This window comes from Arvicanthis niloticus, chromosome 7 (genome assembly GCF_011762505.2).
Source record: "Arvicanthis niloticus isolate mArvNil1 chromosome 7, mArvNil1.pat.X, whole genome shotgun sequence".
NCBI classification, from domain to species: domain Eukaryota; kingdom Metazoa; phylum Chordata; class Mammalia; order Rodentia; family Muridae; genus Arvicanthis; species Arvicanthis niloticus.
Window position 1 is genome coordinate 86,832,722 of NC_047664.1, and position 72,089 is coordinate 86,904,810.

Genomic DNA, 72,089 nt, shown 5'->3' on the forward strand with positions numbered 1-72,089 from the left:
ATATAAGTTGTTACCCAGGACTGCTCTCGATCCAAGCGTGGTTTTCCATTCTCTTACACTTTTGGCCCCCTAGCTCCTCCACTTTCTCTCCTCTTCCTCTCCTTATTCCTCCTCTTTCTCTCCTTACTCCTCCTATCTTAGCTCCTCCCAACTTGTAGGAAAAATATGCCACTACAACTATTACCATTTTGTAATTTATAAGGTACAAGACAGACCTAACACCCAGTACATCATTTTTGTCAATAAAAGAGAACACTGTCACCTATTCTAACTTAAAAGACTTATAATTCTACACATGACTTATGTCCTGGCTTTTGAATGTATGCCATCTAAAAAACATCCCTTCAAATCTGTCCTCTCAATGTTAAATAGCCCGGGTTGGCTATGAGACTATAAGTAGTCTTTCAACCTCATCAGAAATCTGAGAATGACCAACATTATCTGAAGATATAGGAAGCCTAACACAGCTTCCAGAACTGAGATAAGTTGTAGAGACAGCAGCCTGCCTAGACCGACCCAGTAAGTCAGGAAGTCAGAGCATCAGTCTTCAGCCTTCTGGCCCAGAATATTCTAACAGACCTTGGAAAACAGGAATTATTAAGGACTAGTTTATTTTGCCTCAGCAGAACTAAGCTGTCCTAACCTGCAATGTGTGTCTTTTCAAGGATGATACAAGTCTGCAGGAGAGATAGGCAATTTCTGCCCAGTGGCCACCTAGCCACAATGGACCACCACCTCACCTGGAGGTCTAGATGCTCCATTGCTTCTTTGAATCTACAAATGAGAAGCTGTTAGGAGCAGATTTTTCTCAACAACAAGTGAAGAAGTAACATTAAATGTCACATTCTGTGGATTTCTTACGTTTTTTGAAAACCAACTATCTATGGAAAGTAATCTGGACAGTTTTCTGTTAATTACCCTCAGCTACTTCTAATTAAAATATCTGAAAACACCCTAACAATAAACTCAGAGCCATGAATTTGCTATTTGGCCCTTAAACCACAGGCTTAAACATTACAGATGAGTTTATAATAACAGTTACAGAAGGACTGGATCTGAGCCCTGTACTTTTAAATTTTTTGTATCAATAGAAGAAATTGATACCAATGAAAACTTCATTTTGCATCAAAATAAATTCTGTATCAAAATAAGAAATTATGACTTTAACTTAGTAACAATTATAAAGATTTCTATCAAATGAGATTATGCCCATATAATCAATTCTAGCTATTTTCTCCCCATTCCAATTATTAATTTCTAAATTTTCCAGAAAGGTAACCTTAGAATAGCCACCTCCAGCCCCAAAGTCCAGGGAATTGGGATGACAACTCTTTATAACGTCTTCAAGCTGAATATGGGCATTGGGATATCTTGAAGGGGGAGGGGAGTAGGGAAAATGGGGGAGTTGGTTGGCCTTAAGAAGCCACACCAAAGTCTCTGATGTTTGTGTCCTGACTGGATCTGGCTGAAAGTCCAAGACATCAGGAGTTCAAGTAGGTCAGTTCAGCATGTCTGATGATAAGACTCACCAAGGCTGTATATTCTGTAATATACAAATCTCAAAATAATATTTTAGTATCACCAAGATAATTTGTTTTGTTTGATTCTCTGCAATCTAGTTCTTCAGGGGGTCTTCATTCATAATATCTGATTCGTATTACTCTGGAAGGTGTATAGACACTAATCACCTTTTCTAAAAACACAAAGAGAAAACCTTTCACTCAAATCAGCATAGCCTTCATAGCCTTGACCAGTAACCATAAAAACCTTTATTGTGAGCTCTCTTCCAAAGGAATAATAAAACAACAAAACTCAAAATCACACCCATTTTGAAAATTAAAACAATCCAAAACAAATGAAGTAAATTAAAATACTGTATGTGCCTATTCTTCAGCCTTTTCTATTTTGCCATGCAGGATAATAACCCAAAATTCCCATTGAGCCCATGTTAGACAGAATTTGAGCATCCTGTAAGACCCATTAGAGCAACATATCTTTTTTTTTTTTTTGAGCAACATAACTTTATATCATATTTAAAGCAATTAACTCAAACTTTCACTAATATCTGCCTATAGGACACAGGTACTTTTACTTATTAAGCTCTGTCTAGAGTAGCCATCGTGTAATACCTACCACCTGTTGAGCTCTCCACCTGGAGCCACAGACACTATTAATTAATACCTGCTCATAGCAGGTAATTACCACTCTCTACTTGGAGGCAGTGACTAATTATCCCTATCTTAGCTCTGAACCACGGGCAAAATTCCCCACATGATTCGGACAAAATCTGTATATAAATCTATCCTAAACAAATAATCCCAATTTTATAAATTCACAGTTCAATCAATCTCTGCCCCAAGAAATTAGCATCTTCCATTCTCCAGTTCTCTGACTCAGAACAACCTGCACACCCCACAGCAGGGGACCTCGGAACCTGTGAACAGTTTCTTTTTTTCAAGGTTCCCACACTTGAGTCCATGTGACTCCTCCCAGCACCACCTTCTCTCACTTAGAAAATGAAATTCTAACTCTCAGGCTAATAATCTTAAATTTTTAGTGTATTCTTGACCAATACATTGTTTTGCCATATGTTGCAGGGAATATTAAAAACTTGGCACCATCCTGTGCTATATCCTGTTACTCTCCCTCCATCTCCCGCTGTCTCACCACATTCAGTTGACAACTGAGATGCAAATTTTTCTTCCTCAGTTCTCACATGACATGCGTATATAGAATGAAGAGGTTTCAAGAGAAAAATGACCCATCAACACTGACTCTGTAATGAACATTTATCTAATACTTTGTAAACAAAATTCAAGCCTTGTGGATATCATTTCTCATTATCTATCTGAACAGCAAGTGAAGGGCTACCCATGTTGTTGAAGACTCAGTGCCCAACTGTGAGCTCATCATTCTCAGAATTTCTGCTGGTTTTTTTTTTTTTTTGTCTCAGTTCTTTGTTTTCAGAAACTTAGTGCTTCTTGCTCTTGTTTGCTTAGATGCCATGAAAGTGAGAGTGATAACAACATTTAGCATCTTAACCAATGAGAATTTTGAAGTACTTTTTTTGCCATATTATTTTTATTCTTATTCAGCATTAAAATTGTTTTGATCAAAAGATGTGAGTGAATTCTTGATCACAGACGCCTGGTCTGAGTTCCGAGCTGTGCATGAGGTGCAAATGGGGAAGAAGATCAGCGTTGTATGACATCAGTGAGTTCCAGAAAGTAGGTTGTAAAGTGGAAAGATGGTAAAATTTGTCTCAGAATATGTAAAATATAACTATTGCTTTAGAATAAGACATATGTGTAATAGTTCATATTTTAAAATATATTAGTAAGATTAAAGGGTATTAATATATTCTTATTTCTGAAAAAACCTATAAATATGAACTTTACAAATTTTTACTGAAAATATGTTTTTTTTTAAAATTTTAGTGAAATGAATGCTTGCTTTGGCAGCACATAAACTAAATTTTAGTGAAATGAACAAAAACAGTATTTTATATTTACTGAACAGAGTTACCATCATTATTACTAAAAATTATTCCAAGTGTACTTTTTGCCCTCAAGAAATGTATTTGGCCTTTTTTCTTCTTTGTTTTATTAATCATCTTATTCCTTTACATTTCAAATGATATCCCCTCCTTGGTTACCTCTCCACAAACCCTCAATCCCATCCCTCTTCTCCCATTTCTCCCCTTCGCTTCTAAGAGGGTGCTCCTCTACCCACTCACCTATCCCCCCTCATGGCTCTAGCATCCTACTATGCTGGGGCATCAAGCCTCTACAGGACGCAAGGCCTCCCCTCCCACTGATGCCTGATAAGTCCATCCTCTGCTACATATGTATCTGGAGCCATGGGTCCCTCCATGTGTACTCTCTGTTGGTGATTTAGTCCCTGGGAACTCTAGGTGGTCCAGTTAGTTGATATTCTTCTTCCTATGGGGTTGCAATCTCCTTCAACTCCCTCAGCCCTTCTCCTAGCTCTTCCATTGTGGTCCCTGGGCTCAGTTGGATAGTTGGCTGTGAGTATCTGTGTCTGTATTAGTCAGGTGATGATAGACCCTCTCAGGGGACAGCCATACCAGGCTCCTCTGCTCAGAGCATGTTCAGTAAATCTCAACTTCCTTCTCCTTCTACTAGTGATTTTCCGTTTGCTAGTAGCTGATCATTCCTCCTTAATTCCCAACTCAGCACTAAATTGTTTAAAGAAACTATATTAAAATTGCTTAATTATTAGTGTTGATGCCAAATGAAAATGTCTATGTACATTAAATATTCTAAAGTTTTATAAAACAGACAGAATTACCTTGCAACAACTAACACAGTGCAAGGATAAAAATCCTCTCCTCACACACGACCTTAAATTACCCAGTAATTCTCCAGAGAATTATTCATATCAATGATTCACTCTGAGTCATCAATAATAGACCTATTGGTATCACATTAAGGAAAGAAAGACAAGCACTTCCCCTTGGAGTCATTTAACCAAGAGTGAATCAGCTTTGAATACTTTTCTTCATGTTCCCCATGTCTTTGGTTCTCTGTTGCATGAGTCTGAATCTTTGCCTACCTGAAGGCTCTTTCTGTCCCTGTGACTCTCTGTATGTCTTTATTGAACAGCATAGGAAACATGACATGGGAAGGAATGGGATACCTTAAAGAAATCTTTCAGAGTTTTACAAGAGATCAAATCACTGGCTCCAACTCATCTTAACTGACTTGGACAAATAAGAGTCCCACAAACATCATTAGTTATCAGCTAATATTCATTTGTGCTTGCTTTCAATTTTATAGTGAGTTTAGGAAATTGCTTTCAACTTTTGTAGTTACTACTTTCAGCAAATGATACACATACATTGACTGGGTCAGGAGCATAGAAGGGTATGAAGTTTAAGATTACAGCTATACTTCAGGTGATAAAAGTTCATTACATTACATAAAATTTAATTTTTGGAAATCCAAAGCAAATACAGTTGATTGGTTTTTTTCTGAAGTCAGGTAAAATAAACAAATTTAGTTTATTGCAGCCTAGTAGTCTTGAGCATTAAGCGACCTCAAGGTATATTATTAACTCTGACCGACTGTGATCTCTAGCAAATGTTCCAGTCTATGAGTGTGAGAGATATTTTTAGAATATTGTATTGCCACAAGCTCTACTCACTCTTTCTTTCTTTCCCTCCTTCACAACACTGGGATAAATAGACAAGCAGAGTTTTTATTTTCCAACAAGAAAAGCAATGCCTGACACACAGACCAGTAGAAATCTAACCACAGATAGAGAGTGGTACTGGTACCAGATGAGATTATTTGCAATTGTACCCAGGTTCTTGGCCCCTGTGTGGGCCTCAAATTAGAATATGACTGTCTAGATGTGTCCCCTCCACCCAGCCTTGAATAGGCCAGAAAGACCTTGTTTACCACAATAGACCTAATATTAGGACCTAGATGGACTTACCCACCTTGGCTTCACATACACCCTCCTACATGAACTTAGAAGAATAGCCTGACTACTGAGCTTGCCTTGAGACATCTCTGGCTGTAACAAAGTTTGGGTTTTCCCACCAATCTCCAGCTGAAACAAGAACGGGTTCAGTGGGGGCTTTCCCTTTAAATAGAAGAGATGAATATTAAAAATTTGAGCCTTGATCAGAAAACTTTGTCTTGGCTTCATGCTTCTCTCACGTTTCTGTCTCCCTTTTTTATTTCCAGCCCTCCTTTCAGGTGGACCAAGTTTATCCATGGCCGCAGGTGGCTACATCATGCTTTATAGGCTGGATAAAGTGAATGGCTGACAACCATATTTTATTCTCCTTATAGCTAAAGGAAAATTAAATTTTATTCAGGTAAGAACTAAGCAATAACAATTATATAGCAAATAGATAAACAAATAAATAAATAAAATGACCTAAGGACAGAGCTCAGTGATACAGTATTTGCCAATAATGAAAAAAAGAAAAAGGAAAAGAAAATGAAAAAAAAAAAAAAAGAAAAAATCTGGATTCAAACATTGGGCAGATAAATAAGTATATAAATATTAAAACAATTATACTTACAAAGTATTGTTAATGAATAACTTTAATGCACTGAGAAAATCTATACTGGACAGTGCTTTGATATCCAATCCTACAGTTACTTCTTTGGCTACAATGTAAACAACATTATCACATTGTTTCATGAAGAATGCCAGCCATAGGAATGCCATGGTGAATGGATTCATATATGCAATTGTCTGAACCATTTGTTACAAAATTTTTAGTTTTTGGGTAGCCTACGATCAGAATGAGGGTCTAGGAGTTAGACAGACCCCTCACCATTTCTCGTTGTTTTTCCTTTTTTAACTTTTTGAGAGAGAAAGAAAATACATTGTGTGGGCAGTGGGATTGAGAGGATCTAGGATGAATTAGGAAAGGGAAAAAAAATGACCAAAATATGATGCATAAAAGTTCTTTTCAATAAAAATATTTTTGAAAATAAAAAAAGAATTCATACTTTAATATCTGCAACACTAGAGAAACAGAAAAGTTCATTTTTATTAGAAAAATATCATCTCATATGTTAAATCCCTTGGTGGTACTTAGACAATATGATAGATAGGCTTTTACATTGACTCTGAGAAATCTTGATATACATCAATACCATTTGTATTATGTGCCTTCCCAGAGGTCTAGCATATTGTTATTTATCCCTTAATTTCTATAGAATATATTTAGTAGTCACAGTTCCCATATCTGAGGAGAGTGAGAGGAGAATGTCTACAAGATAGAAGAATGGAACGCATCAGTAGTTCATTGTCATGTTTTATGTTTACATTTATTTCCAATCTGAAACAGAATGGCCTATTTGAAAATAGGTATAAAGAGGGTAGTTGCAGGCTTCTTGTGGTTAGAATTAATATAACTGTCACTCAAAACTTTCCCAAACTTAAAAATAGCTAGTTCTTTTTCTTTCTGTTCACCTTTTTCTTCCTTTCTTTCATACACAATTTTTGACACATAAACAAACAACATTTAATAATGATGAATGTCAGAGTCACAGCACAGGCCAGCAGGAACCCAATCACATCCAGAGAGTGGTACTGAAACCAGCTGAGGTCATGCGCTGCCACACGAAGATGCTTGGCTCCTTTGTGACGCATGACAAACTCAATCCAGAAGACTGCTCTGTCCAAGGGCTTCACTGGCTGATCGTGGTGAATTCTTGATAACCGCATGGCATTCTCTTTATAACTAAAAGATAAATGCACAGAAACTACTTTGCTGCTTATTTATGGAATATCTGATATGTTATACAAGCCACAATTCATATGTGAGTTTAGAAAATACTTTCGTGGAGTTTGTTAGTTTCGGGATCTTCAGGAGTTTAAAGAAAAGATTGTGGAAGCAATCTGTTCCTAAGACAATGCGATCAAATGCAGATGTAAAGTGTAACATCTAGTATTAAATCAGTACTCTCATCTTTTCGAATGAATTGTGATATCAAGAAATTATAGTGCTCAAGACTGTTTGAGATAAAGATGGGGATACATGTATATATGACCACTAGCATTTAGGTCATTTACGTTACTGACACAGAGAACAGGCAGTCAGCTTAAGTCAGTCATTTTAGAGTTCAGAGATTTTTCAATCCATAATATGTTGGGGGCCCAGTGGTTCTTGTACTCACACAAAGCACTAAAAGAACTAGAAATGTTAGTTACTCAGGGGAGTGTCCTCCAGAGGAGATAAAAATCAAATACCTGAATTCCATCCAGAAAACTAAGAGTGGAGGTTGCTAACAACATGGTGACTGTTGTGGTATCTGTAGTGGGAGATCTCTCCTTAGTACCTTGGAATGATTAGTTCAGACACTGCCCTCCTTAGATCATTACTCCTCCTTAGGGTAGACTTCACATATACGTTGTGGACTACTGACTTCCGTGTTTTGTCAGAGACCACACTGGATTCCAGAACTTTTACCTATAGAACACAGCCTCATTGTAATTCCCTCTTGTGGGCATGCCTTGTTCTTGTTTCAGTGTAAAAACAAAACATAAAGTAACACTGAAAATATTAAAAATTTACGTGTTTTACTGAACTTCAGATAGAGTCAAAATATAGTTTCACAGGGTCATCCAGCTGAAATTTAGACAAACTATATTGGTGATAAAATACTAACATTGCAAAGTTGTTTTTCCAACAATATATTTTTTGCTCACCTTTAGAGATTAAATTTCAAATTTACATATATTTGTTAGCAAATGTTGTGACTCTAAACTTTAAAAGTTTCTTGTCTTATAAGCATGTACAATTTATTTCACATTTTAATAATTAAATGTTTAGGCATAGAAGTATTAAAACATTCTGGATAATTAACACAATTACCATTCTTATGTACAGTTAGAATGTACCTTCTTTTGCTTCTTTTCCTTATCCTTCCATGTAAAGTGTACATGATGGGCGGGTGGTACACACATATGGAGAAGTCAGAGGCCACTCACTAGGTTTTAGTCTTTAAATTCTATCTTATTTAAGAAGGATCTGTAGCTCATTACTGTGTACACCAGCCTAGAGGGTCTGCTTTTATGGATTCTCCTGTCTCTACTTCTCATTTCCCTCTAGAAGTGCAGGGATTACAGACAAAGCGAGAACACTGAGGATCTGAACTCAGGTCTATATACACGCACAGCAAGAACTTACACTGTGCCCCCTTCCCAACTCCCTATTGAATTTTGTAATTGTTTTATAGAATCAGATAGTGTTATAAAAACACTATGCCCTATATTCTCAAATAATTTTGGAAGTACTACATGACTTATTGTTAACATCAAATTATTTTAAGTTAAATACTATTTTAATCCAACATACTCCTGTGCTGGCGAGTGCGCACACACACACACACACACACACACACACACGCACACGCACACGCACACACACAAGCTTTCTAATATTATTTATGTCATTATTTCTTTTATACATCAGTGGATTTAAAATAATGAACTTAATGACGATTATATGTATTAATGTTTAAAATAATCATTAAATTTAGCCACTTGATACTTAATCAAAATGAATCAAATTGTCATCAGCTAAAAACTTGGTAAGAGTCTAATGTAAAATCTATGTCAACATTTCTGCAACAAAGTAGCTTATTCTAAGAAATATCAATATTACTAACCCTAATGTTATCTCCTAAAATGTATCTTTCTAATAGCTAAAATATTATGACACACTTACTCAGAAATAACTATTACATAATAGTAATTGTTGTTAAACACAACACTATATATTAGTTTTGAAAAATAATATTGAGTATATTATCAGTTTCATATTGTATTTAAACAATGCATCTCTGTGCTTACATATTTATTTCTTAAACTGAAACTGCAAGTGAATTTGTATAATCATACTATATTTTACAAACTTAAATTCGTACAATCTTCAAGCAAATATTTTTCCCAGTTTCAGGAACTGACTCCAGTAAATAGGAAACAAGAAAAAATGTACTTTTTCTCTCTCTCTTTTTTTTTTTTTTTTTTTTGCATTTGTTTTCTGTTATCCTGTTTGAATATAAGATATAAAACATTGGAAAATGTCCAGAATGACCGCAAGGCTAACCAATGGCTGGCAGAGTTTTCCACGCTGTAATACTTACGAAGGCTCATTAATGACTGCTCTCAAGGCACTGAGTAAATCTGTGCTTGTCATCTTGTTGATGTTGACTTTTACGGCTGCTCCCTTGGCCTCCATGTGAGCGATGTTGTGAGGCTGATCAGCGAACATTGGAACCCCAACCAAAGGGACACCGTGGTAAATGGCTTCGTAAATTCCATTTGTTCCACCATGTGTGATGAAAGCTTTGGTTTTAGGATGTCCTGTTTGAGGGGCAGAGTGACAAGTCAGTGTGAATTTTAAGCTTTCATATTTGCAGACAAATGCGTAGTGTGAGTCACTGAAGAAGGTAATGTTTCCTCCAATGGTTGGGAACATGGGACTTTGGTTCACTAGAATTAACCCCTTCTTCTCTGAGTAATTATCACTCGATGATATCTGATGAAGAATGTTTCTCAGCAGTCTTAACTGAGCATGCTCTTTTGTGAAGCAAAGCAAAAACAAAACAAAACTAACTTAATGAAAAATTATTTCATTTTATTTGTCTCCACAGTAGCCGTGACATGTGAAAATTTAAATTATTCAATATTATCCACTGATTTCATGTCAGTTGCCTGACTCTACAGCTTTTCTAACCCAAGTTCTTACCAAGCAGATCGTTCTGGGGAATCCAATTAAAAAGCCGAGTATTGGATCCTAATGTGGCTGGCTTCTTTCCTGAGTATCTCCACAAAACCTGTTGAAGATAATGCAGTAATTTTTTAGGTTAAAAACATACAATGAGCCTATATAACAGCTACAGGGTTATTTACAGTGAACATAGCCTATACTTATTAGGTAAGACTTGAGAAGATAGTATATTTGTGGCAGCTTAGAAAAGTTAAAAGATACAGTAAACTTATTCATACCCACCTCTTCAAAACAGCTTCTAGTAATAGTTTAATAAACATAACATTACCATCTTGATCTTTATTATGGGAAAGCTGGCAGAATAAGAATTTACATGAAGAAGTACTTTAATTTATCAGAATATTGGGTTCTGAACATGAATGTCTCACACATTTATTTCACATGATCTATTATTCATCCTAATCTTCATGTTCAAAATGTATCCTTTCTCCAAAAATATAGCTATGCTTAATGCTTATGGTAAATTTATTTCTTATTTATGTGATGATTTTCTTCTTCCCCCTCACATGTTTTTCTTATTTGACTCCGTGTCTTCCCTTCCCTTTTTATTTCTGCTTCTGTTCTTTCCTCTTCACCCTCTTTGGTCTCTCTCTGTCTCTCTGTCTCTCTGTCTCTGTCTCTTTCTCTCACTTTCTCTCTCTCTCTCTCCCTTCCTCCCTCTCTCTCTTTCTCTGATTCTCTCCATGTGTTTTTTTTCTGTTTCTATATTAGTTAATTGAGTAATAATTAACATTTTGCTGCATAACATTTTCTGTGGAGTGAAAAAATTTCATATAACTAAAAGGTAAAATATTGTAGAAGAACACTGTAGAAATAAACCCTAGTTTTAAGAAGTGTTAGCATACATCATATAATTTTATGTACTTAGTCTAGCACATAAAGAATCTTGTCACATTGTATAAATAAACGTATATATAAAATAGAAATATAGAATCCTATTTATTAAATTTATAAAATTTATTAAATATAAATTAGAAAATTAATACTTTGACAATATTAGAAGTCTGTATTTGAAAGTATAGAATATTCAATTTGGAAAGAATTGGAGACCCTAGGTTTCCAATTGCAATGAAGTACGCTTTAGTAAAATATTAATAAAATTTATAGTTTTTATTTTTAAGTCTGGTTTCTCTCTGTTGTATGTGTAACCTTTCCCTTCCTGTGGGCCACTTTGCTAAACCATGATCAAAATTTGCTAACACTCAGTACCAGCCACAGGATTTCAAGTTGTCTTGGATTGTTCTCTATGAAGGTTTGTGCCTAGTCTTACTGTAATTTATTATACCATCTTTGGCTGATATTCCTGGGAAGTCTGCTCTCCTTTTGAAGGGAAATTGGAAGGATGTAGGAGAGAGGGGAGGTGATGGGGTGGACTCCATGGAGGTGGGGAAACCGCAGTCAGGATGTAATGTATAAAAGAAGAATAAAAGAAATAAAAACCTGAAAGACCATGAAAACACGATTTCCCCAAGACCTAAGAGTTAGCAGGCAAATGGCCAAATGTGGCTAAAAAGAGTGTTATATGTTCTATCAATATTTACTGAAAGCTGAAGTCAGTTCTGCTCACTGAGCAACAGATTTCAGCTTCCATCTGTAAAGAACCCCGACAGCTTTTCTCTGGGCTCCACTCTAAGCTGCTCTGCTCCTCAGGATCTCACAAGAGGATGTACCAACCTTCTGGGGAATCTGGGCAAGGGCTGAAGCAATGAGGTTGGCTTTCTCTTCTGTCAGGTTTTTGACCATTGATCCCAGCGAAAACACTACTATACCATGTTCTCCAGAGCTCTGAACAAATTCTTCCATTTCCTGCAAACATAACAATCTTTTTAATAAAAACGTGCACCATCCTCAAACACAGGTTCCTGCCTTTAATCCAGGTACTCTAGAGGCAGAGAAAGGCAGATCTCTGTGAGTTCAAGGAAGGCCTGGTTTACACAGTAAATTCCAGGCACACACATAAAAACAGACAATGACAAACAGAGAGACACAGATAGACACACCCATTCTACCTAAATGACGTTGGATTTATATTTGAGCAATATAAATTTCATTTTTCCATATTCTATATTTCCAAAACTGGTGAAAATCACAACTGAAATTTATTTGGTCAAAGTCTATTTTGTTAAAAGACATGAATTTGAATGAAGCCTCCCCATATTCTCATAAAAATATAATATCTAGTCAGTTTTGTGGAGCTTTGTATATGCAGAGACTCTAGTAAGTGAAATCTAACAGTGTGGTGTGCATTTCACTTAGAAAGCAATGTATATATATTGTATTTATCTATATATTATTTAGGTATTGATTCATAAAATCTTATACAGCAATATTCAGCTAAGCTTGGTGACAGCTCTAACTTATAAGAAAAGCATATTGAGATTACTAAAATAAAGTTTAGATTTAAATAACCCCCTATATAGCCTGTACAGGAATCCAGAACTCTCCAGGAAATACCACGTAATCTTCAATCTTATGAAAATTCTATTAAATGTGTATTTGTTTCTTCATTCTCAACTGATAAAGTTTTCTTTCGTACTGTTTACTTATTATCTTCTCTTTCTCAGCAATTTTTATTTTAGCATACCCGACATTCACTTTTTTTCTATACAAGGTCTAAGAAAAAATATGTTATTTTCATTTTTACTTCAAAAATACCTGGCTTTATACTCATAAATGCCCTATATATCATCCAAATTTACTGGTCTTATTATTTTTCTTTGATGTTGATGATCTCAACTTACACCAATGCCTTATCTCTTAGACTTCTTAAAAGTTCTCTTCAGTAAAATAATAAATCGCTGGCTCTTTGCCATATCTAGTTGAAAGGCAAACTCATGATTGTCAACTCCAGCTAATTTTCTACCAATTATTACAACACTGAAGGTCAGCATGCCCATTAACACCTGATCCTAAGATCTGAGTTGCCCTGATTCCAAAGGCCTTCCACACATGCTTTCTCTGACTCATTAAATACTAAAGATTTGCCAAGTTCTGTCATGAAAGCATCTTTCTCTATCAAGCTGTTGGACACAAAAATCTGTTCACAGGTTTGTCAGGTGCAAAATAAAGGCTGTAGGTGGGCTGGAGAGATGGCTCAGCTGTTAAAGGCTAGGCTCACAGTGAAGATAAAGGCTGTAGGAAGGCTCTTTGATGTTCTTGAAGGCTCTTTTTTTCCCCACAATACAGGCACAGAGTTATTTTTAATACATCACCCCCACATTTTATTCTCAATCCTAAATTCTTAATAAAATTTGGAATATCCAGCAAGTTTCATCTAAGAGTAAATATGATAATGAAAGGAAATTCTCCTGTAGAAAGAACACTAGATAGCAATATCTTTGCTACTGAAGTTATTAACCTTGAAGGAAAAAATCAGTTTTTGTATCACAAAATAATTAAGATCATCTCTGTCATAAACCTACCTTAGGTAAAGGCTTGGCAGGTTTGCAGTGAAGTCCTCCTACAAACTCAAAATTTGGTAAATATGGACGAGGAAATTCAACATCCCAATATGTTCGGATTAGCCAAACTTCAGCTTTTCCCACAGTTTTACAGAATGTGGTGGGTCTTCCTTGAAAACATACAGACAGTTAAGAGGACAAAATCGGCACTGAGATTTGCCATGGGAATAATAATAATAATAATAATAATAATAATAATAATAATAATAAAGCACCATAGGAAGGCTGGAGTTCAGTGGCTGGTTTCTGTCAATTTGACACAAAAATAGACAGTTGAGAAGAGCAAATTAATACCTGTATCAAATTGGCCTCTAGGAAAATCCTTAAGATTTATTCTTGATTGGTGATTATTGTGGCAGAGCCCAGCTCACTGTGAAGGCATTTTCACTACTGGGATGAAATACCTAGAGGATATACAGAAGTGGGCTGAGCAATCCCCTTAGTAGCAAGACATTAACCACTGTTCCATCCTGGCTTCTACTTCAGTCATTGCCTCTAGGCAATGTTCCCCTCAAAAGACTGTGACGCAGGATATGTAAGCCAAATAAACCCTTCCCTTTCCAAATTTCTTTTGGTCATGATGTTTCATCACACCAACAAAATAGTGTGTGTGTGTGTGTGTGTGTGTGTACATTTGTGTAGTCTAAATGAAGTTAAATCAAATGGGGTTATAATGGCCCCCCAAAGGGCCATAGACTAATAAAAACACCAGCGCCAGGCATGAGAAATCTCCTTTTGGGTTTTTAGAACCAATGTATAAAGCCTATGAATGACAATGTTTCTTACAAGCTATCCCCAATAATGCAATAAGGACACTTTTATTAGTTAATAATCACTGTTTAGTTGGACCTAAGACCTTTCCAGTAATAGAGAATTTAGATCTTGTGTTACAAGCCAAGCTAACTCTTCATGGCTAGTGAGGTCAACCAGAGGAAAATCTCTTACTGCTACTTTCTTGAACCTGTATAATTCCTAATTGCATACTGGGTATTTATTCCTCTATTTACAGATAAATATTATTCCTGCCTCTTATAAAATAAACAATTTTTTTTTCAGCAGAAGACTATAACAGCAATCTACTTCTGGTCAACAGGTAGATATTAATAGACCTTTGGGCCCAACACTAATTGGTACATTACAACTACCACACGCTTTACTGCTCAGGGAATTTTGTAGAAGAAAAGACAAATATTGTGAGAACCAGAGAACCAAGACCCTTGCTCAAAAATACTATCTTTTATATACAACAAGGAAGATGCACCTATTAAATTTCAATAATTTGGTCATCTGAAGAACAACACCAGTTGATAAGCCAATATGGATGGGAAAATATCTCACATGACCCATTCTAAAATGAAATCTGAGAAGGGAGATCTATCAGTAAACTCCCATGTATGTCATCCCCTACCACTTGGTCAGCCCTAAACACATAAATATATGAGCAATACTAAATGTACTAAGTGGATTACTTGTGGTGTATGTGTATATATTTGTACATGTACATATGTATGTATTTATTTATATATGAATCAAAAATAATTTTTAAAAAAGAGGTCAGGAATTTGGAGGGAGTCATCAGAAGAGTTGGAGTAGACACATATGATAGTCTTGCTCTAAATACTGTAGTCTTGTATGAATTTCTCAAAATAAAAACAATTAAATTAAAAAAATTAAGTAATAAGTTTGTTCATTCCAGTGTTGTATATTCAAAAAATTTTTTTTTGCTTAGTGATAATTAAGAATTACAGAATCTGGAATCTTTAACAAGCAAAAACTGATGATACTTATCTAATATTTTTCTGTATTGTGAAATGCATTCTCTCCACTAGGAAAGGAATATATAATCTTGCAAGGGACAAGTCACAGAGCAGAGTTCATCGAAAGGATGAAGCTTGGAGTGAGTCACAACATCTTGTGCCAGTTCCCCAGGTCTTGAATGAAAGCATCTTGCCAGAAATAGAATGTAGATGTGTTTCTGTTCTGTTCTCTTTCGTTCTTTCTTTTCTTCCTTTCTTTCTTTCTTTCTTTCTTTCTTTCTCTTTCTTTCTTTCTTTCTTCTCTTCTTTTCTTTCTTTCTTTCTTTCTTCCTTTCAGTTCCCTCTGCATTCCAACTGCAAAACCCCTGACTCAGAAACATATTATTAGGAAGCCAGCCTGCCATTGTTCCCTCTGTGTAATCTTCAAAGGCCCACCTGCTTGTGAGTTTTTAATCTCTTGATAATGCTATCTTACACATGTTGTTTATAGTTTTTGAGCCTAAAACCCATTTACCCAGAAGAGTCAACTGGCAGTATCAGCTCCCAGGTCTGCACTGAATTTCTGGCTTGTCATTTTGCTGTTCAAATGAATAAATTTTCTCTGGGTAAGAAAACTTGGTGTGTCCTGCATGTTTGAATTTTTAAAAGACTCCACAATATCCATCTGGTAATTCAGATCCTACTATTGGCAGATACCCTGACTTTACATAGATTTTCTACAGTGTCTCTCATGATAGATACTAAAAAGAAGAAAATTTGTACACTAAAAGAACTGTAAACTTCAGATCATCCAATCTCCACAGATTGTTATTTAGTCTGCTGCCAAAAATTAAAGTTTCTTTCCATGCTGTGCCATTAGAGTGAGATTGTTTGATACACAATGCTGATCCACTTACTAATTGAATTTTTCTTAGAACTTTCCAAATTCCTTGGAAAGGTACAAAGTGTGAGAGAAGTAGGTCTATAGTCTACCAACTGCATTACAATATATTCAATTGAGGCACCTACATTACTCCATTGCAGTAAGCAGGTATCATTACAAATAGGCACAGATTTAGACCCCAAGTTGATAAACAGATTCTGATAGAGGCAGAACATTCACACTGTGTTTTTGCCCTCCAACTTTTAGGATAACCTGAACATTCAAATAAGGATACCATCTGCAGATCAAATTACATCATTCCTGTTGAGAACACCTTCAGTCAAAGGCAAATTCAAAGTAAGAGACCAAATAGAAGGCACCAACATGAGTGCATATAACAACAGCCATCTTCCTTTTTGATGAGCATGCCAAAAATACACACATTCAACAAATGGTGGGAGAACTGGGTGTGAGAAGAGTGGAATTAACCTGTATTTATTACCTTTGTACAAAGTCATCTTCAAATGTATCAAAGATCTCAATGTGAAAATTACAAAACATGAAACTATTAGAAAAAAAAAAAAACAGGCCAAATCCTACACAGATAAGCACAGAAAGTTAAGCACTTCAGTTGACAAATGAGACCTATAAAAAAGGGGAGGAAGAATCTGAGTGGAGGGAAAGCCATGAATGTGGATTTGAAATAGTTTACAGCTATACATCCAGATAACAATAATATGTAGAATGTTTTTTTTTTTTTTTAAAGTCTATCAAGGAAACAAGCAAAGCAAATAAAACTGGGTGCTGGACCTGGAATGAGACTTCTCCAAAGAAACACAAAACCATCTGAAGAATACCTTTAAACATGCAACTAAAGAAATGAAAGTTAAAACTATTTTGATTTCATCCTACCCCAGTCGCAATGGCTAAGATCAAGAAACAACTGACAGCAAATGAAGGTAGTGATAGGGAAACATTAATTTATAAGCTTACTCAAAACTACATAAAATGTATTTGCACACAGACATATACCTGTAATTATGCCACAAAGCACACAATGTGATAATGCCTCTTGCCTCTGCAAGAATAGTAGATTATCTAAGCAAAATCCCAGTTCCAGGCATGGGAACACTTCTTTCAAGTTGCTGGTCCAGGAGAGTCCAGGAGATGCCCAACACCACATGAGTTGTTGCTATTGTCCTTACATACTCACAAATCTGAAAGGCCCTATTGATACAGAGACTCTACAATTCTGAAACATAATGTAGAGACATCCAGCTGGAACTGACCTAGAATCATCCTTTCTGAGAGCTAGCTCTCACATTTTTGAAGGAGCTATATAAAAACCACCTCAGGAGAAAATCAACCATTTGTCCTACCAGCTGTAAAGCTTAAATAAAATGAAAGTCCATTTACATTTTTTAATTACAAGGCAAATAGTGGCAAACTTTGCTGTCATACATAAACATTTGTGCTTCTCTCAGTGTGACCCTGCTGAGAAGAGTATGACTAGGTGTCACTCACGACTAGAACAGCAGAGGTCCTCATTGGTTTACTTTGGATCTTTGTGTTCCATTTTGCCAAACCAACCCCAGTGGATTCTGTGTGACAAGTTCCACAGACTGAGGTGAAAATGCCAAAAGAAGGCGGCCTCCTGGAACTGGTTGTGGAACTCTTGGCTGGAACAAAATATCGAGCCATAGTTCTCATGGCACTTTATCTGTTTTATTTATTTTTTATAATTTTTTTTCTTACTTCCAAGATGTTCCTGATAGCCTAGGCTAACATCTTAAGCAAGAAAAATGGGTCACTAACCATGACCTTATCTCTGGGAAAACCAATGCTTTTCTTCATAAATCATTATAAAATTACATAATAGTATTATAGATAAAAACTTTCCCAACAATAAAATTTCATACAGCTACAGGTGTGTCATCAGAAGTGGGCTTTGGTATAGGGTAAAGAAAGCCTTAAATAAAAAGAATTAAAATAGTTTAAATTTATGCTTTGAAGATTTACAAAAAAAATCAGGTAGATATTAAACAATAACTAACCAGAAAAATTTATTAACCTGCTCTTGTAAATATGCCGCTAGCCTTGGATAACTGGACCACTGAATACCCGCTTTCAGAGTTGTAATACTAGGATGATTCTTATTGAGCCAAATAACAATGATGTTAACTGTTCTGTCCGTGATTGCTTTACTGAATGCATCTTTTCAGAGTTGTAATACTTGTGTTTCTTTATGTATTAAAACCCTTGCTTAAGAGCAGCAAAATACACTCACATTCAAACAGCATCTGTGTTTGTTTCTGTTTGTCATCGCTGAATCCTTACTTATCTAGCCTTTGAGGACCTCGTTCCAGGGACCACCATACCCAACTGGGGTGGTCCATGGTACCATTTATCTTTGATTATCATTGTCATTCACACTGTCACATCACAATGTCTCCATTCACACTGTCACATCACAGTGTCTCTATACACGCTGTGATATCACATTGTCTCCATTCACAGTCATGGTGAAAAGTTTGTTAGAGTAATTTATATTCCAAGTAGTGAAATACAGAAGCGTGGAAACTGTATCAATCTCTAAAATACTATTTCTCCAGAAGGTAAAGCACATTAAAAAGTTTTCACTTCACAAGGACAATTACTTTTTTTTTTTTTAAAAAAATTCATTCTGTTTTTTTAGGAATGTCTGGATTTAGCCTTTCAACTGATAGTCTGACTATCAGTTTCCATTCAGTTTTATTTATTTTATCATCAACAGTTGAAAATGGGACATCATAAAATTGCAAAGCTTCTGTAAGGCAAAGGACACTGTAAATAGGACAAAAGATCAACCAACAGATTGGGAAAAGATCTTTACCAATCCTAAATCCAATAGAGGGCTAATATCTAATATATACAAAGAACTCAAAAAGTTAGAGTCCAGAGAATCAAATAACCCTATTAAAAATGGGGTACAGAGCTAAACAAAGAATTCCCAACTGATAAATCTTGAATGGCCAAGAGGCATGTAAAGAATTGTTCAATATCCTTAGTCATCAGGGAAATGCAAATCAAAATGACTGAGATTCTACTTCACACCATTCAGATGGCTAAGATCAAAAACTCAAGTGACAGCAGATGCTGGTGAGGATGTCAAGAAAGAAGAACACTCCTCCATTGTTGGTGGGATTGCAAACTGCTACAACCACTTTGGAAATCAGTCTGGCAGTTCATCAGAAAATTGGACATAGTATTACCTGAGAACCCAGCTATACAACTCCAGGGCATATACCCAAAAGATGCTCCAACATACAACAGGGATACATGCTCCACTATGTTTATGACAGCCTTATTTATAATAGCCAGAAGCTAGAAAGAACCCAGATGTCCTTCAACAGAGAAATGGATACAAAATGTGGTACATTTACACTATGGAATATTACTCAGCTATAAAAAACAATGACTTTATAAAATTCTTAGGCAAATGGATGGTACTAGAAAATATCATCCTGGGTGAGATAACCCAATCACAAAAGAACGCACCTGTTGTGCATTCATTGATAAGTGGATATTAACCCAAAAGCTCAGAATATCCAAGATACAATTCATGGACCACATGAAACTCAAGAAGAAGGAAGACCAAAGTGTGGATACAAAATACTCACAGGAGGAAATATGGAGACAAAGTGTGGAGCAAAGAATGAAGGAAAGACCATCCAGAGACTGCCCCACCTGGGGATTCATCCCATATACAGTCACCAAACCCAGACACTATTGTGGATGCCAAGAAGTGCATGCTGACAGGAGCCTGATATAGCTGTCTCCTGAGACGCTCTGCCAGAGCCTCTAAGACAAACACAGAGGTGGATGCTCACTGCCAACCATTGTACTGAGCATGGGGTCCCCAATAGAGGAGTTAGAGAAAGGACTGAAGGAGCTGAAGGGTTTTGCAACCCCATAGGAAGAACAACAATATCAACCAATCAGACCCCCAGAGCTCCCAGGGACTAAACCACCAACCAAAGAGTACACATGAAGGGACCCATGGCTCCAGCTGCATATGTAACAGAGGATGGCCTTGTCGGGCATCAGTGGGAGGAGAGGCCCTTGGTTCTGTGAAGGCTCGATGCCCAGTGTAGGGGAATGCCAGGGCAGGGAGGCAATAGTGGGTGGGTGAGTGGGGGAACACCCTCATAGAAGCAGTAAGAGGGGGGATAAGATAGGGGGATGGGGGATACCTTAAAAAGGGATAACATTTGGAATATAACTAAAGAAAATATCTAATAAAAAAAGAATCTTAATGATACATTAAATACCAAACAGAAAGACATGGTGATTGCAAGAAAATATTTAATAGTTTAATTCCTGATTTTGCTATATTGCTATATTAATTGATGCTTTAACCACAGTCTTTAATGGCTCATCCTTAATTTGCAACATGCATAAAAACATAGGCACCTCAGTTGGCAGAAGAATGGTATAAACTCAAGATTAATAATCCGTGGTTGCAAATAATTTTAGAATAAAATTCGGAATCAATGTATTTCATACTGAGCATTTTTCATCATAAAATTACCTTATATTTCATATTATTACTGGCACAAAAGGTTTTTTATTTTTGCAGCAGTGTATTGTTTACCAGTAAGAGACCTATAGTTTTTTAAAATGTACATTCCATACTCTAGAATTGTCTTCTTGTATCTAACAAAACAAGTCATGTTGTATTCCACTGATATTTATCTGTGTATCACTTCTCTTTGAACTAATAATAAGCTACTAAATTTCAAAATACTATTAAATAGTTTAATGATTATAACCATGTGGTAATAATAGGAAAATGATGGCATTGTGCCTCTCTGATTCCTTATCAATAAACGATTTATTACTTTAACTTGTAGAGTTTTACATGAAAGTCAAATTTTATAAAATGTATTTCTCTTATTGTTTTTAAACATACTTAAGCATTAAAAATAATATTTAACAACTAGCTTAGTATGAAAACTAGTCTCTTACCTAGAGTTTCACTGTAAAACTGATCCCAGAATGCAAAGTCATATTGCTGGAGCCAAAACTCAAAAAACAATGAAAGCATTGTATTTTTAACCCTCTCTGTAAAGGTCATATTGTCTGTTAATTCACTCATGACAACCGGTACATATGAAAGCGGAACTGGAAGCTGGCCACAGTGTTTCTCCATGAAGTAGCCCATGCTGAACCTCAGTGTGTTTACGAAAGGGACCTGAAGCACTTCCGCCACCAGCTCTCCACAGGGAATGACGGGGTCTATAACCACTACATCATATTTCGCATCCTGTAGCTTGTTCATGAATGTCTGGTTATACAACACACTCCTACAAAGATCTTCAAAAACTCCAGTCAGTTGAAGAAATAAATCTTGCAATGTTCTTGCTGCTTTCCACAGTGACAGGTTTGGAATGACATTCACAGCTATATTAACAACTTCATTTAGACTATTCTCAGCAATCTCATTTTTATATAGCACAGGAATATTCTCGAAGTGCAGTGGGGAAAGTTTACTCTGATCTATGATGATACTGGGGTATTTCAGGACGGTTACCTCATGTCCTCTTGCTGCAAGCTCCTCCAGAATAGTTTTTAGATTCAGCCAGTGGCTCATATCGCAGGGCCACACAAGGACCTTGCTGCAGAAGCCACAGCCAGTCCAGCAAAGCTGCAGCAGAAAAACTGCCACAACCCATTTTTCAGAAACCATGATGTGCATCCCCAAGCTGTTCTACAAAGATTGAGGATTTGTTCAGTTGAGTAACAGTTTAGATATAAAATAAATTAAATATTAACTTTTGAAGTTATAAAATCACCCAGGTTAAGAGAGCTCTGTCCAATAACACACCCATAGGTCATTGTTTTATATATTACAACTATTTACTTATGAATTGGATCTTCTTAATGATTTTAATCTTCTTATTTAATAATTTTACCTTAAACTCATTAAAAACTGTGACGAAATGTGATCTTTTAAAATTAAGAATGGAATGAAGCAGTTGAGTATCAAGAAGAAAGCTAGATAAAAACCACCAAGGAAGATGAATAGAAGAACATACACTAAAGAGAAATGATGCTGGAATTATGACCACTGGCGTTGAGATTCTCAGCTCAGTGTCTGAATCACAAAATGTGCAAAAAGAAACTACGTCCAAATAGGAGGCTCTGTAAAATGTTGAGTTCTGTGCTATGAGTGAGTTTATTTTAAATCACTATGAAAACGTGTCAGAAGAATATAATGTTGGTCTGTGAAGGGAACTACAAGGTTAGAATTCTTGTGACTGATGCAAAGTGAATTAATTGGTATTTTAAAAAACAGTGTCACAGAAATTATGTAAATAACCAACCAATGACTGGCCCAACTTGAGATCCATGCCATGATAGGGACCCCATTCTTGATAGTGCCTGGAGGGCCAGGAACCAGAGACAGGATAGCCTAGAGACCTAGGATAGAATGAAACACCACTGACAAAAAAAAGTCAATGAAATGTTTCCTAATGATATTCTGCCATATTTATAGATTGTTACCTAGCCCAATTGTCATCAGAGAAGCTCCACCCCGCAACTGATGGAAACAAATGCAGAGATCTATGATCAAATCTTAGGGGGAGCTTAAGAAATCCTGTGGAAGAGGAGGAGAAAGAATTGTAGGAGCCAGAGGTCAAGGACACCACAAGAAAACCCACAGAATCAATTAACCAGGGCCTATAGGTGCTCACAGCGACTGAACCACCGACCCGGGATCCTGCATGGGACTGACCTAGGCCCTCTGCACCGATGTTACAGTTTTGTAGCTTCATCTTCTTGTGAAGGTCCTGACAACGAGAGCAGAAGCTGTCTCTAACACAAAGTTTCCTTTTTATGGGTTGCCTCATCTAGCCTTAATAGGAGAGGAGGTGTCTAGTCTTACTGCAACTAGATATGCTAGTTTGTATCCATGGGAGGCCCTCCCTCTTCTAAAGAGAAATGGAGAAAGAGTAAAGGAGGTGGGGAAGGGAGGTTTTGGAAGGGAGAGGGAGGAGAGAAGGGAGGGGAAACTGGTCGGTTGTAAAAAAAAAAAAAAAAAAAAAAAAGTTCAGAATCTGAAGAATCAGAGTGAGATAATGTCTGTAGCAAAGCCATGAAGGGAAAGGAGGAATACAATGGCCAGGAGAAAATAAGGATGCAACAATATTTCAGCTAAATCTTTAAGAAGTGGAAAAGCACTATTTTATCTTAAAGAGAATAGTAATGCATATGCTGCTGCATAGTATGACCTATTAAGATTTAAGTTCAGTCACAACACTTGATGAGAACTGGCTTATTAAAATTCCAAATTTCTGGAGCTGGAGGGAGGGCTCAGAGGTAAACAGAGCTTAACATTTTGTAGAGGATCCAAGTTAATTTCCTAGAACCATTGTTTGGTGTCAGAAGCATATCTGAAATATTAGCTAGAGGAGAGCCGATACCTCAAGTCTCTGCAGACATATTTAATTGTAAATACCCACCCACAGACAGACAGTCAGTCAGTCAGGCAGGCAGGCAGTCAGTCAGTCAGGCAGGCAGGCAGACACACACACAGAGAGAGAGAGAGAGAGAGAGAGAGAGAGAGAGAGAGAGAGAGAGAGAAATCTTTTCTGTTTTTTTCAAACTGCTTTTGAAGTTTTGTTTTGCTAACATGGTGTCCTAGAATATATTTATATTCATTTACAACGCAAAGTCAACGAATGCTATGAAATTATGAAGGTATGATTTGTTTGCACAGTGGTTAGTAGCTTCACATTAAAAGCCCTCTCCAAAAGGTCAGAAACAATTTACAATATATGAAAGGTTTAACAAGTGCTTTAAGAAAATATTAACATTGTTATCTTAGCGAGCAAAGTCTATGAAATAAAATCAATGCCACAGAGGCAATAAAAATCATTTTATAAAATCTACCAAGTTTTGTAATATTATGTAAATTTGAAGCAAAGAAGGCACAGTGGTAGATAATGTTATTTGTAGTTTTTTTGAACTGATACGCAGACATAGGTGTTATTAAAAAATTCAAAGTTGTTCGATTTTGGGAAAAACTGAAGTCTAACTCTGGCTATGTAGTAAGATTTATTTAAATAAATTTAAAAGCCTAAATGATTTTAACTTGAATGTCTTCTGATTGACTTTTATAGTTGAAAGCTTGGTACCAAGGTGGTAGATGTTTTGGGGAAGAATTAGGAAGTGTGTTTTTGATGGAGGTGATATGTCAAGAGAGGTGGGCTTTGAGATTTTAAATTCCTTGCTTTGCAATCATAGTCTTCTCCCTCCCTCCCTCCCTCCCTCCCTCCCTTCCTCCCTTCTTCCCTCCCTCTGTCTCTCTCCCTCTTTCTCTCAATCTCTCTCTCTCTTTCTGCCTTGTGGTTGTTGTCTCTAGATGCAAGATCTCAACTTCTGCACTAGCACCATGCCTGCCTGTCTCCCTGCCACAATGGTAATGGACTCACTCACTGAAACAGCAAACAAGTCCCTAAGGAAGTCTTCTATACGTTTCCTTGTCTCTGTTCGAATTGATTTATATATAAAACATCACTGCAATAAAAATATAGCTAAAATAGGTGTATTTTCTCTTCTAGTAGAGTATAACATTTATAAATATGGATAAAATGTAAAGGTTCATTTGAAATTAATTTTCATTTTGGCAACTAAATAAAAATCACCTTCCCTCTGTCCAATCATCCCCACCCCCCAAATATGAATAAAAAAATCCTGGTATACAAAATTTCAACAAAACTTAGCAGTTAGTGTGCTTAGAATAGTGATTCTTACCCTGTAGGTCATGACTCCTTTGGGGTCAAAGGACCTTTACAGAGAGGTCACCTAAGATCATTGGAACACAATGTGATTCATAACAGTAGAAAAATTACAGTTATGAAGTAGCAACATAAATAATTTTATGGTTGGTGGTAACCACAACATGAGGAACTGTAGTAAAGTCTTACAACATTATAAAAGTTGAAAACCACTGGCTAAGAAGAGTAGAGAAAAATGGAAATCTCTAATATGGGACTCACAAGTTTTTCTCAGTCTCATAAGTCAATTCCAATAGAGGTGCTTATAGCAAGTAGGATATATGACTTGGCATGACACTCTTGAAAAGAAAAAAATATTCCATCTTAAATATTACCAGCTAGCAACACTCACAAACATTTTCATATCTAATTAAAGCTACAGTGGAATTTTGACAAAACTCTAAATTTAAATTCAATTTGTCTCTTAAACATAAATGATCCTTTATATAATAACCGATATCAGAAATTGAATAAAATATTAACTTCTTGAGAATATCAGCAAGGGATTTTGTGGTGGGCTTTGCATGCTTCATGATCCTTAGCTCCCAAAGTGATGTATTCCTGTTGTCTAAGTGAACTGAACAAAAAAACATCATGGCAGTAACAAGGTATACTTTAGATTTTCCCTGAACATAAACTGAGGGAAAGAGACACACTATCAATGTTGCTGGCAGCATCCCATGAATGGGGTTCTTGACTGATTATAAAGAAGAATAGAATAAAGCCAGATCTCTCTCTGGTTTTTATCTGTTAGGGTACAAGCAAATAATATGTGTTTCTGTGGGCACAACTGCAAACTACTGATACTATAGTGTTCAAAAAATGCAATCTAATTAGATGTTTCATTCCTTTAACTGCCTGGTCAGATGCTTGACCACTGGGTCAAAAAAAAGCCCCCAATATAATATGAACCTCACTTTAAGTATATATAACATAAGTTAACAACATCCTAAATGTAAAAAATTGACTACAACTTGAAACATACTTTTCATCCAGTATTTATTGGTACAGGCCTAAAGCAACAAATTTGATTCATTGCACATATTCTGTTTAATTATTATAATTTTCTTACTCAAACTTGTATTTTTTCTCCTTTTCACATCAGCTCCTCTCTCATTTTACCTGACCCCACTATAATTAGAATAGATGCAGGTCAAAGCTGCAAGATCGCCATGACACAAGACAACAAAAGGATATCTGAGAGGAGTCCCCCAGGGAGGATCAAGTTTTGATAGTGTAGCAAAAGCCAAAGGCCTTGAACCAGATCAAGGAATCATTGTAATGAACATTTGCAAGTAAGGCAGTTAGGGTAAAATATTTTACTTAGTGTTACTATTTATGTGATGAATTATCATGACCAAAAGTAATCAGGAAGAAAAGAGTTTAGTTTTCTCGCAGTTTCATATAACACTTCATCATCAAAAGATTGGAGCAGTGTCCTGGGCTTCCCATAGGCCCCCTGAGCCAGCATGGGGAAAACTCAGTCAAAACTCCCATGAGCAGCCTGAGCCCTGTGGCAGAGCAGACAGGAACTCACTTAACCCTACATCAAACACTACAAAGATTGAGATTCTCAGGACACAACCTTATTCATTTGAATATCTTTACTTAATATTTCTTTTTCCAACGGCAAGGGTGTCTCTCTGATGAGTATTTTACATCATGCATGATGTTCATTGTAAGGACAGAACCCATCTATCCCCACCTCTATGTTTACATCTCCCCACTACAAAGGTTGACAAGACACATTCTATAGTCTCTTTTACTCTGTTAAAAGAGTTAGTGAACCTTAGTCTGCCTTTAAATGATTCTTTTTACTCCAAGAATGAAGAGGAAAATTACATGAGTAACATTTCTCTATTTTGGATATCAGTTCAATATTACTGTGCTAGTGAGGTCTTTGATAAAAATCAAACTTCTTGAAATGTCTTTAATATGTACAGTGACCTCAAATTATCCAGGAAAAGACAGAATCTTGAGTTATTCGTACTCTTGTTTGCAGTATCATAATAATGCTAACATTTTACACTGGGTACATAATGACCCAATGTCCTGTCAAAGTCATAGTCAGTAAAAGGTATAGTCTGTACAATTATAGCATCTGTTATATTCAGTTTTCTTTTTAAACTTGCAAAATAAATTAAAAGTTATACAGACACATTATTTTTTTCACAAGAGAGTTTCTCTAATCAGACCTTTACATACTTTAATAGTTTGAGTAGTAGTGGACTCCAATGGGCACACTTTGCATCACTCTTTGTGGAAACTATACAGAGGCTGATGCAATTGTGATGAACTTTTTCTGTTATGTTACTAATCATTGACCCCAGAGAACACTCTACCACATTCTGCTCTCCAGAGCTCTGAATAAAGCCTTCCACTTTCTGTGGAAAGGTTTTATTATATCACAAAAGAACAACAGCAGAGAAAACAGGAGTGAAATTGTTATGAAAAAAATAACTAGGAGGAAAAATATTGAGAATTATCAGGTACATGTACGGTATTTATCTTCACACTTGTACTGTTTTCATACCTATAAAATAACTCTATTAGAGCTGACAGCATGAGTTCTTTGTAGTTTCTATGTTGGAGTTCTCTGTTTGCCTTTCAATTTTATTTTATTAAAATTGTTCAAGACAACATTAACAAGCAAATTTCAAAATCAGATTAAAGCACATTTCACTCAATATTTCTTCCTATTCAATATAGTTCTGTTTCATGTACTAAAATGATAATCTGTGTTTCTGACTCACTGTAGTCACAAGCTTTTTTTTTCTAAATTTATTTTTATTGGATATTATATTTACATTTCAGATTTTATCCCCTAACCATCCTTCTCCCCACCACCCAGGAACCTCCTATCCCATTCCTCCTCCTCATGCTTCTATAAGGATGTACCCCCACCTACCCCCCCTCCGACCTCCCCACCCTCGAATCCCCCCCCCCGACTTGATGTTCATCCTTTATGGGACCAAGATTCTCTTCTCTCACCTATGCCAGACAAGGTCATCCTCTCCTTCATGTACAGATGGAGCCATGGGTCCCTCCCTAAACCAGGCTGGTTGTTTAGACCTTGGGAGCTCTGGTTGGTTGTTATTGTTGCTCTCCTCATGGAGCCAAAACCCTTTCTGCTCCTTCAGTCTTCTCTCTGACTTCTTCATTGGGAAACGCTTGATCAAATCAGTGGTTAGCTGTGAGCGGTCCAATATATGTCTATGTTCTGATTTCTTACATTAACTTTGTCATCAGTTGCCTACTGGGTGCCTCAGTCTCCTATGTCTTTTTTTCTCTCTCTCTCAGAAGAGCCTTGTCTATCCAGCAATTATACACAGGCTTTTACAAATTTTATTGTTAGATATAACCAGTGTGTCTGACAAGCCAAGGTAAAAGGAATTTGCCAACAAACACAATACACAAGGCTCTTGTTTTCCATAATATGTATTTCATAGGTTGAAAGTCGTATCTACTATTAGGCAGATTAGACTAGTTATTTGCCTTTTTGCTGTCAATCTCTTTTTTTTCTGATCTTCCAGAAAATTGTATAATTCATGTGCAATAGAGCTATGATGGTGGGAATGGAGAATTTGCTTAACTCTACAACATCAGACTCTTCTTACATAGGCTAGTCTTATCACTAAAACTGGTACACAGTTACTGTGTTAATAACAGCTACATTCAAGCAGCTCCCTGATATGGCACTGATTTCTAAAGAAAGGCAGCCAAATATGTGATGATGCATTTGCTGGTTTGTAGGGAAATAGTTATAATTTCCACTCATCTTTATAAAGTATTCACCAAAATCACAATCTCGACCTTAATATAAAACATAGTGATAAATTTATAGCAAAGGGTTGCATTGTTAAGGGTGCATTACTTAATGTTGCATGTTTAAGGTTTTGGTAAGAACATTGCCAAGGGCCACCCTTGGCTTCAGGATCCATTCCTAGGAACAGATGTTTGGTAGTACCAAAGAACGACTGGAAGTCAATCGTGGGCACAACCTGAAGCTCTGCGTTCTGCTTTAGCTGGCTCTCTCGTGAGCTCTATAGATAGTTCAGCTCTTGCAGATCAAAGTCCAGTTTTTCATTTACATATCCATTCAATCATTACCCCAGGTTCCCAGTTGATTATTCCACAAACCAACATTTTATGACCTTAGTCCCTAGATTCTGAGACAGCAAGTACATTTTTTTTTTAACCACACAAATAATCTCAGCGATCTACCTGATTTTGTAAGCACAAATAGTAAGTTTAGCTCCATGTGGTCCCATCCTGAATTACCATTCCTACCATGCCTGAAGCTAAATTCACTCTGTTCTAGGATGAACTTGAACTCAGGTATCTACCTGCCTGTGTAAGCACAAACAATTAATGTAGCTGGATAGATCTTGTGCTGAGATTGCCATCCCCTAAATCTCTTTATTTCTTTCCTTAATATCTTTCTGACAAGCTGGCCATCAGTGCAGCTGTCTATTCTTTTGGTTTTTGAAGCCAATCAAAGAATTCATATTGCATCACTATATTTTGCATAGTTGAGAAATTATATATTCTTGAACTCATGTTTTCAGATTTTTATCACAGCCTTAAGGGCTGTCCTTAGGTCACAGCATTTACCTGTTTTGCTGAGGAACAGCGTCTTGCCTCTCAGACTCATCCTATTTTTAATTATCATATGATCATTAACATTAACAGGGAAAGCATTCCACAAAGGAGGAACATGAATATTACAATATGTACATAACAAACAAGCCCCATACCCAAGCAACCATCAGCACTCATGAAAATCCACGTCCTTTTGTCTCTGTTCCAGGGGTGAGAAACCATGTCATGCTATCCCTTCCATGGCCATGCAGGACTCAGCAGGACATCACACTACACATTAGTTATTTGAAATGCTATCTTTAAAATTGTAGTACACCTTTACATTGAAAGCCAAAGGTATGATGCCTTTTTATTATCCTTTGTATATGCAGATCTAAACTCCAAAGGATTTAGAATAAGACTGGGACTTCTAAAAAAGTATGCTTCTTTATTTCCTTCAAAAAATGTTTTAATAATTAGTCTATAACCAGGTAATTTAGAGGTGATATTTTAAATAGGGCAGTGATACTGCTATGATTCACTTCAATTGGAAACTATTAGGGTTCTGTTATCACTTTAAACTAGTAATTTTTAATTTAATAAGGAAAGGCCATATTCTCTTGTAGTTGTGCAACTAATTCAATTTTAAAAACAGGTTGAAAATAGTCACAATTTATATCTATCATCCACCTGACTGAGCAAATTCCCTTCAACATCCGTCTAAGAGAAAGTTGTGTGAAATCATAAAGACATATTGTGTTAACACACTGATTTGGAGTTTATAGAGTTTAGAACATTAACTAACTAATGAGCTCTTTGCTCTGAAGGGACTAAGAGAACTTATGAACAATGTACTTTGTAGCTCCCCCCTCCTCTTGTACACTTCCAAATGCTATGTGATAAGAGTTATATAGCAATAACTCTGCTGATTTAGCCTGGCCTCTAGCCTACATTTCTTCATGTACATAATTTCACAAATGTCTTTTATTGCCTTAGTTTGGGTTTTATTGCTGTGAAAAGACACCATGATCAAGGCAACTTTTATAAAGTAAAACATTTCATTGGGGCTGGAGTACAGTATCTGATGTTTAGTCAATTATCATCATGGAGAGAAGCATGGAGGCATGCAAGCAGGCATAATGTTGGAACAGGAGCTGAGAGTTCTTCATTTTGATCCAAAGGTACCAGGAGCAGACTGGAATTCCACTCTAGGCAGAGCTTAAAGCTAGAAGACTTCAAGCCCACCCCACAGTGACACACCCCATCCAACATGGCCATAACTCCTAATAGTGCCATTCTCTATAGGTCAATTATCCAAACACATGAGTCTATGGGGGCCAAACCTCCTCAAACTACCGCAGTTGTAGAAGCCATTTCCCAGCTGTTTGTTTTGTAATCTACACATAAAACAAAGTACACTGATGAATGTGGATTATATCACTGAGGATTTTCTGCAGCCTCACTTGACTTTTAATAACACTCAGGCAAGGGAGAAGCAGAAGAAAAGAGCAGAAGAGGAAGAAAAGTTGAGTGAGAAGAATATTGAGTGGCAGAAATATCAGAGAACAAAAGGGGTTGTTAGGCTGGGAGGTGTTCAACACCAGCTTCTCACACCGCTGGCATGGCTACTCTACTGCTTCTCACTGTATGATTACCATACTTTGATCTCAGCTGGAAACATAAAATAAAAGGAAGGGGAGATAATTATGCAGCCAACACAAACCGCCCTTTTCAAAACATGAAGATAAATCAAAATACATCAATACTAGTCATTTTGTGATAAAGTTAAAATCTACCAAATGCTTTTAATGGTCACAATATTTTAGAAATGTATGTGATCATTAGGTACATACATATGCAGGAATATTATATAGTTATTTCTTTCATTGTCCACCAGAGTTGTTCCTTTGGTTGGGTGTTACCCATGCTCATTTGCTCACTTGGCAGAACTGATTTTCCTAGTAAGAGCACAGAAGACTAGAAGATGGACCAGGACTTAATGGTGGTCCTTACACTGCTCTGCTAACTTGAGCTGCTCTTTTGGAGGGATGCTTTCCTCTTGGAATGAGAACGGACCTAATTGCTGGTTGTAAATCAGAGTTGTCTCTATTGTTATGAGAACGGAATCTAATTGGCCTAATCATGGTGAACAAGCAATAGCCTCCTAGCATGCTAAACTTTGCTGGTCTCCATCTGTCCTGCTTAGCACACCACTTATTTTTAGGTATTTTAGATGCTCCTTTAGCTAAATTCTTAGTGATATTTAATTACTTTTAAGCAAATTAATTAGTTAACCTTTATGACATCAGTTCTATCACTTCAGGCCTCCCCTACCTCAAGATGAGTGTCCTGTTTAATTTAGGCAACTATTGCCATATTATCAGAAAATCTGGTAAACTAATATATACTTGTTGTTACAACTAAATGATGAGTTTAAATGTATAGAAAATGGACACTGGAAAATAACACAGTGATCTCAATATAAGTATTTATTTTAGCAGAAAATTAAACATGTTATTATAAATAGTGATTATACACTAAGAACTATATAATTTTTAAGTATAAGGGATTAACACAGATCCAACAAACAGTCATTTAAAATTTAGAAAATTACTACAATATTTCATTATTTGCTTTTTTCTAGAAATAACTTTCAAATATTGTTAGTAATGGTTATCTGAGAAAAAAAAATGCCAGCTCTGTTCATGCCTTCATTTCTAAGAAAAAGTATCTAAAGTATTTGACTGGAGAGCAAGCATACAGATATGTGTTTTAGGGAAAAGCAGGAAGATGGGCCATCATAATTTAAATATACTAACAATTTTTATGTGTTTTCCTATTATAATATAGTGTCACAATTCGGAACTAGTTCTCTAATGCCTGTTACATCAGTGAAACACAACAGCTGGCTTTTATTTAAAAAGAAAATAATGAATCTTCTCATACTATACTAATCCCTGTGGTCAGAACTCTCTTTGTGTGCTCCATGAGAACCTGTCTAAGTGACCCTTATGTGATCTTTAAATAAAATTCGGTGTACCTTGTGTGCCTCTCAAAGATTCAGAATGCTATCAGTTATTACCTTGTTTATATTTAAATGACATTCTGAAAAGAATATATTTAAATTAATAGTGCCCCTGTGCCAGAAGATAAGAAAATTCTAGGACCATCATTGAAATAGCAAAGGAAAGATGAAATGCCTTCAGGAAAGTGTGATTATGTTGCATCCTACAATTTATCTGCAGGCTAAAACAGGAGTGGGATGTTTGAAAATGGGATGAAGATAGGTGATTGGCAGCTACCTGGGCTTCTAAGGACTATTGCTACTCCACTTGGTATTTCACCAAACCCAGAGACCTGAGGTGTCTTTTCCTTCATCTAGTCTCTTTTTTTCTTCTTTCCTGTCTTACCAATCTTTTGAAATACAAACAAACAACATTTTGCAACCAATAATATAGCAGATGCCATACAGGTCAGTAGAAACCCAATCACATCCAGAGAGTGGTACTGAAACCAGCTGAGATCATGCGCTGCCACACGAAGATGCTTGGCTCCTTTGTGACGCATGACAAACTCAATCCAGAAGACAGCTCGGTCCAGGGGCTTCACTGGCTGATCGTGGTGGATTCTTGATAGTCTCACAGCATTCTCTTTATAACTTAAAAAATGCACAAACAAACATTTGTCTGTTTTTTTAAGTAAGTATGTGACACATGTTTAATTAATCAATCCATTATTATAAGAGCGTTTGCTACAGAACTAACAGTTTTAGCCATTTTCTCAAACAGCCAGGGTTATATATAGTGAGACACTATCTCAAAATAAAACAACCAGAACAAAGCAAAACAAGAGCAAATAACATCAAGTAGAGAGCTAAGTATTTAGAAAGCAAAGTACGCTTTGGGCCCTCTGCTGATAGACATTCTGGGCAGTTGACCTGTAAACAATCATAGAGTTTCCTACATTTAATAAAATGAATCAAATTATCAGCAATTTATACATTAGTAATGGTTTAGTTGAATAGATTTCAAGGTCAATATTTATGGAAAATGAAAGCTCATACTAAGAATTACTAATATTCCCAATGCATAATGTACTTCCTAAATTAAAATTTTTATAATGTTCAGGCAATAGAAATACTTAGAAGTAACTTATCACAATAATGTGTAATAATACAGTGTTAATAGTTAATTATGCATGATTATATGCAAGAACATATATGCTGATGATATAACTGGAAAACACATTTACTGACTATTTACATCCAATTTATTTTCAATTTTTGGAAATAGCTTCATTAATCGAAAATGAAACAAACAATATTTACATCAGTCTCTTGTTACTTGTATTAAACCAAATTCAAGTGGATGGAGTTTTAGAATATTCCAGAAAGATAGACAGCCTAACCATGTCAGCCATGGCTGTACAAGATTCAGTACTTACGACGGCTCATTGATGACTGTTCTCACAGCATTGAGCAGATCTGCACTTGTCATTGTGTTCATGTTCACCTCTACGGCTGCTCCTTTGGCCTTCATGTGAGCAATGTTGTCAGGTTGATCAGCGAACATAGGGACTCCCACCATAGGGATCCCGTGGTAAATGGCCTCATAGATTCCATTTGTTCCACCATGGGTGATAAAAGCTCTGGTTTTGGGATGTCCTGTTTTGAGGATAAAGGAGTGAATATAAATTTCATGCTAATTAGTTGGCAGAATTTCAGAGGTAGAAGGGATAAAGAATTACAGTACAAGTCACCAATGAAGGCAACATTTTCTATAAATGTTGAGCATGAGACATTGCTACTCTAGGAAATTATACTTCCAGAAGGGGGAAATAAACTCTTTTTCACTGTTTAGGAAGGAATTACTGAGGTAGAGATGTCTAACATGTGATGAGAATTTAAGAACCTTAAGATGTCTTTTTGTGCACAGGGCAACCATGGATGTGTACAATTCAATTATTTCTTTCTTAAACCTGGAAGTGAAGGACTGTGCTGTAATCAAAGCAACAACAAAATGAGCCAAAACTCTTTTATATTTGTATTTTGTGAAATAAATCTTGCAACTGTTGACAAACAACTTATTGCACTACATAATCACTTTAATTCCTTTTCTTATTACAGAATACTTATGGGTCATACAACATTTATTTTAAAAATAAGAAAGTGGAGTCAAGTTGAATCTTCATTTAGGGTAAGCATTACACCACTTAGAATTTGAATTTTTTGTAAATATACATTGTAATGTTAATCTTTTGAGCTTTATTTGACTAAGTTTTCATTATTAAGCAACAATTTTTTCTTTACTTAGTAAGGAGTATATGAGAGTTGTCGTGTGTCAGGGGGTGTTCTTCAGCTTGGGTTGTTTGAGGAATGATTGAAAGCCATTAGTGTTTCTATTCAATTTTTCTGACCCTCTGTACTTCTCTTATGTTATGTAGCAGTGGGAGATGGGGAATTGGGGGTAAGAGGCTCCCAAGACTCAATGGGGATGACTTTGTTGGGCAAAATACTCAACAAAGGGGACATGGAACCTGTAGAAACCACTCCAGTAGTTTCAGCATGGCTCGCAGTTGAGGGATAGGGCCACCTCCCTATCTCAAAAATTTTAAACCATAATTATTTCTTTCCAAAGGAAAGACAGAGTCAAAGAATGGAACAGAGACTGAAGGAAAGACTATGCAGAGACTGCACCACCTAGAGATCCATCCCATTTGTGGACACCAAACCCTGACTCTATTGCTGATGCCAAGAAGTGCTTGCTGACAGGAGCCTGGTATGGCTGTTCCCTGAGAGGTTCTATCAGCAATTGACCAATACAGATGCAGATACTCACAGTAATCCATTGGACTAAGCCCAGGGATCCCTAACTATATAGATTTTTCTGGCCCCAGAGTCTTACCAAGAAGATCATTCTGAGGAATCCAATCAAACAGTTTCGTATTGGATCCTAATGTGGCTGGTATCTTTCCTTTGTATCGCCACAAAACCTGTAGAACACAATGCTTTGATTTTGCAGGTAAAGCACACATTGTGAAGGTGTCCTGAGGCAGCAAGTTACTGAGAAAAAACAGTATATACACTCAAGGTTGTATTTGAGAAAAGGGTTACAAATATGGGAATTTGCAATCAGAGAGTTACAGAGTAGGACTGTCCACAACTAGTTATTCCTAAGGCCTTCTACTATAGATCTAATAAACATAGATTAGTACTTTTATATTTATTACTGAAAAGCCATTAGGATCAAACTAGAGTATATATAGAGATATCTTGATTTTTTCTCTTTTTTTTTTTGTTTGTTTGTTTTTGTCTTGAGGGAGAACTATATAGGGCTTGCTTATATCACTTTTAAAATCTTATTTTATTTATCTTATTTTATTTATAAATCTTATTTAAATCACTTTTAAAATCTTATTTCTGGAGTAATGAGACAAGTTTTTAATTTCTAAATGAGAAAGACTGAAAGAGAAAAATGTAAGTATAAAAGCCACAATTTTTAAGATGCCTGTTAATGTATTACCTTTATACAATAATATGAAAACTAACGATACATGACTGACACTAGATTAGTTCATGAATAAGAATAAATAGAGAATTAAGTTGTAGAATATCAGTGATAAATGAGTGTCACAAATTATAAAATACATTATATTTTAAAATAACATTCAAATTTTGTTTATACAACTGTAGAATATTCAGTTTAGAAAGAATAATAGACTCTGGGGCTTCTGCTTCTAAAACACCTATATTTTCATATAGTCTTAATGCGATTCAGAAAGTTAGATTAGGGCTTTTTGCATGATTTTTTTTTGAAAGAATATATAGTGTCTTTCTTCTTAAAGGCATGCTGATAAACTATATTTCAGAAATTCAGTGTCAGTCAATCCAGGCCAAATGATTTTAGAAGTGGCCTAATGTTTTTTCTATCCTATAAATAGATTCTAGAAGTCTATTTTTTATAGTAACCAGATACTAAGGCAAATGAACAAATATGTCAAAAAATAGCAGTAACTGTTGAAAACCATCATTAGTTGTGCTCAGCAGCTGACAGGTTTCAGCTTCTATCTGCAAATACCACTACCAGTCTCTCCACTGCCTCTCTGAAGCTGCTCTGGTCCCAAGGATCAAGGGTTTTACTGACCTTCTGTGGAATCTGGGCAAGGGCTGAGGCAATGAGATTGGCTTTTTCATCTGTCAGGTTTTTGACCATTGACCCCAGAGAAAACACCACAATACCATGTTCCCCTGAAGTCTGGACAAATTCTTCCATTTCCTGCAAACATAACATTCTGTTGAAAATGTGTAGAATTGTTAGGGGGAAGTTTAGTTCACGTACAGTTCTAGGTAGAAAATATGCAAATAAGGGTGAATGAAATTTCTGCATTTCTCTGTCCCATGACATGTAAAACCAGATAGTAACTGTATGAGGAAATATGTTTCCTGAAAAAACAAATGTATAAGGTATATCCAAGAACGGATGTGACACCAAATCAACATAGAAGGGAGCAGAAAATAGGGGCATCACTTTTATTTACAAATGAACATGTTATTCACAAAATGGAACTGAAAGAAAATAAAATGTTTATTGACTTGGATGCACATTAGTGAAGCCAGTGAGCCAGACTTTTAGAATTATTATCACACCTGTTACACAAAAGTAATACTAATAAAGTTATCATGGAACTATTATATTTGAATCTGTCTACTCATTAATTTTTACTTGATGTAAATGAGTCTCAGTCTGCATCAAATGTTCTTTGTTGATTAAACCAATGTTTCCTAACAAAATTCATCTAAAATATCTCTTTATCTCCTTAACGATATTATGCCAAAACTTAAAGTCACCTTTATTATCGGTTCCTGATAGCAGTTTCATACCAATTGTTACTATGAAAGTATAGGTCACCACTATGTCTATTAACCCACACACTGAAGTCTGAGAGATATGCCTGATCCTGAAACCTCTCGATATGTGCTTTCTCTTAGTCATGAAATACTCAACAATTCATCAGGAGCTCTCATGAAGGCATCTTTCTTTATCAAACAGTTAGGGAAGGTGTCCTTGTCCACAGCTCTGTCAGACACATGAGGAAGACTTCAGCACTCCCCTGGTGATCCATGGTCCTATTTTTCTACCCACATTGCAGAATCCACACCACAGAAAAACAAACATCTTTTTTTTCCCCATGAGACTCGGGCAGAGTCACACGGAAAGCGGGATTCGAACGGGGGGGGGGGGGGGGGGGGGGTGGTGGGGGGGTGGGGGGGGGAGGGGAGGGAGAAAGAACACGAGAGAGCTCAAAGGGCACGGGGTCGCCCTCTGGAGGTCAGCGCCTAAGCTGCGACTAACATTTTTAATATAGTTTTTATTCCGTTTTTTGGTTGTTAGTTTCTTTTTAATTTATTTTTATTAAAATAGATTCTTATCACATAACATACATCCTGACCACAGTTAATCTCTCTTCCCTCCACTTCTCTCGATTTCCCCCACTTAGCTCGCTTTTCTCCAGATTCAATCTTAAGTTTAAATTCTCAACTCCAAATGATCCACTATAGTTACTAAACAGTAAATATGGTGAGAGCAGAAATTCTCTTGGTAGAGTGGGGTTACTCAGCAATACATCTTTGTTATTAAAGATATTAACCTTGAAGGAAAATCAGTTATTGTATCATGAAATAACTTAGATCATCTCTGTCATAAACCTACCTTAGGCAAAGGCTTGGCAGGTTTGCAGTGCAGTCCTCCCACAAACTCAAAATTTGGTAAATATGGACGAGGAAATTCAAAATCCCAATATGTTCGCATTAGCCAAATCTCAGCTTTCCCCATAGTCTCACACAGTGTGGTGGGTCTTCCTAGAGAGTATACATAATATTGATTGATGGAAATTATTACTTGTATTTGCCAAGTGAAAATGTATCATGCATTTCCTCATAAGCCATTGGAATAAAACATAGACTTCCTGAGATGCTCATCATGACTCTATGTTAAAAGAGGAGGAGACTGAGAACTAGAGGATTCAAAGGCAGTGAAAGAGGGCAACACGCAACTATTACCACTGCCTAAAAATAACCAATAAAAGTTTAAGTGTAGCTACAATGACTGATGAATTCCACAATTTCTTCTCTTTAGTAAACGGCAGATGATAGATTGTCTCTATCCTGTCAACTATTTGCCACTGATCATTGCTCTCCAGTCTCCTGCTAGGCACAAATTTCTCTTATACACTGTGTCATAATTGATTTAAGAGTTATGTTGGAGGATTCCCATTATGAAATGATTCATCATTATTTTATCATTCTGGAAACCCTGATAAATTCTCTGAATACAATACACTTTGGGATGGGCAATACAAATGTGAGGATAACCAATACATGTCTTTACACTTACAATGAAGAAAAATACTGGAAATAACTATTTAGAGAAGTTGACTATGTTGAAATATTAATATTATACAATTATACACAGAAAAACATGTGCTTCAGGTGAGAAAAGAAGCATTCAATGAGAATCGTTTAAAGTAAACCTGTTGATCTTGTGCAGGCAGTGTAGATATCATTTCTAAAGGTCATTGTTTAGTCCTTTGACTCATGCATGAAGTCACACAGCCTAATGACATAGTTAGGTTCAGTGCCTGAGGATACTGAGTTTGGAGTTGTCAGTCAGTGCATTAAAACCATCTCAAATCTCACCCACTAAAATGTTTATATCCCTTACTTGGCTTACATTATGTGAACTTTTCCCAGAATTTAGACAAGTTCTGTAGATGAATTTTATATTCACAGATTTTAGATTTAACAAACAATTATTTACAATAGTTATTAAATTCTATGTTAAAGCAGCCATATATAGATCTTGGAGTTGACATTGTTGGTAACATATTTGTCCTATATCAAGAGGCCTTGAGATTTTATTCCGAGAATTTAATAAAAAGCTGGCAGTGGTACATGTCTATAACCCCAGTTTGGGGGATTTAAAGAGAAATGAATACATGGAATTCATTTGCTAACCAGATTTGCCAAATTGGTGGGATCTAAGCTCAGTGGACCCTCTCTTAGTAAGTAAGGCAAGAGCAATATGAGAAGACAGTCGATACTCTCTAGCCTCCACATGCAATAACACATAACCTCACATGCACACATATACCCACACAGACCCAAAGAAGTGATTTGGAATTATAAATATGAAGTCCATGTAAAGTATAGAAAAATGAACAAATATTTACACTTACTGGCAAACAATTTCTTAATGTATACTTGGAAGTACTGGTGGGGGGTGGAGAATGATTGTAAACACGAGAGGATCAGGGAGGGAGTTTCTATGAAATTGTGTTTACTAGCCATGTTAGAGGCTACACCGTAAGTCTCACCAATTGAGTGGTCAAACATGAGCTGAACAAGGACAACAACAACAGACATACCAAAATAGGCAGTGGAAAGACCTGGAGGCCTTAACCTTAAACAACTGTAGATCGCACTACCAGTGGGGTGTCAGGAGCCATAATGGGACAAGCTAATAACTAGCAGGTGACCGTCCTGAAACGGCCTGCTTTGGATTATTATATAATCTGAGGCAGGTACATCCTTATTAAGTAAGACTGTAAGGGATTAATTTTAGGAAAGATTCCTGCAGTTAATATGTTTTTCCTATTATTAATAAACACACCAATCACTAAGTAATAGCACATACTTTAGAGCAGATCTCTGCATATCCATGAAGACGTACTGTCTTGTAGTGATACTATATAGACAAATAGATGACTTTTTAAGTCTTAAAGATGATCCTATAAGAATTTCTAAAATTATATCAGTGATTATTAAGCTGTTTTATAGTGGGACTGCTATTAGATCCTTTTCTGATAGTCAAAGCTGCAATGAGAACTCTGACAGCCACCCAAGTGTCACCAGTTAATTGCTCTTAGTAACCAGACTTTCTCCTACTCAGACAACATTCCAAGAGGTTGTAAAACAATTGACCAAAAGTCAGAAAAAGGGAACTAATGATTAATTATAGGTGCTAGGATAAAAGATAAAATATTGACTGGGTTTATCTATACAAAACTTCACTAATAACTTTGTTATGGTTTTATACCTCCAGTGAACCTGTGGAGCTGAGACATGTGATGGATGTTTAACCAGATAATTGCTTCCAATGGCTATGCATGTACACATACTCTGTTGTAAACTTCCATTTCAATTTATGATTTAATTTTTTTGTGTGAACTTGTGATGAACTTTGTAACATGCAATCATGTAACCTGAAAGATGTCTAAATAATGAAGACAAAGGAGAGAGAAGAATTTTTTGCCATTCCCCACTTAGAGTAGAAATTTGGAAGAATTTTTTTCAAGTTCCCTACTTAGGATCTTTTCAATTTGCCTCTTAGACAGCTTTCATAGGAAACTTTTTACAGTTAAAAAAAAAAAAAAAAAAACAGTATAACCACTTCTCTAAGTGTGCCTTTTGCTTCCTGCAACTTCCCACTAGCAGGTAGAAAGTTAGAACCATGCAGTTCCCACTGAGATAGTACAAAAGCTTAATCCTTTGCTGTTTTTAGGAAGAGGTGCTAAGTGCCAGAAACTGCAGTTTCTGGCCTCAGAGGATCACAGAAGGCAGGTCAGCTACAGTAGCATAGTAACTTAGACTTAGATAAGTAAACTTTCTATTATACAGCAACCCTAAATATCTCCTAAAACATAATTTTACCCCTGAATCTCATAAAAACCAAGTCTTACCAATGCTCTTCCCCCTCTGCTGCCTCAAGAAATACCGATGTGTGTGTGCGTGTGCGTGTGTGTGTGCGTGTGCATGTGTAATAAAAAAGGCCATTAGTTTCAAAGAGAATAGGAGAGCAAATATGGAAGAGAGTTAAGGAAAAATGGAACAGGGGAAATGATTAATATGTTAATCACAAAAAATGAAATAAAATCTAACAGTCATAAGCTATACTAAATTGCATTTATCCAGATGTTTAAGGAATAGTTTACCACATACAAATGAATAACTCTGATATACCAAGTTGACCTTTAAGAATTAAAATATATTGTGATAAAAAAGCATGTTCTACTAGATTGAAATTCATTTATAGCTTTTTTGTGTGTTTTGACAACATCTACTCTATTTCAAGTTTTCACAAAGCAGTCTGGTGAGAACTTCATACTTCCCAGTATCTAGAAGAATGAAATGTTGCATTTTCATGCTGCTTGTAAAGTGGCAGTGTTGTTATTACAGTCACAGGTAGGTCTAGATTGTAGACTGTCATCTCATCTAGTGAATTCTCAGTGGCCTCCTTCTCACAGGACACATAGATTCTTTCAAAGTTCAGTGTAGGTTACTTGATGTGCTTTGATCTGGGAAGAGACTCTGATGTCAGAACTGTGAGCCCTGCCCACTCTATGCAAGCTCCTTGAGAAGCAGCTTTAGGTTGAGGCAATAGTCCACATGGTTACCCTCTAAGACATTGTCACAAGAGCTGTGATCAGCACAGCAGAGCCACAGCAGAGAATCATCATGGTCCTTTCTGAGAAAACACCACCGCTGTGGTTCTCCATCCTACTCTGCAGAGGTTAAGTGTCTGTTTAATTGAAGTGGCAATTTAAATATGAAACAAGTCAAATACTAACTTCCGGAGTTATAAAAGCACACAAATGGGGAGAAATCTGTCAGTTATTGTCTATGTATAGCATCTATAGGCTTTATAAGCACACTCTAACTAATGAAATTAGACCAATAGACATTTAAATTTCTTCTGTGACCTAGCTAGCCTCATGGATCCAATCATCTCTACCTCCAGAGCTCTGGTATTAGAAGCCTCTGCTAATATACCTTGTATTTTCATGTGAACTCTGGTGATCAGTATCAAACCCTCCTACTCATTAAGCTAGCCCACTACTGACTAAGTAATCTCACCACCTGTTGTGATCCTGTTTATTTGTAGAAGAATTGTTAAGATAATAAACAGGTAAACTTGTTAGTCTATGATGTTTGTCAGAATAAACTAGTTACTAGTCTCAGAAAATGCAAGCACAATACACAACAAATTTAAAGATAGGACTTAAAGAACAAGATAGATATTTTAATAATAAAATTGAAAAGATGCCTTGATTTCTTACCAAAAGTGAAAACCTGTCCTTATTAAAGTCATGCTTTGTTTTGTTTTCTGTTCCCATAACATAGTTCATTTGGCTAAATATAGGAATAAAATATAGGAAGTGAATCAGTTTAGTTAGCTCACTTTGTAAGGTTAAAATATGACATCTGGGAACAACATGGGTTTGGGGATGAAGGACTTCTGGCTACATCAAAAGACAGAAGATGGCATGAATACATGTAAACATGAGAGAGTAGCCATTCTGGAACATAGGGAACAAGGCATGCACAATGAAGAGCAATTGTTAAGTGTGCTGCTGGATAGAAATGATATTGTCATATCCCTGATATTTCCATCCCATTGCCTGTTAGGTGGATAAAGGTGATTAGCTCCTTCACTCATTAGAGATACAGTCCTGATAATACAAAATATAGGCTTTTGGAAGAGTTCACTCGAATGTATCCTTAAACTCACCTCTTCCCCTCAAAAGTATGTATGATAGTCTTTAACTCCAGTCCAACTTTTCTACTCTTATTTTTCCATAAAAAATAGAAGGATAACATTATAATGAGAACTCTGTACGAAATGAGCACCATATAAAATCTCTTATATTAAAAATAATAATATAAAAATAATGCTTCTTTCACTATTAGTTTATTCACACTGGGTATCCCTATTACTATAAAAACCACATACTTCCCAGGAAAAGGCATTACACATCACCAGTTTCAGACAATGAACTCCTACTTAAAATATTTCCTGTTCAAAAACATTTAGTGGGTAAGTGAGCTGGTTCAGTGGGTAAAGGTGTTTGCCACCCAGTTTAAGGACATGAATTAAATCCTGAGGACATAGATGGCAGAGGGTGAGACAGATCCCCAACTTAAATTACAGCCTCCACCTGTAGTCCATGGCCTATGGGGTAGGGAGACAGGAGAGAGAAGAGGGATGTTAAGTAATATAAGGAACACAATGGACTTAAGTATTTAACAAACAACTTCTCAGATGGTATTATCCTGTAATGTAAGAAGTTGAGAATTATTTACTTACAAAGACATTCATGTGCATTATATGATTGTCATGGCTTACTTTGAGAGGGAAGATTTAGTACCTACCATATTTTTTTTGCATATTTTTGCTTTTAAATTTAACTCTTATATAACACAGGACAATAGAAGTTTGTGAAAGAGTTATAATTAATTACAACTAACCCCATGTTTTATTTGTCAATAAAGCATTCAGTTATTCTAATCAAGGAATATTACAACTTACCAGTTTACTACCTCCAAAGATATAAAAACCCCATGGGCAATTGTATGAATATCCTCGCAATCTCTGTCTGTGTCCTTTGAAAGTTTCCTACAACACATTTTGATCTCTGCCCCCAGACTAACAATTTCCAAAGCCTTCACTATCATACTGTTTAAATGTCTACATTAAGTGAGGTGCACAGTCACCTCATTTATTATCTATGATTATGCAGTGTGTCATGCAAACATGAGCAATGAATGACAGCTGTTACAGAACATGTATCAGAGGCTAAGAAATGACCATGTAATCAATGCTTAAATCTAAATCAAAATGTGTGTTTGAGGAGCTTGAGAGATGGCTCAGCAGTTACTAAATATAATGTTCCTTCAGAATCCCCAAGTTCTGTTACCAGCACCCATGCCAGGTAGCTCACAGCTACTTATAAATCCAGCCCCAGGGTCATACTACCCCATTAGCCTTCATGGACACACACACACACACACACACACACACATGTACACACACATGCCTCCATATAACCATACACCAAAACACATACATGTAACTTAAAAATGAAAAAACTGCTGATGTAACCACTAATGAAGCAACTCTAAGGCATAACACATTTTAAATGCCTTCAGTTAATCCTAAATTACATTGTATGAAACATAAAAATGAATCATTTTACTCACCATTTTGTAGTTACCAGACCATCAAAGATCATGTGAAAAGTTTAGTTAGCCTTCATATTTTACCTTACGTACATGACATGTAGAATATCTTCCCTCTATGAAATTTTACGAAGAAATCAAAACAAATTCCTGTGGAAATGTGGATAAAGGACTTCCAACACACACAAAAAGCAAAACATAAATAATTTTACCTGTGACAGGAAGAATTAGACTCAATAAGGATTTCAGTGTTCCAGGACTTATAGCATGCCGTGGCCAGTAATTCCTTTTAAGCCTGAAACACTTTCAACGCAGGCAAAACCCTCAGCATCCTTAGAACCTTGTTCAAATGTTACTCATAATTTTGATACCTCCCACGGCCTCTCTAAATAAGCATAATTTCAATTTCACTCCAAAACATCAGTTTTCTTGTACTACTATATAGCATATATCATGGAATAACATATATGCATATATATCATATAGAAGTATATAATTATATGTGTTTTGCATAAATATACATTATTATATATGTGATACATTAGTAATTTAGAATTAAACTCTAAAGGGTGATTTCTGTCTGCTGTACTCATTATACGTTTTGTATGCAGGAATTTATTAACTACCTATTTTATGTTCAGTAAATATTCCTTTACACAAAGTAAAGAAGAGGAAAGGAAGAAAATGAAAAATAGAGAGGAGGTAAAAAGGATTAAAAAGTGGGTAGACGGAAATGTTTTGCACCTAACTTCTGCAAGAAAATACCATTAACAGCCTGCAGTGTTATTTGGTATACTAATTAATCCCCCGAGTACTAACAGAGCTGGAGGAAAGTCATTATGGAAAGGAAAGAAATATGGAAGTAAATCTCACGAGAGTAAGAAAGAGAACAATGTAAACCATCATCCAGAACTGCCTCCTCAGCATTGTTTTATGTGATTGGCGCTCATAGGGAGCCTTTAAGGCTAGAACGCTGTAGACACTCAGTAGACACAGAAGCATTGCGTGGAGAGAGGAAGCCCCTTCCCCTCCCCCCACCCCACCGGATGTCTAGGACAAAAAGCGATCAGCAGAGTAGGATGTGCACGTGAGTTTCCCAGTATAGCCTTTTATGTTTTCCAATATATTTTTGCAGAAAAAAGCTGGGGATAAAGAAAGTATATGCATTATCACTGCGTTGTCCATTTTGTTCATATGGCTATTTCCATATTTTACCTTAGTAAAGTGGGTTTTATTGGTGTTTGAAAATTTATTTAAACACTGGAAAGCTACTAATTAAAATAACATTTTCTTTCTGGTGAATGATAACTAAATATAAATTAATAACATCAAAACATTTTTTGAAAAAATTTTCTTTAACAGAAACAGTAACTAAAGACGTGTAGGGATACAACAAATATATTCAATTAATTCCGTCTCCTCCAGTGGGACAGATAACCTTAGCTGAATAAGAATGAAGGTATCTGTGGTCACCAATGGGAAGAAATGCTGGGACTCACCTAGAACTCTGCTGTAGTATGAGTTCCATTCTCCCCAGTAGGACTTAAATATATAGTCTTGCAGAGAATAAGAAATGGTATTTTTAACCCTTTCACCAAAAGACATCTGGTCAGTGAGCTCTGACAGGGCTGCAGGTACGTAAGAGACCGGTGCGGGGATTTTCCCACAATGCCTCTCAACTGTAAAGGCTGGAGAGAAGCGCAGTGTATACACAAAGGGAATTCCCAATTTCAGAGCCACCAGCTCTCCACACATTGTTACTGGGTCAGCTATTAACACATCGAAGCCACCTTTTTGAAGTCTTGCCATTAGCGTGGGATTGTTTAGTACACCATCGCAGATTTGCTTGTTGATTGTGTAGAAAGTAGCAAGGAGCTTTCCTAGTTCTTTGTAGAAAGTCCACATTGTGAGAGGCGTTGGCCTGTGGTCCAGCCACAAGGCTATCATATGTTCAATTATTTCATCTATCTTGCTTTTTGTGTAGGAAACTGGAATCTCTTCAAAACTTATGAAGGCATCAGGACTGGAGTTGATGAATAAAGTTTCCGATGAAGCCAGTACAGTCACACTGTGATTTCTTTGAACCAACTCCTCAAGAAGAATCTTAATATTTAGCCAATGACTGCCATCTGTAGGCCAAATCACCACATTCCCGCTGAGAACAATTTCAGCCAGAGCCAAATGAAAAATAAGCAGCTGTAAAACCTTCGTGATCATGGTGACATCCACTGTGAATGACTGGCTACTGTGGCTCTTTTAAGATGAAGAAGAAAAATTCAATGTATTTAGGTAGATTTCAGGTAAAATAATATTGAATATGACAGTCTAACTACACCCATTCATAGAAGCATTGTTATATAAGTTAAAAAGGAACTTATAAACTCAGAATGATTAAAGTTTGGGTAGAAAAGAAATCTAGTCCGAATGTAATGAATAGAAGCTATGGAAGGTGTGTCTGTGTATTCTACAACACCAGAGCCACTTTGTAAAATTCTGTGTCCTCATTATAAGGCATTGCGGTAGACATTGTCTTATCTAACCCTCCTCCAACAATTGCTCGTCAGATGTTATCTCTTTCGTTTCATTGAGAAGTGCAGTTGAGTTTTGTTCCACATCCCCAAATCTAATATGCAAAGTTGTTCCACTGGGATTTTCAAATTTACTTAGCTCACTGCTGAACCGGCATTATCATTCATATTTAGTAAGAAAACTGAAAATAACGTTCACACATTGTAGATTTCCTCCAACAACTACTTTTAGGAATCTTAGATTGACTAGATTTTGGTGTACATCAATACACATTATTGAGGATGGCCTTTTAATTCTGAGTGATTCATCTTTCTTCCTGCCTCTTTGTTATAGTCAATTATCATTTTCCTCCGTATTGCATCTTTTAAAACAATTCAGAACACAGCCCCTTGAAGGCTGTTGAAGTTGGGTCTGTTTTACACCATCTGTTTGGAGACTAAACGGGAGAAACCCTGAAGTACAGTAAGCCCCAACCAAAACCATTTATCTCCTTTGAAGGTTTTGTGATGCTGAAGAAATGTCTGGGCCACCGCAGTCTCACTTTTCTTTGGTGTAAGTGAAAGACAGAAGAGCTAAAATTGGATTGGTTTGTAAGTTAGCTCTTCTCTGAAGACCTACCAGGAAGCCTGCCTCCCGCAGAGCAGTGGCCTAATAATGTTACAGATTTGCCTAGGGTTAGAAGATTATTTTTTTTAAAAAAATCATTGATTAAATTAATGATCTAGCTTTAGACTGGGGGGGTGGGGGTGGGGGCGGGTGGTTAGAGATACCACCTGCGGTTCAGAAAGTCTCTAAAGCAAGCAAAGGCAATTACACAACGAAGAGATGTGAGAATCATCAAGACACCATAATTTAAGCCGTGAGAACAAACAGGAAGTTTAAAAGAATAAAAAACAAAGTTAAAGAATGGACGTTCGGAATCAGTTACTTCTGAATCAATTCTGGGCCCTTCCGTAACCAAGGGATCAGGAACAGAGAGAAAGGGAAACTTGGGAAAGGTTTGTCAGAATTGTCATTTTCATAGTCCTTGAGGAGACACCTCCAACTTGGAGACAGCTGTACAGCTTTTGCAGCCAGTTCAGCCTTGAAACAAAGAAGCCAGAGGATAGTTTGAAGCAACCTGTCGCTGGCCATAAGGAATGTCATCTGCAGTGTCGCCAAAGTATTTTGGAGTTTAAAGTAGGCAATTTTCAAAGACTCAGGGGATCCCTGCTAGACAATAAAATAATTGCATTACTCTGTGGTGAAGAAATTTTCGTTAACAGTGGAAGCAGGCATTTGATTTTTTTAGACATCATACATGGGTGGTAAAGACTTTATCTTCATAGGTGTTTCTTTGGGCATCTGAGATATTTGTTCCCTAATTTCAGATACTGCCAAAATATTTAACAATATTGCATATCCAAAACAGGGAAGTGCATTATATTTGTGGATGCTTGCAGGTATTAACTTATGAACTTAAATTTCCATAAGTGACAAAAAAAAAAACCCATCAAATCTGTCTGATTTACTAAAGAAAGTGGCACTTGCTAGATGACATTATTTATTAATTTGTAATACTTTATTTTACATTAATTATCTAGTCTCTATGAGTACCTGGTTCAAATAAATATCTGAATATAACATTTAGTTAAATAGTTTATTATTTTTTTAAATTTCTTAGGTAATTTACATATGTAATTACTGTATTATATAATTTATATAGCATACAACCCTAAATATGTAAAAGATATTTCTTTAAATTTCTGCTTGTTTTGTGGTGGTCAGAGCATAAAATTCATAACAGTACATAATGACTTTTATATACTCCATTGTCATAAAATTTTGTTATTTTCTTTTTAAAATATTATACAGTTTGATGGTGTTTTAGAAAATATTATGAAAATAAATTTACCTGCTTTAAGTTTAAGCAATCATACTTGAAATGTGTAGATACTTTTCCTTATTTTCAGCTAGAAACTGTTCACAGAAGTAACTTAGAGCCAGAAAAGTATCCCAGACAACAAACCTTAGACATCAGAGAGCCACAGAGAATTATACCTTAAGGAATAGCGAATAACATAGTAACAACACACCCAATTAAACTCAGTGCAGCAAATTAAGACTAGGCAAAAGACTGAGTTACAAATTTAAAAAAAATTTGAAAGAAATACCTAAGAATGTTCAAATAAAACTATGTTAAATAACTGATAAATTTCTATTTAAATATAAATTGGAAGAAAAACAATTCTGAATTGTAATAGCTCTAGTGGGATTCTTTTTACTTAGGATTATTTTAGCTCTTCATGGTCTTTTGTGAGTTCAATATACATTTCAATTTTGCTTCTCTCTGAGTAGAATTTCATGGGGATTTTGATTAGGATTGCATTGAATCAGTAATTTACTCTTGGTATCATGGTCTGTTACATAATATAAATTTTGCTAATCTACAAGAATAGGGAGACTTTTCGTTTTCTAGTGTCTTCCTTGATCACTTTCTTTAGATATTCAAACTTTTCATTGAAGAGTTATTTCAGTTCCTAGGTTAAGTTGCTGCTACACATTGTTCCCTAGATGCAACAGGAAAAATGTGCCCATGAAACAATATAGTTGCCTAAACAAGAACTGAATAATGACATCAACTGACTTGCCAATACAGACAGGGAGAATTCTTCATGGGCTTGCCCCAGATGAAGAGGCAGGCAACAGCTCCTAGGAGAGAGAGAACTTGTTTCCTTTAGTGAGGATCACATGTCTTGGTTTGCAAATTCCAAGTATTGAGCTCTGGACACATGCACATATAAGGAAAGCTAAATAAACTCAAAGTCAACTTTATACATACTTAAGTACATATATGTGCATATAATAATGATAACTGACAAAGAGATCATGACTTTGGGAAGGAGAGTAGTGAGTCAGAAGGAGTTGAAGGGCAAGGGAGAAATGAGGGTCCATTAGTAGCATATAAAATTATCACAAACAAAACAAAGGCTAAACATAAGAAGGCACAGGAGACTTTAATTTGAATACTATTTCTTCAAGCTAATACTATATGAATTTACATTGACCTGCAGGATATTTTGAAACCTTAATACTTTCATCTATAATGATGATGAGTTTTGTTCTGAAGTAGAATAAATTAGTTACAAAGATATGTGACAAAGACAAAATATATATGAAGCCTTTGCTACAGCACCTAAGAACTGGATAAGTTAATTATTGCTAGCTATTAATACTATACAGGTCAATGAGGTATAACAAAAGAGTCATAACAGTGGAAAATGGGTAATTTTGACATGGTGAGATCCAATTCCTAGCAATTAACAGAGATTAAGGACCTACTCTCTGGTTTTCATTACATTCTTCCACAGAGGTGTAATATCTGGGAAATCTGGCACATTTATTTTCCCAGCTGTGACAACTTGAGACCAGAATGAGCCATTACAAAAACTTCAGTTAGAGCAGAAGAGCTAAAAGTAGATTGTAAGTGCACATGACCCTTGTGAAGAAAATTCAAGCCCACTGCCTGTGTCATTTTCATTACTATTCACTAAAATGAGTTACTTATGCCAATATGCTAGTATTTTTACTTCTTATCTGATCTTTTAAAACAGAGTGTTCCTGTCCCTCAGATAATCAGATAACTATGTCTGGGTAAAAAAGACGAACTTATATAGACATTCTGAGTCAGAACACGGTAATTCAGTTAGCAACACAATGCTGTGTATCAAGATCACATTTAAGAACATTTACACAAAGCCTCATTATTTTCTCATGAACAAATTGTTAAGAAAGATTAGTCTCTCCTACCTCAAGTCTAGAATTGTGTGATTCTATAATTAGCACTATCTTAAAAACAACAACAAAAAACCAACAATGGTCTTTATATTCTGAAATTTCATCCTAGGAAACGTTATGTGACAAATGATCTCGCAGGTATAAAAGGTAGTGTAGGAATTTAGAGAACTATGATTGTAAAACACTTTTATTAATAGGAGTGATAGTGTAAAGATGACGTAATCCAAAAGACCCAGAGATATGTCTAGTACATCCTTCTCTTGCGTTAAATGTGATGCTATGCACATTAAGATTCCTTGTTTACTACAGGTATGAAGACATAATGGAGCTTTGACCAACTTCATAGCTTCATTTATTTAAGAACTCTCTACTTTTTTTCACCTCTCTTCATTCTTTTAAGCACTTATTTTGTATGTACTATGTGGCTCATTTCCTTGAGTCTTCATAGCTTCCCAATGTAGACATCAGACTTATCCTTGTTTTCTCTAACAGGCAGAAGGACTAAGTTGTCATATACATGTTGAAATAAATGATCAGTTTATGAACCATGGAACAAAGGTTAACAAAGAAGGAGAAGCTGATACCTGTTGTTAGCACAGAATGGAGTTAAAATTGGCACTCCAGTTTTCCAAAAATGTTCACCCAACTTTAGTACCTTCTGCTTGCACCCAAAAACCATTCGTGAATATTTATTCTGATTAATAGGCATTCATTTACAAGTATTTTGGATTAGATATTGAAAGAATTCAGGGTTCAATGTATAATTACAAAGAAACCTCTAGTTTTCCTTCTGAAGTTCTTGTGAACCATTGGCTTGCTCTCTTCATTTTATCATCTTCAAAGGATACTTGAAGTCATTCAGTACTTTCATTTATTAGCTAGCAAGCATTGCTAGGTCATACAAGAACTAACTGGAAAACACTATCACTTCTTCACTTGGATACAATGATGTTCATTACTAATGAAGGTGATTGAAACACAAACTCAAATAAGATGTTCCAAAAGAGATAATAAACTTCAGAATTTAGGAGCAAGACATGTATCTCATCAAATGTGTGATTCATTCCTTGTTTGTCTCATCCTCACTGATAATAGTTTCATCTGCTGCATTGTATAAGGACAATAGAATAAAACATTGATATTTAGCATCTACCACCTGTAAAATGCATCACTGTCATTATGCATTATGAAAGTATTTTAGGTACCTTCAAAGATGTTTACACCATTGCTTGATTTTAAGTCATTTGTTTCTTGGCAAATCCAGAAATATGTTATATAACGAAACAGAAAAATAGCAAGCAACCTATATGTGATGGGAAATCAGGAAACATGGAAAGGATAGTGTCAGAAAACAAATACTATTTTTATATGAATGGTATTCCAATTTCTAACCCATTGCCTTTTCTCTGAAATACAATTCTGTTTAACTCATATTGTATTGGTCCTTGACAGGTCTTCTACAAAGTAGCACATGCATAAAAATGAAATACATTATTCATACTACCAAATCTTATATATTTTATAATAGTTACCTCAGTTAACCATGCCATTTATAATTTACTAAAACCAGCAATACTCAAACTCTTTTAATCTTACATCTTTTATCAGTCTTCAAAGAGTCCATCAACCTTAAGTAACTGCACCTAATAAGCCAATACAAATTGGATTATGTAGTATCTCTCAGTTTGTAAAGTAGCTACATATTTATGAATTTTATTATTTCTTTAAATATTCCTGCTATAATGAGATAAATGAAATGTGGATGAAAAGGGACAATATTACTTTTTTGTGGCCACATAACTCTAGGCTCCTACTGTGTGTCAACAAACTTTAATACTGTTATTATATATTGTCTTGTACATTATTTTTTCCTCCTGTTTTAGCCGCCTTCTCAACACATGCCCTTCTCATACATTTTTTTTGGGGGGGTGGAGAGAAAGGAAGTAATAAAGATTTAAGACTGTCCATTGGTCTCTGCATCTATTCAGACATTTTGGTAAAACATAAATTTTGTCAAAATAAATCCTAAACAATTCCAAGCTGAAATGCTTAGTATAATGTACAAAAGACTATTAAAGTATATATTGAGCATCAGGAAAGGCTGTTCATTAGGTAAGATAACGTGATGCAAAAGCATGAAGGCCTGAGTTTAGATTCCAGCACACTCACTTTGATAACATTTATGAATATGACCACATATGTCAGTAACCCCTAAACCATTGCAAATAAGAGTATTGCCAGAACTTGCTGTTCAGAGAAAGTGTTCAGTGACAAAGGGATAAGACAGAGGGGTGACAGAGCAGCAAGGTCAATGTCTTCCTGTAGATTCTGACATGAACAGGCACATACTTTCACACAGGGCCACATATGCCAACACACACATACATGCACATGCATGCACGCACATACATGCACATGCATGCACGCACACACTCACACATGCATGCACTCAAACACATGGGATTAACAACTTTGGCATCACTAACATTTTTCTCTTAAATCCCACCTCTCACATTGACCTACACTAACAGCACATCACATGTGAAACCTACAACATGTTATGTTAGTTTTGATTTCTAACTTAGTCACAATTTTCATTCCTACGATTCTTTTCCAGAAGAACTGATATTCTTTTGCCTATAAGTTTTCTGGCGAAATCTGTATTTTGCCTGCATAATTAAGAGACAATTCACCTCATAAACATCTATTTTTCATGTACAACATCTATGCTTAATGCCCCCAGCCTTACATCATTCCAGTGGTAATCTCTTTTCTAAGCCAGTGTTTGATGCATGTTAGGAGACATCGGGCTAGGAATGCATAATCATCAGAGAAAAAGGCTAAGACTATTTGACTCTAAGACTATCTGTAGAGGCAGTGGTGCTACAAAATGCATGTTGTGAACAAATAACTGCTGAAGGTACTCCCCAAATATGTTAGTCTTTATTAAGCACTAGTGGGAGACTATATGTACATAAGGAAAAACATATAGATGTTGGTCTATATAACAGAAGGCTTACGGTAAAATGCATTTTTTCCCAGATACATTGACACAAAATTGAAATTTCTAGAGAAATTTTACTCTTCTGTTAGTTTTGAACAAGGTTTAGTATTACTAATCAATCCAATTTATTTGTCAAGGCCTTTATCCATATAAAGGTTGAAACCTGAAACCCATAAAATTAGCAAGTTGGTCTGATAATTCTACAGCCTATGCTTGCTTAAAAACACTCTTTCCTTCTTGCATGTGATGAAACTAGTATACCAACCATGGGGACTTCAAATTATAGATTCACACAATTAAAAAAGAATTTCCTAGAAGCCTTGTTTATATTCAAATGATAAAACAAAAATGGCTACATACCTAAAGCGTTACTGTAATAGGAATCCCACTGCTTCCAAAGCGTTTCAAACATGTAGTCCTGCATTCTGTAGGAGATGAAGTTTCTTACTCGGTCAGTGAAGGACATCTGGTCTGTAAGTTCCGACAAAATCGCAGGAACATAGGAAGGAGGAAATGGGACCTTTCCACAGTGCTTTTCCACTGTGGAGGCAGGAGAGAACCTCAAGGAATAGATAAACGGAATTCCCAGTTTCAAAGCTACGATATCACCACATGGAAACACTGGGTCTGATAACAGTACTTCAAACTTTCCTTTCTGCAGCTTGGCCATCAGCTTTTCATTCTTGAGAACGCCATCACAGATCCCTCTGGACACCAAGTGGAACTCCTCAATGACTTTGGCCATTTCCTTATAGAAAGTCCAGATAGTTGAAGGAGAGGGCCTGTTTTCCAGCCACGTCAAAACAAAGTCCTTGATCACACTTTCGATTTTTTCCTTGCCAAAGGGCACTGGATATATTTCGAATGTCAGAGATGGGCTGACAGATGGCGTGATGAAAAGCGCTCCGGATGCGACAAGGACAGTTACATTATGTTCTTTCCTTAGGAGTTCGTCTATTATGATCTTAACATTTAGCCAGTGACTGCCTTCCATTGGCCAGATAAGAACGTTCCCACCAAGACTCATTCCTAGGAGACTTATCTGAAGAGACCACAGCAGAACGTTCTTCAACATGACTGGCTTGATGGAGAATTCTGAAGATTTCAAACGAACGAACAAATTTCTCTACTTTCCCCGGGAAAAAAAGAAAAAGAAAGAAAGAAGAAAATATAAAAATATGGTGTTCTTTTAACTTAAATAATTGATATTTTAGTAATCTGTCTCTTCCATATGTTATTACCAACAATAGATTCATGTTTAATGGACTTAAGTTTAAATTAAGGTGTCCTGCCTTTCAATGACTCCTACTTTTTGACCCTTCTGAATTTTATCTTTTAGGCCTTTTTTATATGCCCTACTTGTTGATATTTTCTCCTTAAACTAATCAACTCCTTGTACTCATCAGTACTACCTTCAAGCCTAGATAATGACAGAAGGAAAGTTCCAGAATCCATTCAGATACATAAGGACCTGAACAATAAGTGTTATTATTATTTATTTACTTGCTTTAGTACATTCATATAAGTACATTACAGGTGATAAAGCTTTTGCTTTAATGGTATAATATACGTTTATGACAGAAGCATAATATGAAAGTCAATTACATTTGGTGCATTTAGATTTATTAATGCTTTACCAATACATTTGAGAAATTATTTTGTCAATTACTGAGAGAAATATAAGTGAATAAAATATGCACTAAAAGATTTGTAATGGACGATGAATGATGCTTTGGAGAACAGACTCCATTTGAAGATGTTTGCTTATTCAAGAACCATCTGACACAATTCTGTTGAGAAGCAAACTAACTCAGGCCACTAACAGCAGTCTTAAGTCAAAAGTCAGCCTTTAATACTTGCTAACACTTGCTAATATGAAAGATGCTGGAGAGGGCTTGGCATATATTAATCTCATACTTCACTGGGCTGGACAATTGTGATCCACTTTATTTATGTTACCTTTTAGCAAGAAGTCAGTCCCAGTTTCATACAGTGACTTCTAGTTATTTTTTTACTTATTGGGTAAAATGCTTTATTAGTTAGAAAATTAATACAAAGTATGCTTTTTCACATTTATTTTATACTAAATAAAATTTAAAACTAAAGTACATAAAATGTGTTGCTACATAAATGTGTAATTATATAATATAGAATTGATACTTGTACAATCATATGTACAGCCTGAATGAATACACAAGAAATAAAGACATATTTATTAATTAACCAATATTGTGTCAGACAGTGTAATTTTTTACTCTTTGAATCCTGTTTTTTATTTTTAATTTAATTTATTTTTTTAAACTTATTTACTTTATATCTCTCTCAATGTCCCGCTCCTGATCATTCCCTCCCACAACCCTTCCTCCATCCCCCTTCCCTTCACCTCTGGGGGGGGGGTGATCCCCCTGTGGATCCCCCACTCTAGCACTTCAAGTTTCTACTAGGCTAGGTACTTCCTCTCCCACTGAGGCCAGACAAGGCATCCCAGCTAGTAGAACATATCCCATGTAGAGGCAACAGCTTTGGGGATGGCCCCTGTTGTTCAGGACCCATAGGAAGGTGAAGCTGCACACCTTCTACATATGAGCGGGGAGGCCTAGGTCCAGCCATGTATGTTCTTTGGTTGGTGGTTCAGACTCTGAGAGCCCTGATTGCTTTGAGATAGAGTGGCATATGTCGTCATTTTGCACTCATTCTGGATAAGGATTGCTCCCAAGATATTGTTCTCTAGGAAGGATTACTGGAGAAGCATAGAATAGCTGTGGTCTCAAGGAAGTTCTGATTTTCACCTTTATTTTGTGTTCTGGAATACTTGGTGGGTGAAATTAGCAGGATATGCAAGAGTGACCAGTATCATGCCTCAAAATAAACTTTAATGTTCACATATACATTCCAGGAGTATGGAAAATATTAAGAAATTTCTCAAACTATGTAGGTTAAGTTTTAGATTAATGTTTGCCCCTGAATTAAACTGGAAACTAAACCACAAATTGTACTAATAAATATGTAAAGAAATTAAAAGTAAATATTGCCACAAACAAGAAGCATTTTATTTATTCAGACCTAAAGCTCATTGTAAACCTAAATTTCTCTTTCATGGGAAATTTTGAGAAAGGATCCAACTGAGCATGGTAGCAGATGCCTACAACTCCAACCTTGAGACTGGAGTGGGAATATCCTGGGTCAAAGTCAGCCTCAACACTGACTGCAGTGCAATAGCAAACCCAAAACAATGGTTACTGTGCTTCTGCCGTCTGGCATGTGCAAGAAAAGTTAACGTAATTGAAAACAAGCTACAATATTCAAATTTTCTCCTAGGCAGAGAAAATAAATAAATCACTTTGGCAATTTGCTGACTGAGGGACTAAGCACAGCATTTACTGGAGTACCTCACACCTTTTACTCCTGAGATTTCTATATAGAAATTGAATTCATTTCTCATTTTAATTATTTTGCGTGAAGTATATTACATTTATATTTGAAACTATTAACATTAAGATTAACTTGCCACAGTGTGCTGACATTTTGCTCCATTTGTGCAGGTGTGTCTTCAGGACTGCAGCAGGCCTTTGTGAGACTCACCTTTCATCATAAATTCATCTGATCCTTACTAATTAAATTATGCTTCCCTGACAAAGGAGCAAGTTAATGGCTCTGTTGCAAATAGCTAGGGATTTAAAATAATTCCTCAAATAAGCCAAACTAAATTAACTTCACTCTTTTACATCTCCTTTAAAGCTGTAAATCAATCTGAAAGCACAAACTTGATAGTAAAAACTACCAACCAAAAAAAAAAAAAAAAAAAAAAAAAAAAAAAAACAGAACAAACAAAAAACCTTAGGTTATTTCTGAATGTAATATTTTCAACAATATTAAAAACACACTCTTCAGTTATAGCCCCAAAATCTGTCATTAGTGATTCTTTAAAACAAAAAAAACAAACAAAAAACCCCAAAAAACAAAACAAAATGTGGAACAAGTTCAAACTATATTACACAGTATAAGAGGATTTAATATATAATTAAAAAAAAAAGACTAACAAAAATTTCAGGTTACAAAACTCCTTCCCACAAGACAAATTTTTTTAAAAATCTCTTTCTCTAATAGGTCATTATGTATTGATTATTATTATGTTTATAAATCTCTTACCGAGTCTTCACACCAGTGTCAGCAGAACTCACTTGCCAATAAGAAAAAGTGGAATTTAAATAAAATCTAGCTAGACAAGTGATAGGATGTGGAATGTGATCTTGAAGGTAAAAGATTAACTGTATCTGCTTACACCCAACCAATCTACCCATTACACCTTTTGTTGAAGGCATATCTTTCCATCGGTTGCTTTGTAACTATTGACAATACATGCTGCCTATGCTGTTTAATATACGTACACTTTGAATAATGACAATGATTAGCGATCTTGAAATTATTATTAAAAATAACAGAATATTAATATTCTCAAACTCGTGTGACATAATACCACAGTTTTTATAATTAGTTATAAGACTACTACTTACTACTGTATCAACTGATTAATTTTCTCAAATTTATAACGATGACAGTGAGTTTTCTTATTAGCCTTTCCTGTCTCTAAAAAGATTATTAATTATTCAAATATTTTGATTTAGAAGAGATAACATGTTTAACATGGTTTAAATTTGGTTTTCTAAATATGTGTTACTTATTAATAACAAGTGCAGCTAGGAATTTGGTCATTCGCTGCTTTTGTTGCTATCCAAAGCTGGCAATAAATTTCATAAAGATTTAGTGGGAAACAGCTTTTTCTCCGAGAGAGTTTCTGTTATGATGTTGGAGGCAGAAAGATAAATAGAAGAAAATGCTTTGAAGTTCAGCTGTGCATGGATGGCACACAGCTGCTTCAGATGTTGCCGAGTCACGGGATAAGTTCAAGCTAGAATTAGTGCATGTTCTATGGAAATGGTTCCTCACTGTTGAACTGCTAGAATACACTGCTTTTCAACCAGAGTGAGTTCAAGGAAAACATTCCTTTGAGCTGTCAGATAAAAATCTCCTCACTGTGCACATCTGTTCATAGAAGACAGCAAGAGGAAGAGAAAGTTTCTTTAATTCCTACCTTCTTTATAGAAGATCTGTCAAAGCATATTCTGCATTTTCAGTGCTTCCCATCATCAAACACTGAAGACAATTTGTTTCTCCCAAATGTGTGTACATTTGATTTACATTATTCTAGCAATCCTTCTCCTATATTACAGGAGCCATACACAATAAGCTTATTCAGTGTATATGCATCATATTTATTCAGGAAAAAAATAGTAACTTGATTTTGAATGTTTTGATAATCTGGAGAGATGACTCAGCAGTTAAGAGTACTTGCTGCTCCTGTAGAGGACATGGGGCTGGTACCCAGTACCACATGGCAAAATACAACCTTCTGTACCTCCAGCACGGTGAAATTCAGGTGCCTTCTTTTAGCTTCAGCAAGCTGCAGGCACACGTGTTGTGTTACACATACATAAAAGCAGGCAAAATACTCATTCATAAAATAATAAAACATAAATCTTTTAAAAAATAAGCTGGGTGCCTTTGTACTGATTTTTCAATTCATATGCTATTCATCGGTGTTTAATAACTTCATATAGAAAATTTGAGTGTTATTTTTACATGATTGGCTTCTTTATTGATTGTCGGATGTCACGAAAAATTATACCAATATTAAAAGTCTTGAAGCAACAGAAATCATTTCACCCACTGTCAATTGTGTGGGTGCGGGTACTGTGCTTGGTTGGGTATTTCTGCTCATCACTTAGATATGATTCATGTGCCTGAAATTATGTTGGTCTCTGCATGTTAAAGCCATACTAATCAGCTCCACAGAGATTGTCTGAAGTGCTCTCACTTAACCAAGTGAAGCTGTCATCCCCTTTCTCTTACAACAATGACTCCACCATGGGAAGACTCTCTGTCCAAGTGGTTCTTTAAGTAACATAAAGGAATGAAAGCCTCACCAGTTTCTAATACATTTAAAGAGAGACACAAATATTTTCTAATAATTGCATTTTTTATTCCCTCTCTATGTAAAATTCTGATACAGTTTTGTGTTATAACACTAAATGATAATTGAAAGGCATCTCTCTTCCATAAGACAATTTGATTAAAATAAGATCATTGTAAAGTTCCCAAAAATCTATAATTATAGCTTCAGCCAGGAAAAATAAACAAGCTCAAGTGTGTAGTTTAACTTGAAAGGTAATACAATCTGATAGGGCACTGTGAACTTGAAAGTAGATTGGAGGTTATTGCTATTTAAAATTACTTTATTCAATATATTAATTGATCAGATATATTGTTAATGAAATGTAATTAACTTTTATGTAATTATATAATTTTTTCTTTTTCTTTCTTTTTTATTGGATATTATATTTACATTTCAGATGTTAATATAATTAACATCCCTTACCTCATTCCCCTGCCCTCCGCTGAGGAAGACCCATCCCAACCCCCTCCTTCTTCTATGAGGATGTTCCCCTACCTATCCCCCAAACCCCACCTCCCGACATTCAAATTCCCCCACACTAGGTGTCCAGCCTTCATGAGACCAAGGATCTCCTCTCCCACCTATGCCCCACAAGGACATCCTCCCCTACATATACAGCGGGAGTCATTGGTCCCTCCCTATGTGCTCCCAGGCTGGTGGTTTAGACCCTGGGGAGCTCTGATTGGTTGGTATTGTTGGTCTCCTCATGGAGCCACCAACCCTTTCAGCTCATTCAGTCTTCTCTTTAACTCAACCATTGGGAACCCCTTGATCACATCAATGATTACCTGTGAGCATCTGCCTCTGAATATGTCAGACTCTGGCAGACCTCTAAAGAGACAGCTATATCAAGCTCTTGTCAGCATGTACTTCTTGGCATCCACATCAGCGACTACCATTGGTGACTGCACTTGAAATCCCAAACCCAGGTGGAATGGTCTCCAGACAGCCCCTCCTTCAGTTTCTGTCTCACACTTTGTCTCCATATTTGCTCCCTTGAGTATTTTGTTACTTCTTCTAAGAAGAAACGAAGCACCCACACTTGGTCTTCCTTCTTCATGAGCTTCATGTGGTCTGTGAGTTGACTCTTGGCTATTTCAAGATTTAGGCTAATATCCACTTATCAGTGAGTGAATACCATGTGTGTATTTTTGTGATTGGGTTACCTCACTCAGGATGATATTTTCTAGTTCCATCCATTTACCTAAGAATTTCTCAAATTCATTGTTTTTAATAGGTGAGTAATACTCCCGTGTGTAAATGTACCACATTTTCTGTATCCATTCCTCTGCTGAAGGACATCTGGGTTCTTTCTAGCCTGGGGCTATTATAAATAAGGCTGCTATGAACATAGTGGAGCATATGTCCTTGTTATATGTTAGAACATCTTCTGGGTACATGCCTAGCAGTGGTATAGCTGGGTCCTCAGGTAATGCTATGTCCAGTTTTCTCAGGAACTGCCAGACTGATTTCCAGAGTGGTTGTACCAGCTTGCAATCCCACCAACAATGAAGGAGTGTTCCTCTTTCTCCACATCCTTGACAGCACCTACTATAACCTGAGTTTTTGATCTTAGCCATTTTGACTAGTGTGAGGTGGAATCTCAGGGTTGTTCTGATTTGCATTTCCATGATGACTAACAATGTTGAACATTTCCTAAGGTGCTTCTCAGCAATTTGAGTTTCCTAAGCTGAGATTTCTTGGTTTAGCTTTGTACCCCATTTTTAAATAGGGTTATTTGGTTTTCTGGAGTCTAATTTCTTGAGTTCTTTGTATATATTGTATATTAGACCTCTATCGGATGTAGGATTGGTAAAGATGTTTTCACAATCTGTTGGTTGCCATTTTGTCCTATTGACAGTGTCCTTTGCCTTACAGAAGCTTTGCAATTTTATGAGGTCCCATTTGTCAATTCTTGATCTTAGAGCATATGTCATTGGTGTTCTGTTCAGGAACTTTTCCCCTGTGCCTAGGTATTCGAGGGTCTTCCCCACCTTCTCTCCTATTAGTTTCAGTGTATCTGGTTTTATGTGAAGGTCCTTTATCCACTTGGACTTGAGGTTTGTACAAGGGAATAAGAATGGATCGATTTGCGTTCTTCTACATGCTGATCTCCAGTTGAACCAGCACCATTTGTTGAAAATGTTGTTCTTTTTCCACTGGATGGATTTAGCTCCTTTGTCAAAGATCAAGTGACCAGAGGTATGTGGGGTCACTTCTGAGTCTTCAATTCTATTCCATTGATCTTCTTGCCTGTCTCTGTACCAATACCATGCAGTTTTTATCACTATTGTTCTGTAGTACAGTTTGAGGTCAGGGATGGTGATTCCCCTAGAAATTCTTTTATTTTTGAGAATAGTTCTCAGTATCCTGGGTTTTTTGTTATTTCAAATGAATTTGCAAATTGCTCTTTCTATCTCTATGAAGAATTGATTTGGAATTTTGATTGGGATTGCATTGAATCTGTAGATTGCTTTTGCCAAGATGGCTATTTTTACTAAAATAATCCTGCCAATCCAGGAGCATGGGAGATCTTTCCATCTTCTGAGATCTTCGATTTCTTTCTTCAGAGACTTGAAGTTCTTATCATACAGAACTTTCATTTGCTTGGTTAGATTCACACCAAGATATTTTATATTATTTGTGACTATTCTGAAGGGTGCTATTTCCCTAATTTCTTTCTCAACCTGTTTATCCTTCAAGTAGAGGAAGGCTACTGATTTGTGAGTTGATTTTATAACCAGCCACTTTGCTGAATTTGTTTATCAGCTGTAGGAGTTCTCTGGTGGAAGTTTTAGGGTCACTTGAATATATTATCATATCATCTGAAAATAGTAAAATTTTGACTTCTTCCTTTCCTATTTGTATCCCTTTGACTTCCTTTTGTTGTCTAATTGCTCTGGCTAGGACTTCCAGTACTATATTGAATAGGTAGGGTAGAGAGTGGGCAGCCTTGTCTACTCCCTGATTTTAATGGGATTGCTTCAAGTTTCTATTCAGTTTGATGTTGGCTAGTGTCTTGCTGTATATTGCTTTTACTATGTTTCAGTATGGGCCTTGAATTCTTGATCTTTCCAAGACTTTTAACATGAAGGGATGTTGAATTTTGTTAAATGCTTTCTCAGCATCTAGTGAAATGATCATGTGATTTTTTTTCTTTGAGTTTGTTTATGTAGTGGATTACATTGATGGATTTCCAAATATTGAACCATCCCTGCATTCTTGGGATAAAACCTACTTGATCATGATGGATGATTGTTTTTGATGCGTTCTTAGATTCGGGTTGACAGAATTTTATTGAGTGTTTTTGCAACAATATTCAAGAGGGAGATTGGTCTGAAGTTATCTTTGTTGTATCTTTGTGAGGTTTAGATATGAGCATGATTGTAGCTTCATAGAACGAATTGGGTAGTGTTCTTTCTGTTTCTATTCTGTGGAATGGTTTGAAGAGAATTGGTACTAGGTCTTCCTTGAAGATCTGATAGAATTCTGCACTAAAACAACCTGATCCTGGGCTTTTTTTTTTTTTTTTTTTTTTTTTTTTTTTTTTTTTTTTTTTTTGGAGAGACTTTTAATGACTGCTGCTGGGGGCTGGAGAGATGGCTCAGAGGTTAAGAGCAATGATTGCCCTTCCAGAGGTCCTGAGTTCACTTCCCAGCAACCACATGGTGGCTCACAATCATCTGTCATGGGATCTGATGCCCTCTTCTGGTGTTTTCTGAAGACAGCTATATACATATAATAAATAGTTCTTTAAAAAAAAGTGACTGCTGCTATTTCTTTAGCAGTCATGGGACTGTTTAGATGGGTTATTTGCTCCTGATTTGATTTTGGTACCTGGTATCTATCTAGAAAATTGTCCATTTCATCCTGATTTTCGAATTTTGTTGAGTATAGGCCTTTGTAGTGGGATCTGATGATTTTTTTGTATTTCCTCATTTTCTGTTGTTATGTCTCCCTTTTCAGCTCTGATTTTATTAATTTGGATACTGTCTCTGTGCCCTCTGGTTAGTCTGGCTAAGGGTTTATTTATCTTGTTAATTTTCTCAAAGAACAAGCTCCCGATTTTGTTGATATTTTGTATAGTTCTTTTTGTTTTTACTTGTTTGATTTCAGCCCTGAGTTTGATTATTTCCTGCCATCTACTCCTCTTGGGTGTATTTGCTTCTTTTTGTTTTAAAGCTTTCAGGTGTGCTATCAAGTTGCTAGTATATGCTCTCTCCAGTTTCTTTTTGTAGGCACTTAGAGCTATGAGTTTTCCTCTTAGCACTGCTTTCATGGAATCTCACAAGATTTGGTATGATGTGTTTTCATTTTCATTTATTTCTAAAAGTCTTCAATTTTTTTCTTTATTTCTTCCTTGACCAGTCATCACTGAGTAGAGCATTGTTCAGTTTCCAAGTGTATGTGGGCTTTCCATTGTTTTTGTCGTTATTAAAGACCAGCCTTAGTCCATGGTGATCTGATAGGATGCAAGGGATTATTTCAATATGTTTGTATCTGTTGAGGCCTGTTTTGTGACCAATTATAGGGTCTATTTTGGAGAAGGTATCATGAAGTGCTGAGAAAAAGGTATATTCTTTTGTTTTTGGATGAAATGTTCTATAGATATCAGTTAAATCCATTTGGTTCATAACTTCTGTTAGTTTCATTGTGTCTCTATTTAGTTTCTGTTTTTATGACCTGTCCATTTCTGGGAGTGGGGTTTGAAATTGCCCACTATTATTGTGTGAGGTGCAATGTGTGTTTTGAGCTTTAGTAAAGATTCTTTTGTTTGTGGTTGCCTTGCATTGGTACATAGATGTTCAGAACTGAGAGTTCATCTTGGTAGATTTTTCCCTTGATGAGTATGAAATGTCCTTCCTTATCTTTCTTGATTACTTTTGGTTGAAAATCGATTTTATTTGATATTAGAATGGCTACTCTGGCTTGTTTCTTGAGACCATCTGCTTGGAAGATTGTTTTCCATCCTTTTACTCTAAGGTAGAGTCTGTTCTTTTCACTGAGGTGCATTTCCTGTATGCAGCAAAATTCTGGGTCCTGTTTATGTATCCAGTCTGATAGTCTACATCTTTTTATTGGAGAATTGAGTTCATTGATATTAAGAAATATTAAGGAAAAATGATTGTTGCTTCCTGTTATTTTTGTTATTAGAGGTGGAATTATGTTTCTGTAACTGTCTCCTTTGGGGTTGTTGGAATGTTACTTCCGTGCTTTTTCTAGGTTGTAGTTTCCCTCCTTGTGTGGGAGTTTTCCATCAATTATCCTTTGAAGTGCTGGATTTGCAGGAAGATATTGTGTAAATTTGGTTTTATCATGGAATATCTTGGTTTCTCCATCTATATTGATTGAGAGTTTTGCTGGGTATTGTAGCCTGGGCTGGCATTTGTGTTCTCTTAGGGTCTCTATGATATCAGTCCAGGATCTTCTGGCTTTTATGGTCTCTCATGAGAAGTCTGGTGTAATTCTTATAGGTCTGCCTTTATATGTTACTTTACCTTTTTCCCTTTCTGCTTTCAGTATTTTTTCTTTGTTTTGTAAATTATTAGTATTGTTTTCTTTGTTTTGTACATTTGATGTTTTGATTATTATGTGACAGGAGGTATTTCTTTTCTGGCCATTCTATCTGGTGTTCTGTAGGCTTCTTGTATGTTCATGGGCATCTCTTTCTGTAGGTTAGGAAAGTTTTCCTCTATAATTTTGTTGAAGGTATTTACTGGCCCTTTAAGTTGGGAATTTTTACTCTCATCTATACCTATTATCCTTAGGTTTTGCCTTCTCATTGTGTCCCGGATTTTCTGGATGTTTTGGGTTCGTAGCTTTTTGCATTTTCTTTGACAGTTGTGTCATTGTTTTCCATGGTATCTTCTGCACATGAGATTCTCTCTTCTATCTCTTGTATTCTGTTGGTGATGCTTGCATCTATGACTCCTGATCTCTTTCCTAGGTTTTCTATCTCCAGGGTAGTCTCCCTTTGAGATTTCCTTATTGTTTCTAATTTCATCTTTAGATCCTGAATGGCTTTGTTTAATTTCTTCACCTGTTTGGTTGTGTTTTCTTGCAATTCTTTAAGGGATTTTTGTGTTTTCTCTTTAAGGGCTTCTATCTGTTTACCTGTGTTCCTTTATACTTCTTTAAGGGAATTATTTATGTCTTTCTTAAAGTCCTCTATCATCATCATGAGAAGTGATTTTAATTCTGAATCCTGCCTTTCTGGTGTGACGTGGTGTCCAGGGTTTGCTACGGTGAAAGAACTGGGTTCTGATGATGCGAGGTAACTTTGGTTTCTGTTGCTTACTTTCTTTTGCTTGCCTTTCACCATCTCTTTAACTCTAGTGCTACCTGCACTCACTGTCTCTGACTGGAGACAGTTTTTCCAGTTATCTTGCTTGTGCCAGAACTCCTCAGGGTCCAGATGCCTCTGTTATTTTGTGATCCCTGTGATCCTGAGCTCCTGCTGCTTTGAGTGTGGTGGCTCCTCTAGGATGTCTCAGGATATGGCGTCTTCACAGGAGCAGACCAGCTAGGTGTCTGCCTCAGTCACAAGGACCAAGTGAGCGGTGGAAGGGGAATGGTATTCCGCAGAAGCAAGGTTTGGGTGCCTGATGGGTCCTGAGCAGCCCCTGCTCCCAGTTGTAGTTCTGGGGTGTATGGTAGTTGGAGAATGTTCTTATCCACTGTTCTGAGTGCAGTGGCTCCTATAGAATGTCTCAGGATATGGTGTCTTCATGGGAGCAGACCAGCTAGGTGTCTGCCCCAGCCACAAGGGTCAAGCAAGGGGCAGCAGAAGGGCAATTATATTATTTTTAACTTGAACTTTTTATTTTTTATTTATTTATTTTAAGAGGTTTTTTTTATTTATTTTGTATTTTATGTGTATGAGTGCTTTCTCTGCATGTATACCTGCATGTCAGAAGAGAATATCAGATTCTATTATAGGATGGTTGTGGGCTGCCATGTGTTTCCTGGGAATTGAACTCATGACCTCAGGAAGAGTAGTAGCCAGTGCTTTTAACTGCTTAGCCATTTCTCCAGCCCTGAACTTTTTATTTTTAATGATTTTCATTAAGTAGTGTTTCTCATGGTTATATACATGTGCTTGTGTGTGTTAGTGTGTGGTTTGTTTTTTTAAATTATATCTATTCTTGTAGGTAAAATACCCAGTTATGTTGATTAATTTTTTTAAATTAAATTATTTCTTTTCTCTTTGAGATTGTAATAAGATTTCATAATTTCTCTTTATATATCCTCCCTCCAAAGCCTTCCTTATACACCTTCTATTTTCCTTTTTCATTATATTGCTATTGTTTAAAACATTTTAAAATTGTAAATATATTTTTATCATATTCTTCCCTCCCTGAGTCCTTCCCGATTTCCTTCTCCTTACCTACCAGATTTATGTTCTTCCTCAAGGAAAGGCCGTCCACAGACTGCCCACTGTGCAACCCATCCCACCCACAGACCGCCCCACTGTGCAACCCATCCCATCCACAGACCGCCCACTGTGCAACCCATCCTGTCCACAGACCTCCCACTGTGCAACCCATCCCCAGACCGCCCACTGTGCAACCCATCCCGTCCACAGACCGCCCACTGTGCAACCCATCCCACCCACAGACCGCCCACTGTGCAACCCATCCCACCCACAGACCGCCCACTGTGCAACCCATCCCATCCACAGACCGCCCACTGTGCAACCCATCCCATCCACAGACCGCCCACTGTGCAACCCATCCCACCCACAGGCCGCCCACTGTGCAACCCATCCAGTCCACAGACCGCCCACTGTGCAACCCATCCCACCCACAGAGCGCCCACTGTACAACCCATCCCATCCACAGACCGCCCACTGTGCAACCCATTCCATCCACAGACCGCCCCACTGTGCAACCCATTCCATCCACAGACCGCCCCACTGTGCAACCCATTCCATCCACAGACCGCCCCACTGTGCAACCCATCCCATCCACAGACCGCCCACTGTGCAACCCATCCCATCCACAGACCGCCCCACTGTGCAACCCATTCCATCCACAGACCGCCCCACTGTGCAACCCATCCCATCCACAAACCCTAAACCCCAATATTATTGCTGATGCCAAGATGTGCTTGCAGACCGGACCTTGGTATGGCCATTCTGTGAGAGGCTCCACCAGAACCTGACTAAGACAGATGCAGATACTCACAGCCAACCATTGGACTGACCTCGGGGTCCCCAATGGAGGAGTTAGTGGAAAGACTGAAGGAGCTGAGGTGATTGCAACCCCATAGGAAGAACAACAATATCAATTAACCAAATTCAGAGCTTCCAGGGATTAAACAATCAAATAAAGAATATACATGGGCTGGTCCATGGCTCCAGCTACATTATGTAGCAAAGGACTGCCTCTTCGGGCATCATTGGTCCTGTGTAGACTTGACGCCCCAGAGAAGGGGGAGGCTAGAAGGGTGAAGCGGGAGTGGGTGGGTGGGTGGAGTTGGAGGGCAGACCTGGAAGGGGATAACATTTGAAATGTAAACAAATACAGAGACAGAGAGAGACTTGGGGGGAGGGAGAGAAAGAGAAGGAGAGAGACTAATTTGTAGCCCATTTTATTAGTCAACTACTGAACATAAGGCTTCCCTTGGATAGGTTGCTATCTTCAGTATAGCTTTATTGGAGAAAACTGATTTTCTTCTCCCAGTATCATTAAGTTTATTCTACACCTTAGGGTTTATATCCACAACATCCACCTGGGGGCAGCACATTCCAAAGACAGATAAACAAGGACACTGTTCCATCTCTGACAGGATATATGTTTGCATTGAATGTTCTTGCCCTTTTTCTTGAGTCTTCACAAAACTTCTGGAATGAGAAAGGAAAGGCTACACAAGTTGAGATTTTCTAGGGAACCGAAGCTTCAATTATAGAAAATTCTACTAATCATATATTTCTCATTTCACTACTTTCTTGTGACTATGAAAAGGTACTGACAAAAAGTACGAGTAGATATTATTAATTTTTTTCTACTTAATTGTCATTGTTGAGAAACATGACCTATGCATAAAGAGCATCACACACACAAAAGAAAATGAAGATGCATATGCTGGTGAGATGACTCTGCAGGTAAAACTGTTTGCTGCCAAGACCAACAGTCTGAATTCCATCTCCAGGAACCACATAGTAGAAGGAGAGAACTGACTGTCTTCTGACCTCCATATATACACTATGCCCCTCCCACATAAATAAATAAATAAATAAATAAATAATTTTTATTTGAAATTGCTTTCTATATTAGGCCATTCTGATTACATTCATGAAGACCAAAGAAGTTACTCTGAAATCATGGGTGAAGACTGGGTTAAAATATAAAATAATAAAAAACAACAACAACAAAAAAACCTTATCATTTTCTTGACTTTAATGATGGTATTTATTTTATTTAACACATTCATCCTGGGAGATAAACAATGAAATAAATGTATGCTTTGGAAGATGTGATGCAATTCAGCAAAGAGTAAAAGATCAGGAAAAGAAAGATGGATTGGAAGGGAGTTTTAGATTTCATAGGGTGATCAGGAAAATATTATGAAGTGAGTCATTTACATATCTGAGGGAAGACTGTCACAGCAGAGAGGCTGGCTGGCTCTGAAAATGTGTTAAGAAAGCTCATGAATCAGAAAGGGACTGGGATAACAAGGCAGTAAGATATAGAAGAAAAGGAAACAGCTCTCCTATAGCCACTGAGAAAACACTGGGGTTGACTCTGGAACAAAGGCAGTTTCTGGTTGCTAGACTCAGGGTAGATAACAGAGAGTACAGATAAAATTCTAACTAACCCTTCTGCAAAAACTAGAGTGTTTGGCATTCTTTTTAGTCTATTGGTAAATTCACGTGAATAGGTGGATATTTTACACACACACACACACACACACACACACACAAATGCTTCAAAGTTCAGAAGTTACTAGAAACAATTCTGGTTTTGTTTATTTCCCTTTCCTTAAACAACCAGCATTTTCCCTCAAAGCTGAAACAATAAAGATTTGCTTTCAATGTATGAAATCATATGAAAAGATAGTAAAAACTTGTTCTAGTCATGGTGTGTGTGTGTGTGTGTGTGTGTGTGTGTGTGTGTGTGTGAATTTAAATGGGATTTTTAAACAGTAATGCCAGCCAAATCACACTTGAGAGGCTGAGAACTTGGTACTGGGTCTTGGAGGGTGAGTGTCTCAAGAGTCGGGATAGGCATGGAATGAAGACCATTATACCGAGGAGAGATGATCAGTAGTTTTCCAGTCCACAGGGCTGGTGCCTCAGTGGATATTCCTGGAGAGGCTCTACTCATCACCACTCCATGGTGAAAGCTCAGAGATTCTAATGCTGATTCACCAGCAACAGCAAAGGTAAATCAACTACACAGCAAGAATGCAAAAGGAGAGAAAAACTTCACTCTGAATACCCTTTCAAAGAAATATGAACTGCAACCTCAAACCATCGGGTGCCCTTCCCCTGTCAATCAAAGAATCAGAACAATTCTTCAGGGGAGGCTCCCTACTCAAGTGCTTCTAATTTTTGGCATGTTGTCATTAAAACCAACTCAAGTCTCAGAGTCTTATTTCAGAATACTGAGAGAGAGAGAGAGAGAGAGAGAGAGAGAGAGAGAGAGAGAGAGAGAGAGAGAGAGAAAGAGAGAGAGAGAATCTGAAGACAGAAAATATATTAAAAATGAATTTGATTCAAGAGATTAGGGAAATGAGGTGCACATAGGAGACCAACAATAAATGTTTAATTTGCACTTTTACTACAGAGGAGAAAACTGTATTCATGAACTATAGGAATAATGCTACATAAAAAGAAGTAAAGTTAAACTTCCAAAGACATTTGTGTGTTATTTAAGACAGTTCTTGAGAGTTGCATGCTATGGAATCAGGGAGACTTCATCCGCCAGTAAACCGTGGTTGTACTGAGTGGTGTGACCAGAGGCATGCAAGTTCATTAGCCAGAATTTATGAAAAATCTCTTCTGGACATGGCTAGGTGAGGGGCACACAATGAAGACAGGTTATTTATTTGAGCAAGGCCAGTAACAGTGTCTACACTACTGAGGACTATGACTCTCCCTTTCTCTGCATCTACTAAATTCCCTTAGATCCTTAGAAGGGGTAGAAAATCATTAGGCTCTCCCCACCATGATCAATTTTCAAAGAGTTTATTGCAATTTGCAATGACTATGTATAAACTGGAACTATTTGTCAGCATTTTTTGGAAATTTGTCTTCATCATAAAACACACAGTACTTTTAATATATGAGGAATATGCATTATGTCTTCAGGTTTGTTATCTTGGCACTAGGTGTGGCTATAAAGCACCAAGAAACTTGTAATTCTCGGTTAGACCTCAAGTATCTTCTCCTTAACCAAGTCCAAAGTATTAGAAAGAGCCTTGCATCCTAGTACGCTGAAGTAAAAGTGATAGTACTAAGATATCTACTAAGTAAATACAAGGGCTGCCTCTCGGCTCCAGTTCCTTTATACAGATGGAGCAGATGGGTGTTTGCATCATTCCTTCATGGACAAAGGGAGGAAGGATTCTCTTTCAACAAAGTACTATACTGAAAACCCATTAACTCCAAAGTTCTCTGTACTTCCCAAGTATAGAGATAGCTGGCTTTTTTTCTTCATCCTGTATCAAAGGAACACTTTATTTTTTATCAATAATGCTTTAGTTTATCAATAAACTTTTAGTTTATGATTTGTCTAGCTTGCCTTAGAATTTCAGAATAGATATGATTGACTACAATACAAATTTGCAAATTCAAAAGTTTCATAATCAGTTATGATACTTGAGTTCTGAGAATGATTCTTGATGAGTCTGCCTGCATCAGAGGGTTCTAGAGATCAAAGGCATCCAATTGTCTCAATTGCAAGGCTGCTGGTTCTTTCCCACTTTCATACTCCAGTCTCCTAAAATTCAAATTAAATAATTCTATTTTAATAAGTAATT

General features: G+C 36.5%; 2 protein-coding genes and 2 long non-coding RNA genes across 6 annotated transcripts; 2 read left to right on the plus strand and 2 right to left on the minus strand.

The window, feature by feature from the left end:
- Positions 1-6,517: 6,517 nt before the first annotated feature.
- On the minus strand, positions 6,518-23,414 carry LOC117712566 (UDP-glucuronosyltransferase 2A3). Its single transcript, XM_034508482.2, has 6 exons — positions 21,373-23,414; positions 13,708-13,856; positions 11,960-12,091; positions 10,244-10,331; positions 9,639-9,858; positions 6,518-7,231 (listed from the first exon to the last, which is right to left on the minus strand). The coding sequence occupies exons 1-6, from the start codon at positions 22,100-22,102 to the stop codon at positions 6,937-6,939; spliced, it is 1,614 nt and encodes a 537-aa protein (XP_034364373.1). The 5' UTR covers positions 22,103-23,414; the 3' UTR covers positions 6,518-6,936.
- A 4,150-nt stretch (positions 23,415-27,564) lies between these two features.
- On the plus strand, positions 27,565-37,557 carry LOC143443145 (uncharacterized). The gene is made up of 3 exons (XR_013111910.1): positions 27,565-27,676; positions 34,894-34,963; positions 35,405-37,557. It is a non-coding gene; the product is annotated as an uncharacterized LOC143443145 (long non-coding RNA).
- On the minus strand, positions 32,240-58,391 carry LOC117712751 (UDP-glucuronosyltransferase 2A1). Of its 3 annotated transcripts, XM_034508875.2 has the most exons (8): positions 58,241-58,391; positions 54,452-55,220; positions 46,281-46,910; positions 38,477-38,625; positions 36,911-37,042; positions 35,672-35,759; positions 34,212-34,431; positions 32,240-33,426 (listed from the first exon to the last, which is right to left on the minus strand). In XM_034508875.2, the coding sequence occupies exons 2-8, from the start codon at positions 55,164-55,166 to the stop codon at positions 33,147-33,149; spliced, it is 2,214 nt and encodes a 737-aa protein (XP_034364766.2). In that variant the 5' UTR covers positions 55,167-55,220; positions 58,241-58,391; the 3' UTR covers positions 32,240-33,146. The 3 variants fall into 3 exon arrangements, with proteins under 3 accessions (XP_034364766.2, XP_076794855.1, XP_034364767.1); XM_076938740.1 differs by lacking the exon at positions 46,281-46,910 and having other exon boundaries at positions 58,241-58,389; XM_034508876.2 differs by lacking the exon at positions 46,281-46,910 and having other exon boundaries at positions 54,452-55,217; positions 58,241-58,382.
- Positions 45,680-55,212, plus strand: LOC143443144 (uncharacterized). The gene is made up of 2 exons (XR_013111909.1): positions 45,680-45,868; positions 46,766-55,212. It is a non-coding gene; the product is annotated as an uncharacterized LOC143443144 (long non-coding RNA).
- Positions 58,392-72,089: the final 13,698 nt, after the last annotated feature.

Coding starts and splice junctions, on each gene's coding strand:
- LOC117712566 (XM_034508482.2), bottom strand. CDS start 22,102: ATGCACATCATGGTTTCTGAAAAATGGGTTGTGGCAGTTTTTCTGCTG. Junction 9,859..10,243: donor TCCCCAGAACGATCTGCTTG/GTAAGAACTTGG, acceptor CCCCTCAAACAG/GACATCCTAAAACCAAAGCT. Junction 7,232..9,638: donor GCAGTCATTAATGAGCCTTC/GTAAGTATTACA, acceptor TTTATCTTTTAG/TTATAAAGAGAATGCCATGC.
- LOC117712751 (XM_034508875.2), bottom strand. CDS start 55,166: ATGTTGAAGAACGTTCTGCTGTGGTCTCTTCAGATAAGTCTCCTAGGA. Junction 38,626..46,280: donor ATACTACAGCAGAGTTCTAG/GTGAGTCCCAGC, acceptor TATACTCTCTAG/GAAGACCCACCACACTGTGT. Junction 35,760..36,910: donor TTGCCCAGATTCCACAGAAG/GTCAGTAAAACC, acceptor TGTGTTCTACAG/GTTTTGTGGCGATACAAAGG.